Source organism: Ruditapes philippinarum, unplaced genomic scaffold, assembly GCF_026571515.1.
Source record: "Ruditapes philippinarum isolate M1 unplaced genomic scaffold, ASM2657151v2 ctg8337_1_1_1_1, whole genome shotgun sequence".
NCBI lineage: Eukaryota > Metazoa > Mollusca > Bivalvia > Venerida > Veneridae > Ruditapes > Ruditapes philippinarum.
This window is the reverse complement of record NW_026864303.1, coordinates 1-54,169: the sequence shown is the minus strand read 5'-3', so window position 1 is coordinate 54,169 and position 54,169 is coordinate 1. Positions and strand designations below refer to the sequence as shown.

Genomic DNA, 54,169 nt, shown 5'->3' with positions numbered 1-54,169 from the left:
CAAACCTTCCAAAATCTTGTGCTTATATCTAACTCTAGCTACTTGAGTTTTTTCAAAGAAGATTTTTTAATTTTTGTTATACACATATTTATAAGGAAAATAATGACCCCTGGCAGGGCCAATTTTTGACCCGGGCTTTTATTTGAACAAACTTGGTAGACACTCACTAGAAGATGTTTCATGCTTAGTATCTAAACTCTAGCTATTTTGTTTTTTTTCAAAGAAGATTTTTTAAGTTTTGCTATACACATAATAAGGAAAAATGACCCCGGGGCGGGGCCAATTTTGACCCAGGGCTCTTATTTGAACAAACTTGGTAGACATCCATTAGAAACATTTCATGCTAATATCTTCGCTCTAGCTCTTTCGGTGTTCTTTAAAAAGAAAATTTTCAAGTTTTTTACTATATGCATATAGGGGAAAATCAATGACCCCGGGGCGGGCCAATTTTGACTCCAGGGCTCTTATTTGAACAACTTCGTAGACATCTATTAGAAGATGTTTCATGCTTAATATCTTAGCTCTAGCTCTTTTCGGTTCTTTAAAAGAAGATTTTTTCAAGTTTTTACTATATGCATATAGGGAAAATCAATGACCCCTGGGGGCAGGGCCAATTTGACCCCAGGGCTTTTATTTGAACAAACTTGGTAGACACTCACTAGAAGATGTTTCATGCCGAATATCTAAGCTCTAGCTCTTTTAGAAGAAGATATTTAAAGTTTTTCTTTTTGGTTGACATGGCAACCAGAGTTCTGCATGGAATTAAAATTCTTTGAACAAATTTTCAAAGGTGACCACCAAAGGAACATTCCTGTGAAGTTTGGATGAAATCGGCTTAATGATTTATGAGGAGATGGTCATTTAAAGTAAAAGTTTACGGACGACGGACGAAAAGCGATCACAAAAGCTCACCTGTCACTTTGTGACAGGTGAGCTAAAAAACACCTTTTTATCAAAGGGCTATAACTCGGCCAAAAAAATCATTCAACCGGAAAACCCGTGCAATATGCGCAAGGACTTGAGCTATAGATCAATCCTGTAAAGTTTCATTGAAAATTGCATAAGTGGTATATAAGAAGTAGTTCGACAAACTTTAAAAATAACAAGAGGGCCAAATGATGGCCCTAGATCGCTCACCTGACCCATCAGAACAATTGCCTAGACAAGCATTCTGACCAAGTTTCATGACAGGCGAGTCAAAAATGTGACCACTACAGTGTTAACAAGGATTATCTATATTTGAGCAGTGTGACCTAGTTTTTTACCCAGGTGACCCATATTCAAACTTGACCTAGAAATCATCAAACAAACTTTCAGACCAATTTCCAGGATACTTGGATCAAAACAGTAGCAACTAGTGTTTACAAGATTTTTCTATTTTTAGCTCCGGTGACCTTGTTTCACATGCGATTTCGAACTCATACGAGCATTACCTAGACAAGCATCCTGACCAAGTTTGATGATAATTGAGTCGAAAATGTGACCACTAGAGTGTTAACAAGGTTTTTCCATATTTGGGCAGTGTGACCTAGTTTTTCATCCGAGATGACCCATGTTCGAACTTGATTTAGAAATCATCAAAACAAACTTTCAGACCAATTTACAGGATATTTGGATCAAAACAGTAGCCACTAGAGTGTTAATAAGATTTTTCTATTTTAGCTCCTGTGACCTAGTTTTTCATCCGAGATGACCCATGTTCGAACTAATCTGAGCAATTACCTAGACAAGTTTCCTGACCAAGTTTGATGACAATCTAGTCAAAATTGTGACCACTAGTGTTAACAAGATTTTTCTATTTTTAGCTCCTGTGACCTAGTTTTTCATCTGAGATGACCCATGTTCGAACTCATCTGAGCAAGTACCTAGACAAGCATCCTGATCAAGTTTGATGACACTTGTGTCAAAAATGTGACCGCTAGAGTGTTAACAAGATTTTTCTATTTTTAGCTCCGGTGACATAGTTTTTCATCTGAGATGACCCATGTTCGAACTCATCCGAGCTATCACCTAGACAAGCATCCTGACCAAGTTTGATGACACTTGTGTCAAAAATGTGACCGCTAGAGTGTTAACAAGATTTTTCTATTTTTAGCTCCGGTGACATAGTTTTTCATCTGAGATGACCCATGTTCGAACTCATCCGAGCTATCACCTAGACAAGTTTCCTGACCAAGTTTGATGATGATGGAGGCAAAAATGTGACCCCTAGAGTGTTAACAAGGTTTTTCTATTTTTAGCTCGGAGACCTAGTTTTTCATCTGAGATGTCTCATGTTCGAACTCATCTGAGCTATCACCTAGACAAGCATCCTGACAAAGTTTGATGATGATTGAGGCAAAAATGTGACTGCTAGAGTGTTAACAAGGCTTTTTTATTTTTAGCTCCTGTGACCTTTTTTTTTAATCCGAGATGACCCATGTTCGAACTCCTCCGAGCTATCACCCAGACAAGCATCCTGACCAAGGGTGATGATGATTGAGGCAAAAATGACCATTGTGACTATTTGTTAATTTAAAATCCATTGAACTATGAAGAAGTTCTAGACCGGACACAAAATATACCCTACAACAGACTATGTTAATTTTTGACCTCTAAGTGTGACCTTGACCTTGGAGGTAGGGATGCAGGTGTTGCGCATGACACATCGTCTTATTATCCCCCGCCGAAAAATTTCGGCGGAGGATATAGAAATAGTCTCCGTCCGTCCGACCTTCCGTCCGACATTTTTGTCCGGAGCATATCTCTAAAAGTATTTGAGGTATCAACTTGGAACTTCATAGGTGGATAGACCTCATTGAGGAGGAGTGCAGTGCACAAGAATGATAACTCTACCTTGCATGATTTTTGAGTTATTGCCCTTTGTTATTTTTCAAAATTGATTTTTGTCCAGAGCATAACTCCAAAAGCTTATGAGATATTAACATGAAACTTCATAGGTGCATAGATCTCACTCAGGAGGTGTGCAGTGCACAAGAATGATAACTCTACCTTTCATAATTTTTGAGTTATTGCCCTTTGTTATTTTTCATACCTAATTTTTCACCTGAGTGGAGCATAACTCAAAAAGTGTTTGAGATATCAACATGAAATGTCATAGGTGGATAGATCTTATTGAGGAGGAATGTTGTGTGCAAGAATGATAACTCTTCCCTATACAATTTTTGAGTTATTGCCCTTTGTTTTTTTTTATGTTATTTTGTCCAGAGCTTATCTCAAAAAGTATTTGAGGTATCAACTTGAAACTTCAAAGGTGGATGGATCTCATTGAGAAGGAGTGCAGTGCTTAAGAATCATAACTCTACCCTGCATTATTTTTGAGTTATTTCCCTTTGTTATTTTTCAAAATTAATTTTTGTCCAGAGCATAACTCAAAAAGCCTTTGAGATATCAAAATGAAACTTCATAGGTGCATAGATCTCACTCAGGAGGTGTGCACTGCACAAGCATGATAACTCTACCTTTAATAATTTTTGAGTTATTGCCCTTTGTTCTTTTTCATACTTAATTTTTCAATTCAATTTTTTTCTCAAAAAGTATTTGAGGTATCAACTTGAAACTTCATAGGTGGATAGATTTTACTGAGGAGGGATGCAGCATACAAGAATGATAACCTACCCTGCATTATTTTTCAGTAATTGCCCTTTGTTATTTTCAGCCATCAGTATTCACATAGGTTTCAAATCTGTAACCATTATAGCCATCAGTTTTCATTACCAAAAGACCTCTTAAAATGGAATTATTCCGCTCTACTACATATACATTCTTCCAATGAGCAAACACATTCGGCGGGGGATGGCCATGTTGACATGGCTCTTGTTATAATTACTATTTGTGCCAATTATTTTCAAAATCCTTTGATCTATGAACAAGAGCGATCAGTTATCACGTGTCGTCTCATGATGGCCAATTTCATGTTGGGACAAGTTTTGTGACAGACGGACAGTGCACAACTAGACTTGGTACTGATCATTCCTGTAAAGTTTGGATAAGATTGCACCAGTAGTTTATGAGGAGTAGTCCGGACAAGCTTTAGTGTATCTGGCAACACACAGAAACAAGAGGGCCATGATGGCCCAGAAGTCGCTCACCTGTATATAGGCCCCCGAAGCGGGGCCAGTTTAAACCCCAGGGCTTTTATTTGAACAAACTTGGTAGACACCCATTAGCTAAATATGCTAAACATCGAAGGTCTAGCTGGTCAAGTTTTTTCTTTACACATATAGTTAAAAACAATGACACACCTGGGGCAGGGCCAATTTTGACCCAAGGGCTTTTATTTGAACAATCTTTGTAGACACTTACTAGAAAATGTTTCATGCTTAATATCTAAACTCTAGCTATTTAGGTTTTTTCAAAGAAGATTTTTATGTTTTGCTATACACATATAAAGAAAATCAATGTCCCCCGGGGCGGGGCCAATTTTGACCCCAGGGCTTTTATTTGAACAAACTTTGTAGACACTTCACTAGAAGATGCTTCGTGCTTAATATCTAAACTCTAGCTACTTGAGTTTTTTCAAAGAAGATTTTTTAAGTTTTTGTTATACACATATTTATAAGGAAAATGAATGACCCCTGGCAGGGCCAATTTTGACCCCAGGGCTTTTATTTGAACAAACTTGGTAGACACTCACTAGAAGATGTTTCATGCTTAGTATCTAAACTCTAGCTATTTTGTTTTTTTCAAAGAAGATTTTTTAAGTTTTGCTATACACATATAAGGAAAATCAATGACCCCGGGGCGGGGCCAATTTTGACCCCAGGGCTCTTATTTGAACAAACTTGGTAGACATCCATTAGAACATGTTTCATGCTAAATATCTTCGCTCTAGCTCTTTCGGTTCTTTAAAAGAAGATTTTTCAAGTTTTTACTATATGCATATAGGGAAAATCAATGACCCCGGGGCGGGGCCAATTTTGACCCCAGGGCTCTTATTTGAACAAACTTCGTAGACATCTATTAGAAGATGTTTCATGCTTAATATCTTAGCTCTAGCTCTTTCGGTTCTTTAAAAGAAGATTTTTCAAGTTTTTACTATATGCATATAGGGAAAATCAATGACCCCCTGGGGCAGGGCCAATTTTGACCCCAGGGCTTTTATTTGAACAAACTTGGTAGACACTCACTAGAAGATGTTTCATGCCGAATATCTAAGCTCTAGCTCTTTTAGAAGAAGATATTTAAAGTTTTTTCTTTTGGTTGACATGGCAACCAGAGTTCTGCATGGAATTAAATTCTTTGAACAATTTTCAAAGGTGACCACCAAAGGAACATTCCTGTGAAGTTTGGATGAAATCGGCTTAATGATTTATGAGGAGATGTCATTTAAAGTAAAAGTTTACGGACGACGGACGAAAAGCGATCACAAAAGCTCACCCTGTCACTTTGTGACAGGTGAGCTAAAAAACACCTTTTTATCAAAGGGCCATAACTCGGCCAAAAATCATTCAACCGGAAAACCCGTGCAATATGCGCAAGGACTTGAGCTATAGATCAATCCTGTAAAGTTTCATTGAAATTGCATAAGTGGTATAAGAGAAGTAGTTCGACAAACTTTAAAAATAACAAGAGGGCCATGACGGCCCTAGATCGCTCACCTGACCCATCAGAACAATTGCCTAGACAAGCATTCTGACCAAGTTTCATGACAGGCGAGTCAAAAATGTGACCACTACAGTGTTAACAAGGATTATCTATATTTGAGCAGTGTGACCTAGTTTTTTACCCAGGTGACCCATATTCAAACTTGACCTAGAAATCATCAAAACAAACTTTCAGACCAATTTCCAGGATACTTGGATCAAAACAGTAGCAACTAGTGTTTACAAGATTTTTCTATTTTTAGCTCCGGTGACCTTGTTTCACATGCGATTTCGAACTCATACGAGCAATTACCTAGACAAGCATCCTGACCAAGTTTGATGATAATTGAGTCGAAAATGTGACCACTAGAGTGTTAACAAGGTTTTTCCATATTTGGGCAGTGTGACCTAGTTTTTCATCCGAGATGACCCATGTTCGAACTTGATTTAGAAATCATCAAAACAAACTTTCAGACCAATTTACAGGATATTTGGATCAAAACAGTAGCCACTAGAGTGTTAATAAGATTTTTCTATTTTTAGCTCCTGTGACCTAGTTTTTCATCCGAGATGACCCATGTTCGAACTAATCTGAGCAATTACCTAGACAAGTTTCCTGACCAAGTTTGATGACAATCTAGTCAAAATTGTGACCACTAGTGTTAACAAGATTTTTCTATTTTTAGCTCCTGTGACCTAGTTTTTCATCTGAGATGACCCATGTTCGAACTCATCTGAGCAAGTACCTAGACAAGCATCCTGATCAAGTTTGATGACACTTGTGTCAAAAATGTGACCGCTAGAGTGTTAACAAGATTTTTCTATTTTTAGCTCCGGTGACATAGTTTTTCATCTGAGATGACCCATGTTCGAACTCATCCGAGCTATCACCTAGACAAGCATCCTGACCAAGTTTGATGACACTTGTGTCAAAAATGTGACCGCTAGAGTGTTAACAAGATTTTTCTATTTTTAGCTCCGGTGACATAGTTTTTCATCTGAGATGACCCATGTTCGAACTCATCCGAGCTATCACCTAGACAAGCATCCTGACCAAGTTTGATGATGATTGAGGCAAAAACGCGACCGCTAGTGTTAACAACTAAATGTGGACGGACGACGGACAATCATCGATCTAAAAGCTCACCCTGAGCATGCTCAGGTGAGCTTAAAAGAGGGTCGGTCGTGGAAAGGATATAGGTCCACTAGGTAATGTCTCACATAATACACCAAAGCTCTAGAACATGCAAACAAAAGACAAAATACATCAGTTCATGTCATCAACACTTTTATTGATGTAAAAATATAACAAACAATTCAAGTGTCCATGGTAACATGTTGCGAAGACCCAAGTTCCAATATTTACTCGTCCGCCTCGTCATCTTCCTCGTCCTCATTGTTGATCTGGAAGTATCGGAGCTCGTAAGTGTCCTTAGCAGAGGCTACTACTCTCAACCAATCTCTCAAGTTATTCTTCTTCAAGTACTTCTTGGTAAGGTACTTAAGGTATCTGAATTAATCATCACATTCATTTTAATAGATTCCAATGGTTCTTTTTTTTTCTAAGTTAAAGTATGGGAGAGGCAGTTTTGAGTTGAATTCATATATTTAACTTTTGGTATAAAACACCTTATCAGTACACCATTTAAATATTTTTTTATTTGTTTATTATACTTAAACAACATCAATTCTAAACTGCAATTTTAGCTATGAACTGAAACAATTGATTTGATTGTTATGTACTGCAATATACCTAGTTTCCCATAATCCTTAATCCATTAATTAATTGTAATATGGAATACATACAATTGTCTATGACAGACTTTTATTTTAGGGGTTTACATCACACCAACACATATTGCGACTTTCCAGCTTTACCAGAGAAGACCTAAGATGCCCCTTAGTACATTATTTCAGGCACAAACAGGCACACGAGTAAAACCACCAACATTTCGTAAGCTAGCTGGATATCTTTTTCACAAGAAAGAATCTTAAGAGGGCTTGCAACGGCTGGCTCAAGCCTACAGCCGCAAAAGGCAAGGTGTTTCTATAATGGATAAATTTTGATACAAGTTTTACATGCTTCTTATATGAATAGTTCCTAACTTTACTTGAAATAAGCATAAGAACAACATTAAACATGGTTGGTGGAGATAAGGCTACATTTAGAGCTCACTAGAAGCGAAGTTGTTTTTTTTAAATTGTCACAGCATCAAGATAAACTTACCTCTTTGAGAATGGGATGTCGGCATTCAGGATAACCTTTGACTTCTGTCTCTCTAGGGTAACATTGTTTCCCATATTGTTGGTTTTGCCTTCTACCTTGATGCGTTCGTTCAAGAACTTTTCCTGTGGAACAACAACCAGACACGCAGGTTAGGGAAGAGAACCCTAACCCAGGCCAGGGGAATTAACCCTGGCCCAGACTAGGGAAGGTAACCCTAGTTGTTTTCAAACATTAGTACATTATACAAAATAATCACTAACAAATATTTACTGCTAAAACATTATCATTCATAATCATAAGAAAAGATAGGTAATAAAATTTAATCAAAATATTTGCATTTGTCTGAATCATAAAAAAAACATTACAGGGCTTTTTTTCACATGTTGGGGAAGCAGCCCAGCCCTTAATTTTGGGGGAAAATTACACAGTATATTTGCAAAAGGGGAATAAAAAACTTAAATTCAATTTTTGGGAAAAACTGCATGATTTTAAAGAAATTTTCTTTCGTGAAGCAGCCCCTGTTATAGAAGGAAAAAAGGCCCTGCATTAAGAATTTAAAATGTGCATTCTATTTCAAATAAAATTCAACTTCATGAGGAACTACTTACAAAGCTTGCGACATCCATAATACCATCTTCAACTGGATGAGTGCAGTCTAGTGTGTATTTGACTGATATCTTCTTTTTCTTGCCCTTACCACCTGAACGGGGTTTGGTTGCTGCTTTGGCTACTTTCTGAAATATTACCATAAAGTATATGAAAACATTACAACTTGTGTTTCAATACAAGGCATATGGTAACTATAATTTCTTCTTTATAGGGCCATCCTTAAAAAAATGTTTGTTTGCAGTAACCCGACCCAGAATTTTCAAGGTGGGTAGGTAGGTCGATTTTTTTTTTTTTTAATTGAACTGCACTCCCAAATAAACATGGAATTTCAAAATGCTGGACAATATAATTGCTTTGATAATCTGGTAACAATTAATAAATTGATAACTGAATTCTATTTTAATAAGACCTACATTTTATTTCTTCTATTAACCTTTAAAAGAACGAAAACAAAGCACAAGGCATAATTTTCTGATTTAAAAAAAAAAATTTTTTATCCAGACCATGAAAAAAAATTTTGAGTAGGGGCAAATTTTGTGAGTCGGTCGCGTTACTGCAAACAAACATTTTTTTAAGGATGGCCTAGTCAGTAACATAAAAACATGTACAATCTGCAACGCATTCCACATGTGATCAAAATAAAAGGTAAATAAAATATCAAGACTAGTATATATATATTTGATCAAGACATATAATCATAATAATCAGAACTGTTGATATCTTTTTATCATGATGAAGTTGGTCCACAGAAAAAAATTGGCAAATAAATCCGAACTCATTTATAAAATTACAAAGTAAACTTCAATTGTATCATAGTTTGGGGACCTTTCTGTTGAAAATGTGTCAAGAGTTAAATCGAATATATATACATGCACAGTGTGTTAACTGGAGTGCAGGTATTAGTTACCTGCACTCCAGAGCATGCCCATTGATTGGCTCATTTTTGCTGGGGTTTACTTATTGTGATGGCAGGGAAAGGGAAAGTGACAGAAATTTCATATTCAGATGCTCTTCATTGGTTACTTTTTTTCTGGGGTTTCATATTGTGACAACAGGGAACGTGTTTTTATGTTTGACTATGATACAAAAGAGAAAGAACATCAAAACACTCGGCAATCTGATTAATACTTGTACAAATCAGATAGCCTTGTGTTTCGATGCTCTTTCTATTACTTAAATTATTATCCTCAACTTGCTTCCAGTTAAAAGGTTTGTTGGGGTGGGTTTTTTTTATATTTTTAATAGCTACTACCAACCACCACCCCAAATGGCATATAGTTTCAGTAGGGAATTTATTTGATGTGCATGTTGAAATGGCAATCTCCTGGATTAGACCCCTATGTATATTTCAGAAGTAAAACTTGTATATAATACACTATAGAAAACGGAATGAACTGTATATACACATTTCCTCCTGGGTCTATTTCCTAGCCAGTCTGCGAAATTAGCAGTTGTTCTATTGCCCGAGACACCATTTTTTGGTCCCGACAACCAATTTTTAAAAGTTCACTTGCCCGATGGACAAGTAAAATTTTGCAGAAAATATTCATCAAAATGTCAACGAATAGTTATAAAATGCAAGATATCAAATACAATTAGTAGCTTACATTTATGACTGTTTCTCACTGAAGACAAGTTTTAAGATTTGATCAATAATTGCTTGGAGATGTTCTGATGAAAATATTTGGGCAATCAGTTTTTACTTCAGACGACCCAATGTTCTTGAATTGGTTACCCGTACAGTATGACAACAATTTTTAAACCCTAATTCACAGACTGCTAGGATATCGCCAATAATTTGTCTACTCAACCAAAGTTTGACAACAAATAACCAGGTCTAGTTTATCGCCAGACAAGTGCATGATGCACAAAGTGGTAAATAATAAACAAATTGGTATATTTAATCATACATCAATCGGTGTTCAAATATTTGGACCCTGGCCACAATCTCAAAATGCTGAAGACCTTACCTTATAAAGAGGGTGATCATTAAGAGTAGACCATAACTTTTAATATTTATTCAGTTTTTTTTTTCACACCAAAATTGAATATTTTACTTTAAGTACGCATCTGTATAATTGTTCAATTATAGACATATTAAAAATAATTAAGTAAAATCATTGAGTGATCTGCAACATTAGTCACAGACGCTTGGGGTTTGGAGCTCAAAACGCCTTTAAAATCCAAATAAAATGCATATTTGTCAATCCCAGGACATGTACTGATCATATATATCAAAAAATCTTAATATATGCCGTTTTGAAAAAAAATCATATTTCAACATCTATAATAATACACAAGATAAAAATGTTCGCCGGAAAAAATCCGCACCCCTACCGTCATAATCACCATGTATTTTAATCCATTTCCAATATTTTCACATAATCCTTTGGTCCATCGACACAGAAGATATAATTCTTCACGATGATGGTCAATTTTAAACTTCAACGGTAATATAAACAACGCAACAGCCGAAATAAACATCAATATTCTCGCCGTTTTTTTCAACGACAAAAACTTTCGATAAATTCAATGGACCAGACGGCTATGAACGAAGCTATCCGATTATGTGGCCCCAGCTTTGCCGTGTGCAAAATGCGCAGCGCTTTTAAGTTTGGGAACCACATTTTCGGATAGCTTCGTTCATAGCCGTCTGGTCCATTGAATTTATCGAAAGTTTTTGTCGTTGAAAAAAAACGACGAGAATATTGATGTTTATTTCGGCTGTTGCGTTGTTTATATTACCGTTGAAGTTTAAAATTGACCATCATCAGTGTTTCTGCCAGAGCGCGTTTTTGGCGCACTATTTTCAGCCATGACGCAATGAAATTTAGTTAGTGCGTATTTTGTGACGCAAGAATTTCACCGTCGCTGTTTTCAACACAAGTCAGATATACAGACTATAAACTGTCAATTCAGTATAAAAATGTACGGAATGTTTACCGTGGGCTCCACTATAATTTTAATGAGAAATTAAATTTACCAGGTCCGTGGTCCGGCATTTAGCCAATTTCAACTAGTTAATAAACGCTTGCATTTATACGTTACTGCATATATTGAAAGCGCCCAGACAAAATTATTTATTTTGTTGTCGTCATATTCTGCGAACGAATAACTGTCTGCTGGAAAATGCAGTCTGCGTATATGTTAGTGTTCATCTGTGCTGTTCTACAGAAATTAGAAACTTCAAAGGGAGCGATAGCGACAGGAGAATGTTTCTAATTTCTGTAAATCAGCTAAGGATGAACACTAACATATTTAGTGTCAAGCTTTATTTGGCCCTTGATTACATCACTAGGCGGTACTATGAAGCACTATGAAAAATAGAAGGCGACTATGAACGAATTTCAATATAGTATCAACTTTCTTTCTTCTATGAAAATTAACACACATAACTTTTAAGAAATACAGCGTTATTATTGGATGACAAATAATCCAAAATAGCAGAGATTGACCAATTTCTTCACGAAAAATATACAAAATATTGTAAATAAAACTTATTAAGTGTTACCTGTTTTTTTTTTTTTACTTTTTTGTTAAATTTATTGGCATGACCCTTATGAATTTGAAATGACCCCTAAAATATCATACAGGGGGTCATAAAAGACCCTCAGAAAATCAGAGCTGGCAGAAACACTGCCATCATCGTGAAGAATTATATCTTCTGTGTCTATGGACCAAAGGATTATGTGAAAATATTGGAAATGGATTAAAATACATGGTGATTATGACGGTAGGGGTGCGGATTTTTTCCGGCGAACATTTTTATTTTGTGTATTATTATAGATGTTGAAATATGATTTTTTTTCAAAACGGCATATATTAAGATTTTTTGATATATATGATCAGTACATGTCCTGGGATTGACAAATATGCATTTTATTTGGATTTTAAAGGCGTTTTGAGCTCCAAACCCCAAGCGTCTGTGACATTAGTGGCCAAGTTTAAAAAAAAAATATGACGTTTGCAAGAATTCCAAGTCCGTCAAGGTGCCAATTATACTACAAATAAAAATGTTGATGATATTCTAAAACTTAAATTAAGTTCAAAATCAAATGTATTTATATGAAATGACGATTTCAAGTGAGCCGTAATTTTTACCGCTGGTGCCATGACGGTGTCGTGATGAAAAGGAAGACGCACGTGGTTTATCTAGACTGGTTACACTCAATGGCTACAAAGATATAAAAACTACCTAAAAGGATAAGGACATTTTTGATTAATTGTACGCGAGCATGTTGTTTCCGTGTTACAATATGTTGGTCGGTGATTCGATCTTGAATGTCTAATCACTAACGTGCTCAGTAAACTGATGGTAATATCATTCCGTGTACATGTATATACATCACGGTGTCAGGTGGTTTTAAAAATGATATTTCTTGTTTTTTAAACTAAGAAGATAATTAAATTGACAAATAGTGCATATTTTGGGGTGAACATAATGTAAAAACACTTAACATCTTACAATTTTAACAGCCTTGGAATCATTTGTATATAGTTCAATACATTTTGTATTATATTATTATAACTCAACAAAAGTTTTCTTCTACCGTACCACTTATTATAAAAGCTTATAACAAGAATTAACAACATATTGCCATATCCCGCCTTATAGTATCTAAGTTTCAATTCAACTATAGTTGATTCGGAAAACTTAATAGGGTGAACATTTGGATTTGTAATCAATGTGCCGTTGGTTCGATCCTCAGACGAGATTTTACGTGACAATTAATCTCGCATATTGAGTGTAATGGTCATTTGTTCTCACACCTGAAATCGTGTGGGATTATATTATTCTACGTCGAACCTGCTTTCATGAATTTATACTTATAAAGGCAAATCTGTTTTTGGTTTTGTAACATCTATCACCTTATTCATTACCAGCAAATTGTGTAAATGTCTTTTAAACACTCAATTTCACCAAAATTACACAATCAATTTATTCACAGGTCTAAATGTGTACAGTAATCATACGTTTCACAATACTTATCAGTTGGTCAAAAATGTTCCGTTACAAAATAAATAAAATGACTCAAGAATACTCGTACAGGGTATTATAACAGGATTTTGTTCAAGACAAAAAAAATGAAACGCAGTGGTATGCATAAATATCATTATTTTTCTTCATACTCCCTCGATTAAAAATGTAAAAAGGACGATGGTGGGAATTCCATTTAAAAGGTAACTTTTTGTTGATTCTTGACCATTGTATTACTTCCCTAAAGAATCCAAATGATTCCAAGAATGTTTTAAAACAAGAAATAAAATTAATTTTAAAATTTTCTTAATTTTTCAGTTACGGGTCTTATGCATGCACCTTAATTGATATGTTTCGTGTCGATATATAGTAATGTTGTTTAATTTCAAAATGATACATTAAAACTTTTGTCTCAAAATTATCTAATAAAGCAATTTTCTTAAATAAATATTTTCTAAAATATTACAAACTTCTTATTGACTTTATATGTGTCACAGGGTAAATAAATAAACAACAACTCCTGGCAGGTTCGTCAATTTCATTGTAATATGTACGAAGAAAAAAAAAGCTAAAAACATAAAAACATGATTATATACAAGTTAATTAAAATATACTACATAAAATACAACAATACGACAATTGACCGATGCAAATAAGAATTATTTGAAGAAATGAATTAAATGAAAATAATCTTACCACAGAGTCCCAACAAAGAATGAAAATAGTTTAATTAAGAAAAGTTCGCGGGAATTTGGAAGAAAGGAAATGTTAAAAACCAATGTAAAACTTTCGCTAAAATTCCTTTCATACCACGTACAACACGACTGAACATAAAAAAATATTTCACAAATTTGCACGAGAAACGAACATAGTTGAATTGTCTCGGACGTTTCCGTGATTTCCGCTAATAATCGTACGTTACGGAACCATCCGCTACAATACATAAGCAGAGGATAACAGACGCCACGGAGAAAAACGACAATCGACGCATGCGCGAACATTATATATACTTTTCCCGCGTCTAAATTACAAACAGTGCACGGCAAAATGAACAATTAATGTAACAAATAAATTGACCCGTGACATATGGAAATGTTCACTAAATTTGGGGTGATTGATTGATAATTATTAGTCACCCACATAAGGGAAGTTTTGACTTTCTATTCTGAAATCTAGGACGTTTTTGACAATGGAAATTTTTGCACAAAAGTAGAATAGCCTCAACTCCGGATGCTTTTGAATTTTGTGTATGTGTAGACTCAATGTCCTTCAAGGTTATTAAGAACCATTTTATATTTAGTACCGCGAAACCAATTTCGCGTTTTAGGCAAGATTTCGATATTGTTGCACTGTCAGCGATTGATTTAAAAAGACCAAGATAATTCTGTAAAAGTCAATGGGACGTAACATGATTTAATATGTAGATTTATCGATAAGTGAGATGCTTACAATAAGGAAAAAGAAACACTTCAGTGAAAAATATGAAAAATAGAGTTTATCATATTATAATCACGGCTTGACTAAATTTAAAAGAAAACCAATAATACCGCCTGACCTTTTAAGAAATATCTGTTTCCGAAACCAGTCTATACGATACTTTTTGGTAGTTTATCACCTTGAGATCGATTTTGCGACGAATTGTGGGTAAAATACAAAACACCCACCGAATAAATTTGTGTTAAGTTATTCTGTTTTCTTGCTAAATGGTAATGATATATTTTCTGTTTATAGATATTATTTGATGTTTTTAATTTAGCACTTATAATGTTACATTTCATGTTCGATGTAAGTCTTTCCCCACTTGCAGAAGTTGCCGAATTACGAAATTTATCATGACACCGGTTGAAGGAGGGCGTTTTTCGACATCGTTTGATGTTCAATTTTAACGTGTAAAATAACCATTTGAAGTTCAATACACTTTATAAGAAAGTATAGGCTAGAATTTGATATGGTTATCATATTTATAATGATAAGATTTATGTTGTGATGATACAGATAGACTGGAAAGGCTAACAACACAGACCTGACAGATTAGTCATTTTGTAACCTTGTTGTCATTCTCAACGTGACTTCCTCTCATAGTCCTATAACATAAGACGTTTCCGTTAGTACTACTTACACTCCAACGTCTTGTCGACTTCTTCATAAGTTCCTTTAGCAAAATGCGCAGCGTTTTTGAAGCGCTATATCCTACCGTGACCCAAATTCGGCGTTCTCCTAAATTCGGCGATGTTTTGTTTTTCATCATTCACGCGAGATTTCAGAGGTGAAGGTCAATCATGTTTATGTCCCACGGTCTATTTTTACAACTCCAGTGATTTTCTGCGCTAAATATGGAGATACGGCTGGTAAACATTAAAAATTGTATATGACATGGAGAAAATTGTGTGTTTTACCTTATGCAATTTCAAGTTTATCTATACTTTCCTCTATTTGATTGATATTGTTGCTTAAAATAATCGCCGTTTTTTATCTAATATTAAACTAACTATTTTTACTGCCGATCTAGGTCAACATACTACATCACAATCCCGCCAAAATAAAAAAATTACTGCACCCAATCAGAATCGCCGAATTTAGGTGACGTTTTCAGATCGTAGTAAGATTTTACATCGGCTATATTTGTTTATATTTGGCAACCGCTGAACGATTACATTGTTAGAAATGAACTTGAAGTAACTTTTAAATATTTGTAGTAAAATTATATTAAGTATAATTATAGATTACTGTAGTTTATTGAAAATGCCATTGACATTTGTTCTTATATCGCCAAATTTTGGTTACACCGGGATATTAACCGTCGTAATTTACTACAAAAACAATATCTTGAGTCAAAAGATATGCAGACAGTAAACTTAAACATTTTTGCATCCACGTTGAGAAAAAAAATTAAATGACTCACCTTCGAATGTAAATAAATCCAATCCGATACAATTTATACCACTTTCACCGCTATATACATTCGGCCATATAACCTGTATACACGTGGGCGCGTATTTTTGCTAAAGGAACTTATGAAGAAGTCGATAAGACGTTTGCAATGCTTCATCCACTGACTATCAATAATTGCAATTCATCCATGTTTTTTTACAGCATGCTTCTGATTTATTCAATTTATGCCAAATATATTATTTAAACATACATTTTGACTGGTTTTAATGTTTTCTAGATGATGTGATGTTATAGGCCGACATTGAAAGAGAACCAGCTTGAGATAGCAGGATGATTGGTGGATTGTTTATCTACAACCACAAAGGGGAGGTGTTAATCTCCCGTGTGTACAGAGATGATATCGGGTAATTTTATATATTACTTGACTAGCTTAGCAAATATTTGAAGCATTTACATCATTTATAATTTATCATAGGAGACATTTCTTTTGAAAATGTCTTGGAGATAAATTGTATACCTATAAATGCACAGTGCCTTAACTGGAGTACAAGTAATAGAAAGAGCATCAAAACATGATTTGTACGAGGGGGGCTTAGTCTTAAGGTACTTTTTTGAAATGCCAAATTATTATGGTGAATAAAATTTTTACCTAAAATGATTCAGAAGTAGAGAATTTTGATATTCATTGTAAAATGCTGAGAAATAGAAATCATTTCAATTAAGGTACTTGAATGTTAATATGCATAAACTTAAGTTATGATTTTCCCGATTGATATTTTACAGGAGAAATGCAGTGGATGCATTCCGTGTGAATGTTATACATGCGCGGCAACAAGTTAGGTCACCAGTAACAAACATTGCTAGAACAAGTTTTTTCCATATAAAGAGGTATGTTATTATTGTACAGGTAAAGTTTAACCATATTTCTGCTGCAATTACCTATTGAGAGTGGACGAGATGAATTAATGTTTACTTTGCTTTATCTGAAAGAGATTAATGCATATCTGCAGGATGTTGTTACATTTTGACTATTACATGTAATCTGCGGCTTAAAATGTAAAGATGAAATATGATGTTTATGTTTTGAGATGGTCTGACTCACCAACTCAAGCATTTTCAGCATTTGCAAGTAAAATCTCAAAAACTTCTTCCACTGAAAAAAAATCTACATAAACAAAGTCTGTTTACATAGCGGCTTTGTAAACATAACCAGTGTTTCTGCCAGCTCTGATTTTCTGAGGGTCTTTTATGACCCCCTGTATGATATTTTAGGGGTCATTTCAAATTCATAAGGGTCATGCCAATAAATTTAACAAAAATGTAAAAAAAAAAACAGGTAACACTTTATAAGTTTTATTTACAATATTTTGTATATTTTTCGTGAAGAAATTGGTCAATCTCTGCTATTTTGGATTATTTGTCATCCAATAATAACGCTGTATTTCTTAAAATTATGTGTGTTAATTTTCATAAAAGAAAGAAAGTCGATACTATATTGAAATTCGTTCATAGTCGCCTTCTATTTTTCATAGTGCTTCATAGTACCGCCTAGTGACGTAATCAAGGGCCAAATAAAGCTTGACACTAAATATGTTAGTGTTCATCCTTAGCTGTTTTACAAAAATTAGAAACATTCTCCTGTCGCTATCGCTCCCTTCGAAGTTTCTAATTTCTGTAGAACAGCACAGATGAACACTAACATATACGCAGACTGCATTTTCCAGCAGACAGTTATTCGTTCGCAGAATATGACGACAACAAAATAAATAATTTTGTCTGGGCGCTTTCAATATATGCAGTAACGTATAAATGCAAGCGTTTATTAACTAGTTGAAATTGGCTAAATGCCGGACCACGGACCCGGTAAATTTCATTTCTCATTAAAATTATAGTGGAGCCCACGGTAAACATTCCGTACATTTTTATACTGAATTGACGGTTTATAGTCTGTATATCTGACTTGTGTTGAAATCAGCGACGGTGAAATTCTTGCGTCACAAAATACGCACTAACTAAATTTCATTGCGTCATGGCTGAAAATAGTGCGCCAAAAACGCAAAAACACGCTCTGGCAGAAACACTGCATAACATAACATGTTATGTTATGTTATGTTTGTAAACCACACCAATTCACTGCTTCTGGAAAATTGGGCTTTACGCCATTATCATACAATTATTATGTTAATGGCATTTAAAATTGCTGAGAAATTGCATATTTGAAACAGTTTCATCAAAAAAAGAAGCACCAATGTTCACAAAATTGCTTTTATTAGTGACAGGAATAGAGAAACACACTCTTATTCATATTTTTAACTTTTGCATTTTCAGAGTAACAGTGTATTTGACGTTAACTACATTGTAGTAAAATTGTAATTTTCAAATTTTGTCATATTCAGATATCTTACTCAATATATAGAGGATATTCAAGTTTTTTTCTATAAAAACAGGATTTATTTTCATTGAGTGGTATGAAAGTTATCATATTGCACTCGTAGCTACTGCCACTCATCTTGTCAATCTTGTACATGTATTTATATAAAAAAAACTTGAATTTTATGTTTATCATAAACATTTTTCTCATTACAATTTGAAGGCTTCCCCTTAAATTTTGTGTATTTTATGAATTTAGAAGAAAGTCTGGCGTCTTCCAGTAAAAATACGGAAAATATGTTTCACTTCAGTTAAAAATAAATTTTTACAGTAAAATTAGGGAAGATGAAAAAAACGCATTTTATTTCATCAATATTTTTCAATATTTTAAAAGATAAGCCTGGTTTTTCTTGATCACATAAGTCATTTAGATGTCTCATTGTAGCCCGTTTAGAAAATCATATTTTATTTTATTGTATTTTAGGTCTAACATCTGGTTGGCCGCTGTCACAAAGCAGAATGTCAATGCTGCGATGGTGTTTGAGTTTTTACACAAGATGACTGATGTAATGGCCGCCTACTTTGGCAAGGTTACGGAAGAAAACATCAAGAACAACTTTGTCCTTATTTATGAAATACTAGATGGTAATACATTCCTTATTGTAGTATATGTTAAAAAACTAGTTCCGTATTATTGTTGATGTTAACAGTTTGTCACCTTAATGCAGTAACAGGTTAACTCCTATTAAATTATAAAGTTAACCCGTTACTGCACTAAGGTGACAATTCAGCCTGCTGGTGGGAACTGAATTTATCAATGCCACCAGTGCAGACTTAGATCAGCTGGTCAGCTCTGTTAGCTATTCTGTCAATATTTTGAAATTTTTCCTAAAAAATGATTCATGGTTTTATCAAGATCAAAAGATGGGCAATTCCACCTGAAATATTAAAGTGGTAAGGGTTAATTTAAATTACACCAACCTTACAATGGTCATATGATGACTTTCTCCAGCTTTACTTGTGGAGGAATACTTAGCATTAGTAGTTTCATAAAGAGCCTGGGTCATTTCTTCTAGTAGAAGGTTATATCTGCTGGTAAGGAATGAAAAAAGAAATTACCCAAAAAGAAGCAAAGTTGCCCATGACATGTTCGGGAGTACTTACCCAGCCTATGGAATATTCCTGTCACTGTAAGATGCCCTTCCATGAATTATTTCAGACACAAGATGTTAGAATTTCTTAAACGAGCCGCGTCATGACAAAACCAACATAATGGGTTTGCGACCAGCATGGATCCAGACCAGCCTGCACATCCTTGCAGTCTGATCAGGATCCATGCTGTTCGCTTACAAACCCTGTAGCAAGTAGAGAAACTGATAGCGAACAGCATGAATCCTGATCAGACTGTGCGGATGCGCAGACTGGTCTGGATCCATGCTGGTCGCAAACGCATTACGTTGGTTTTGTCATGACGCAGCTCAAATTGACTGTTCTTACTTCTATAATTGGACCTGTCCATTTTCATTGGGGATGGATATCAAGATATTTGTTTGTTGATTTATGTAAGTTTGAATATAGAAATCAACTCCAGTTTCAATTTAAAAATGTAATTATTTTATTTGAAAAATATACAACGTTTCGACTCAAAAGTCTTCATCAGGTATACTTTGTTTACAGGAAATGACGTCAACGTCATATGACGTCAAGGACAACAACGTCAAAATGTAATACATAATTTGGCGTATTAATGCTATATGTAGGATCTTTATAAAAGATACAAAACACTGGTGGAGATGCAGTAAAAAGCAATGTAAAATAAGAAAACCAGCATAAACTACATATTGGCATGAAATTAGTTTTAAGTCATATTAAGCAAAAATTAGAAAATACAATTTTTTATATATTTATATTTATATATTTATATTTATTTGTTGATTTATGTCAGTTAAAAATATAGAGCTCTTAAATTTGGAAGGCGTCATGAGCTTTCATGCATTTGAAGAATTTTTTATTTCCTGTTAGTTCTGTGTTAAGAAGTGTTTTTATTCTTATTTTAGAAATTTTGGATTTTGGCTACCCACAAAATACAGATACAGGAATCTTAAAGACATTTATTACTCAACAAGGAGTGAAGACACAGGTAAAGTATCTGCAGTCTTTATTTATTTTTGTGCATTTTATTTAGAATTGAAGCATGTGTTCTCAGAAAATCAGAACTCTCTGTCTGTGATGTATATAGATTATATAAACATCACAATTATCCAATGAAAAATGATGTTATAAACATGCACAGTATCATAGATTTTTATATACATCTAGTATATTCAAAATTACTTTTATGTGGAAAAAAATACTAAAATTCAACGCATGAATTTCCGATATTACCAAAAAAAGAAGCCTAGTAGCCTATAACCTGTTGGCGGAGAATTTATCCAGCTAATGGGTCATAAAGAAATTCCTGTCAAATGCCTTTCAATGGTAATATAAAATATGCTTTAGAGATCAGTTTTACACAAAAGTGATCTAAAATGCAAAAATTAATGATTATGAATTTGTGTTTTTTCGGTGCAATTTTTGTTTTATTATCTTTTATATTTCATATTTGTATATCAGTCAAAAGAAGAAACCAGTCAGATTACGTCTCAAGTCACAGGTCAGATCGGTTGGCGCCGGGAGGGCATCAAATACCGTAGAAACGAGCTTTTCCTCGATGTCCTGGAGTCGGTCAATCTACTAATGTCACCGCAGGGTCAAGTTTTGTCTGCCCACGTCGCTGGACGTATCATAATGAAGAGTTACTTATCCGGCATGCCAGAATGTAAATTCGGCATAAATGACAAGGTGTTAATGGAAAGCAAGGGAGGCAAATCTGGGCAAGATGATGGGCGTGGGTATGTGAAGAGCACTTCCGGGTCAGTCCTTATCTTTCCTACCTCCTTTTCTACCAGTGAAAATGTCTTGATAGTTGTTTTTTAATTTGCAAATCTCTAGTTAGATTTTAACAAATAACTTTCAACATAGTTATATTTCCTTTATTGATTATTTTTATTTTATTCCATTTTGGTGGAACTGATAGTTATATATATTTTTTGTTTCAAGATTATTTCTGAAAACAAGTAAAGTTAGATAATGCTCTATGAACCATTATTTTAAATTATGATTTACCTCCCTTTGATAAGTAAGGTAATTTTAGACAAAAATAGTTTGGATAAGTATGTCAACTGTTTTCTTTAATTTTGATATACTATCAAGATATTTGGGTTGCTTTGTTACTTGGATTGTTTGATAAAGACAGTGCCATTATGAAAAATGTTTTGCTTAAATCATTATTATTGAATAAAATTGTTGGTAGCTAAATTTTAATAATTTGATATTTAAGTCCCTTAATCTTTAAATGGACTGTTCCAAATTAAAAGATGGGCAAATCCATTCCAGAAATGCAGCAGGTTAAGGGTAAAAGTGCAAGATGAGACATGTAATGTTTGCATAAAAATTACATAATACTAATATGAACAATCTGAATAAAGGGAGAGAACTCCTCATCTCTTAAAAGTATCTATTATTACAGATTCTGCAGAGTTGTCTTTTCAGCATTATTTTTGTTTTGGCTGACTAAAAAAAGACAATTTTGCTTTCTTTCTAACTAATTAATGTAATGGTAATGTCTTTTGTCAAACTCTCCAAGACATTATTAATCATTTACCTAGATATTCAGAAGCTTTATTAAATTATTATTATATGTACTACTAAAATAGTTCCTAGTTCTATTTCAAAATTGTAGCAGGTAAGAATAACTGTTCAGCTATATGTCAGTGGTTTGTTGCAAAGCTATTGTTATGATATATAAAAATGGAGAAGAAACAATAGTTCTGTGACAAACTATAGATTTGTAGCTCTTTTAGAATACTTTTATTTGTGTTCTATATCAATTATATATATCTATGAGGCCAAAAATAAAAAGTTCTGTTTACGATCTCCCTGCTTACTTTGTTTTCTAACTGTTGATCTCAGACATTTTTTTTTGCCTTTTTTCAAAATCATTTCTTAACAATATAAAATCATTTCTTTACAATATATATATATAAATGAAATCTTAGTTAAAAATCTTAAAAATGGAAAGTTTCCTAACTTTTTTAAGTTTAAATTATAGGATGCTGGCTTAATACAGGAAACAGAACTTTTGTTTTTATTTGGCCTTATCATTATTGACCTATGATTGACCTTTGTTCTAGCATTTTATTCATGTTCAACTTCCACTCATATCAACATGCATGTTAAACTTAAACAGTCTGTAAATAACAAAAATGAGCCGCGTCACGACAAAACCAACATAGTGCGTTTGCGACCAGCATGGATCCAGACCAGCCTGCGCAGTCTGATCAGGATCCATGCTGTTTGCTGTCAGTTTCTCCACTTGTAATAGAGTTGGTAAGCGAACAGCATGGATCCTGATCAGACTGCGCGGATGCGCAGGCTGGTCTTGATCCAAGCTGGTCACAAACCCTCTATGTTGGTTTTGTTGTGACGCATCTCAAAAGAATTTTTGTTTATTTGGCAGTGTACCACGTTTTTATAAAGTTATATATATTGATATTTATTGATACATATATTTGTTATTTGCTATCATTTTGAAACATGGGTTATATGCAATTCATTAGAATGTAGGATTTACATCATTTGGACTTAAACTGATGTAGGTTTGAAGTTTCACTATGAACTTCAAATTTCTTTTTTAATATGACAACAATATCCTAATTCCAGCTAGCATCCAAAAAGTGGATTCTTGTAATTGGGTACCTTCTTGTGCTAGATGTTTCCAAAGGCAAACAATTTTGAAAGAGATATAGAATATTACCTGTGAAATTTTACAGTCTGATGTTATTAATTGTCCTTGAAGCTTACACTATTTCCTCCTAATTTTCCTATCCAATATGTATAATCACTGTGATAATCTAAAATTATGTTCACGTCATGTGGCATGTTATGACAAGTTACCTCCCTTGTACTGGTAGATAGGTCTAGGTTAACTTGCATATCTGCAGGCTGAAAGGCTTTCTACTGTTTGCTTTAGAGCTACAATAACTTTAATATTGAAAAATTAATAATATCTTTAAAGTGTATAAAAGCTATTATGCATCTGCTGCAAAAAAAGTGTTGCTTTAAATTTTAAAAAAAGAATAATTCCAAAATGCTGGTATTAAATGTATATGGTAGTAAATTGCCTAAATAGTGAATGGAACATGCACAAAATCATTTCTAATCTGATAAAACCCTACTTTAAAACAACAGGATAATAGTTTGTTCCGGGACATTTTATTCTGTTTTCATAAAATATTCATTTGCATTTTATAACAGAGACATCTTATGTTACAACTTTTTTGAGATTGATCATTGGATTATTGAGGCAATATGATTTTATTGTTCATAGATTTTATGATTTCATAAGATATAGCTTTATATGTTTACTGCATAGCCTACTGGCAGCAATTAATTATAAAATAAAATACAAATGTATATGTATTACCTATTTGAGCAGTGCAGGCTTATTTATGCAGATTGATCGTGGTCTGCACTGTGTAGCTATTCAGTCAGTACATATTTTTGAAATTTTCCCTCAGTATTATAAATTTTTTGTCCAGATTGAAAGATGGACAAATTCATTTAAGTTATTTACAAGATAAAGGCTAAATAGTCCATTAATATATTCAAAACATGTGATGTCCAGGCAGTGTTTTTTTTTCTTTATATAACTGCTACCCTAAAACGGTACTGTTCCCAATAGAAAATGGACATTAAAATTCCCAATTTCCAATGTTTAAATTCCAGAAATGGCTGTTCAAAATTTCCACAAGGCCAAAAGATTTCTGTGAAATCATTTAAATCCAACATATTCATATAAATCATCACTCAATAGTTCTATCTGGACAGTGGAAGCTGTTAGCTATCTTTATTCATGATGTCTATTTTATTTGTGGCTGAAAAAATGCATAAAAAAAATTCCCAATTTAAGTCAAAATAACGCATTTTTTCCCAATCAGTCTGGTACCGGCACCATTCCCAAAGTAGAGAGAAAAAACACTGGTCCATTATGCAAAATTTAGTTTAAGGTTAAATCAAAAGTTAAGCATAACACTGTGTTAATTTAACTTAACACTAAGATAGTATACTAATGATGTTGATTTATGGATATGTCTCATAAAAGATAAAGAAAAACAAAACCATTTTCAGTTTAATTATTTAAACTGAATGTTTTTATACATATAGTTGTTATCATAATCATTAAGGGAATGTATGGAATCAGTAAACAAAACCAACATAATGGGTTTGCGACCAGCATGGATCCAGACCAGCCTGCGCATCCGAGCAGTCTGATCAGGATCCATGCTGTTTGCTTACAAACCCTATTACAAGTAGAGAAACTGATGGCGAACAGTACGGATCTTGATCAGACTGCGCGGATGGATCCATGCTGGTCGCAAACGCACTATTTGGTTTTGTCATGACGCGGCTCATATGTGGATTCATTAAACAACTCTTATTTTTCTTAGCTTTTGCTTGGCTGCTTTCAAGCTTGCATCACTAAAAGTTCTTTTATGATTCCATGAAAATATAAAATATTTTATGAATTGGAGTAATATTCACATAATCTTTTGAGGCATGCAGTTTTAAAATTCTTTCTGTTAGCATGTTTAAGAGTTGGGAAAATGTCACATTTATAATTTGTTTATTGTATCTAAAAGTTAACCATTTGCTAAAGATGGCTTTAACATCTTTTGACCTATATCAAAGTTTTTCAAGCTAGGCAAAGTTTTTATGAATGTTATGTCTTTAATCTGTACTTGAAAATGTGGTGCTTCATTTTAGGTTACTTTTGAATATATTTTTTACCAAATGTTGTGTGGTTTTAAATAGATGGTCTATGAGAATCTCATATAAATTATCCTGGAGTATTTTTAGCTCACCTGTCACAAAGTGACAGGGTGAGCTTTTGTGATCGCTTTTCGTCCAGCGTGCGTCCATCGTCCGTCCGTCGTCCGTAAACTTTTACTTTAAATGACATCTCCTCATAAACCACTAGGCCAATTTCATCCAAACTTCACAGGAATGTTCCTTTGGTGGTCACCTTTAAAAATTGTTCAAAGAATTTAATTCCATGCAGAACTCTGGTTGCCATGGCAACCAAAAGAAAAAACTTTAAATATCTTCTTTTAAAAAACCCTAAGAGCTTAGAGCTTAGATATTGGCATGAAACATCTTCTGTGAGTGTCTACCAAGTTTGTTTCAATAAAAGCCCTGGGGTCAAATTGGCCCGCCCCAGGGGGTCATTGATTTTTCCCTATATGCAATAGTAAAAACTTAAAAATTTCTTTTAAAGAACCCAAAGAGCTAGAGCTAAGATATTTAGCATGAAACATGTTCTAATGAGTTGTCTACCAAGTTTTGTTCCAATAAAAGCCCTGGGTCAAAATTGGCCCCGCCCCAGGGGGTCATTGATTTTCCCTATATGCATATAGGAAAAAACTTAAAAAATCTTCTTTTAAAGAACTCAAGAGCTAGAGCTAAGATATTTAGCATCAAACATTTTCTAATAGGTGTCTACCAAGTTTGTTCAAAATAAAAGCCCCTGGGGTTCAAAATTGGCCCCGCCCTGGGGGTCATTGATTTTCCTTTTATGTGTATAGCAAAAAGACTTAAAAAATCTTCTTTGAAAAAACCCAAATAGTTAGAGTTTAGATATTAACATGGAAACATCTTCTAGTGAGTGTCTACAAAGTTTGTTCAAGATAAAAGACCTGGGGTCAAAATTGGCCCCGCCCCGGGGGGTCATTGATTTTCCTTATATGTGTATAGCAAAATAAAAAACTTAAAATCTTCTTTGAAAAAAACCCAAATAGCTAGAGCTTAGATATTAAGCATGAAACATTTTCTAGTAAGTGTCTACAAAGTTTGTTCAAATAAAAAGCCCTGGGGTCAAAACTGGCCCCGCCCAAGGGGTGTCATTGTTTTTAAACTATATAATATGTGTATAGTAAAAATTAAAAAAATCTTCTTTTAAAAAGCTCAATATGTGCTAGAGCTTAAAAGATAATTAGCCATGAAACATCTTCTATGAGGTGTCTACCAAGTTTATTTCAAAATAAAAGCCCCCATGGGGTCAAAAATTGCCCAGCCCAGGGGGTCATTGATTTTCCCTATATGCTATAGTTTAAAACTTAAAAAATCTTTCTTTTAAAGAACTCAAGAGAGCTAGAGCTAAGAAATTTAGCATCAAACATATTCTAATTTTGAGGTGTCTACCAAGTTTGTTCAAATAAAAGCCCTGGGGTCCCAAAAATTGGGCCCCGCCCCGGGGGTCATTGATTTTCCTTATATGTGTATAGCAAAAACTTAAAATCTTCTTTGAAAAAACCCAAAATAGCTAGAGTTTTAGATATTAAGCATGAAACATCTTCTAGTAAGCTGTCTACAAAGTTTTTCAAATAAAAGCCCTGGGGTCAAAAACTGGCCCCCCCCAGGAGTGTCATTGTTTTTTAACTATATGTGTATAGTAAAAACTTAAAAAAATCTTCTTTTTAAAAGCCCAATGAGCTAGAGCTTAGATGTTTAGCATGAAACATCTCCTTATGGGTGCGGGGGGGGGGGGGGGGGGGGGGGGGGGGGGGGGGGGGGGGGGGGGGGGGGGGGGTGCTATATACAGGTGAGCAACCTCAGGGCCATTATGGCCCTCTTGTTTAGAATGCTTTTGGATCTGTTTGGTCACAAAGAGTAAGAAAATTTTCACAAGAAACTTGAAAAAAAGTTATTTAAACATGTATGCTTCAGTAATAGATTGAAGTCAGTTAAAGGCATACTTAACCATTTGCTTCTAAGTGATATTAACAAAACTATATGGAGTTATTTAACATATTCCAATTTCATTGTCATTTATTTTCATTTTAGTCATTTCCCAAAATTAGTTTTTAGCTCGACTATTCCGATAAGAATTAAGTAGAGCTATTGCAGTCAACCCGAGCGTCGGCGTAACCACTTATGTTAAAGTTTTTTGTAATTTAGTTCAAATATTTTTCAAAGTCCGTGATTGACATATGGCTTTTGAAAACTTTGCACACTTTGTTCACCATCATGAGCCCAAACCTGTAGACAGGAGGAGGTAACTCTATCAAGCATTTTGACAGAATTATGCCCCTTTTTGGACTTAGAATTTACGTTAAAGTTTTGTAATAGTTCAAATATTTCAAAAGTCATTGACATATGGCTTTGAAACTTTGCACACTTGTTTCACCATCATGACCCCAACCTGTAGACAGGAGGAGGTAACTCTAATCAAGCATTTTGACAGAATTATGCCCCTTTTTCGAACTTAGAATTTAACGTTAAAAGTTTTTGTAAATAGTTCAAATATTTTCAAAGTTCATTGACATATGGCTTTGAAAACTTTGCACACTTGTTCACCATCATGACCCCAACCTGTAGACAGGAGGGGTAACTCTATCAAGCATTTTGAACAGAATTATGCCCCTTTTTCAAACTTAGAATTTACGTTAAAGTTTTTGTAATAGTTCAAATATTTTCAAAGTCCATTGACATATGGCTTTGAAACTTTTCACACTTGTTCACCATCATGACCCCAACCTGTAAACAGGAGGAGGTAACTGTATCAAGCATTTTTTTTACTATCAAGCACTAAGAATAGTCGAGCGTTGCTGTCCTACCGACAGCTCTTGTTTCAACATATTTTCAGCTTAAACTAGAAATTTCATCATATTTTCTGATTACATTAGAACTTTCATCATATTTTCAGCTTAAGTTTGAATTTCCATCATATTTTAGCTAAACTTTGAGCATTTATCATATTTTCAGCTAAAATTTTAAGTTTCATTATTTTCGGTGTTGTCTTTGTTTTTGTACCAGTACTTAATTATTATTATATTGTTTTGTTACTTGATCATTATAGTCTGTTTCTACATACAGGACATCATCATCTGGAAAAACATCTATTGCTATTGATGACTGTCAGTTCCACCAGTGTGTCAAATTGAGCAAGTTTGAAACAGAGCATAGCATCAGTTTTATTCCACCAGATGGCGAATTTGAATTAATGAGGTAAGTGTGAGAAATCTGAAACAGATTATATTATCAGGTTTATATATGATGCTCAACAGAACTTAAGATTAAGGAAGTTATCCGGCTAGCTTATAGAACGTTGGTGGTTCTACTCAGGTGCCCGTTTGTGCCTGAAATAATGCACTGAAGGGCACCTCAGGTCTTTCGCCACCAGTTAAACTAGAAAGTCACCATATGGCTCAAACTGTGTTTGTGCAATGTAAAACCCAACCAAAAAGAAAAAAAAAACCACTGAAAGAAATAGGTTGAAACTTCACATACTTATTTGATAACATAATAGGAGGTCAGTTTTTAAGACCCACAATACGTAACATGGGTTAAGATATAAATATGGTCCTTTATTAACTTTAAGAATTCAACATTATCAATTCTTCTTGTTTACTGAGAGAATAGTCTTTCAGACTGCCCTGACAGCAGATGTTATTCTAAATGTTAATCTTCAATATAAATATAAAAGTAGAATTCTTCGTACTGAGATACTTGTCTTGAGAATTGATATATATTATGCAAGCTGTGATTTATTTATCAGGTATAGGACAACCAAGGACATTAGTCTGCCATTTAGAATTATTCCCCTTGTACGAGAGGTGGGCAGACAGAAGATGGAGGTCAAGGTTGTAGTAAAGTCAAACTTCAAACCATCTCTTCTTGCACAGAAAGTAGAGGTAAGATAAATGATCAAGGGTATGCAGGGCTCTAGGCAAGAATTGTATATGAGTAAATTACATGTACGCATGAAAATCACAAATTACGTATACAGATAAAATTTCAAGCGTGGAAAAACGCACAAGAAATTATGATTACACAATGAAAATCATTTCTTCCGCATATCCAAAACTTTAACTTATTGATGATTGCAAATGTGTGAATAAGTTTTGTTGCGTTTCCCTTATGTTCGCTCTTTCAAAAGATCAAAGTGAAATCAATTTTGCCAGAAATATTCTATCCAAAACAGCAGAGACTTGTAAATATAGCTCTGTGCAAAGGGTGACTTACTATCCGTCCATTTCAGGGGCTGTAAGCAGTAGGCACTGAAATCAGTAGTCAGCACCACTTGAGCTTACAAAGAATATTTTTGACTATCATCATTTAGATAGTTTCAACATTTTGTCATTACATCATAAATTTCTTGGTTGGAGAAACACCCCCTGTATTTCTGTTAAAATATTGTATCATTTAATAAAAAATGAGTGGGACTAAAAAAAGGATTGGAGCACCACACTAAATACCGTATTCCGGTACAAGGCGCTTGAATCATAAAATGCTAAAATCTTGCCTTTTTACCCAACGGAATGAACTGAAATAGGTCTTATTCATCTTTTCACACCGATTTATGTATGATAATGAATGAAAAATGTAAAAATCGGCGAAAAAAACGATATTTGTCTTCTTTGTGATCATGATTTCTGCAAGCGTCTAGAGGTACTGCTCCAATCCTGTATTGAGTTAAATCTATAAAAAATAGTATAAATTTATACATATAATGTTGATTTCAGGTCCGAATCCCAACTCCATTGAACACAAGTGGTGTACAGGTGATATGTATGAAAGGCAAAGCTAAATACAAGGCTAGTGAAAATGCCATCGTCTGGAAGTAAGTATTTTGCTGATATATTATCAAATATATGAGCTCTGGGGAGAATTTCTAATTTCTGCCATTTTTATACAGCTAGGCTAGTTATCTCTCATCCATGCACTCTGGCAAGGCTCTATATTGTTAAAAAGCTCAATTTTTTGTATTTTGATCTTGAAATTCTTAACATGTTTGAAATTCAAAGATGGGCATATCCATTACAAATACTACAAAAATTACAAAAAGTAAGCTTATCAATGGTGTCTCAGTTTATGATTATGAGATGTACAATACACTTATGAGTAAAAACTCCTGTCAACCTCCACCCCACCCCCACCCCAACCCCATGAGTAAGTAGTTTCAAGCTTGGATCAAAAAAAAAATCAACCACCAGGAAAAAAAATAATTCAGATGAATGTATTCATTTCTGAGGGTAAATGTGCTTAAACTTGTACTTTAAAATGAATGTTAAGTACATAATACTTTAATTATATAATTACCTGTTTTATTTTCCTGAAATAATTTCTTCATCTTACTAGTTGAAATAAAGCCACCAGTGAAAAGATGATGAAATATTGTTTATATTTGTTAACAACTAGTAAAGGCAAGAAATTATTATGCCAGCACTAGTTTTTTTTTTAATTTCAAAGTCAGCATTTCTTGGAAGCTCTCAATCTGCACTAATTGGTAGCTGTTAAGTCCATGGTTGTCATTTCGTGGGTGGGTGTGAATTCCAGGTAATTCCCATCCTTGAAAATTAATCAAATTTTGCAATACAATATATGTGGGGGAAAAACTTGGAAATACTGTTTTTCCTTTAGCATTCTGTAACTTTGAATTCAATCCCACATCCAAGCCTATGTCTGGGTTTTGTTTGTATTAAAAGTTTTTGAAATCACTAAATTTTTACTGAGTATGTTGATATTTTTATCATTGAATTTTACTTTCTACAGTGTTGAAGCAGTACCTCTAGACTTGTGCAGAAATCCTAGTCACAAATTAGAAAAAATATCACTTTTTCCCCCGATTCTTACATTTTTCATTCATTATCATATTTAAATTGGTTTTGAAGAGATGAATTAAATGTTTTAATGTGCATTTCGGAGAGAGAAAAGGTGAGATTTTGGCATATACTCATTCAAGCACCTTGTCCAGTATAAACAGGAATGGGGTATTTAATTTAGCGTTTGGTCTCACTCTTTTTCATTAGTCTAACAGGGTCTTTATACTTCATTTCAACATGAAATGTACTGAAATGGTATGTTTGTTGTTTGTTGTTTTCAGGATCAAGAGAATGGGTGGGATGAAGGAATGCCAGCTTAGTGCAGAGATCGAGTTACTTAATACCAATGATAAAAGAAAATGGACCAGGCCACCTATATCTATGAACTTTGAGGTAAAATAATAATCACCAAAGTTCAGCACCAGTTGATAGATTAATGGCATATCATTCTATTTTTGGTCAATTTCAGTCTTTTTAGTCTTCACTAAAAAAAGCTTTAGATTGTTCTGAACTGCAATAACAGACAATTTTATAATACTGCAGGTTTGTAACATTGCTTTTCATTGGATAATCGTGAGGTTTAAACATGTTGTTTTATAATTATACATGACTACTGTCAATTTATAAAGAAATCTCACTTTTTTCTCTAAATAAGGAAGTTTGCAGTATTATTAATTTGTTATAGATAATACTAACAGGTTAAATTTGTTATAAATATTCCTGACAGGTTATATGGCCGTATATAAATGGTTATTTGCAATATGACTGTTTATATAGGACCATATAACCTGTCAAAAATCTTTATAACTAATACTTCAGTAATCATTTTTCTTTGAAATATATCCTGAGGAAGGTCTTAAAAGACCGAAACCGGTAGATCCTAGAATAAACCAGTTATAAACCATCCTGATGTTTGATGTGTATTCTCTCCTTCTCTTGATTAACTTGTTAATAATATAATAGTTAATTGTGATATTTTGTGAATATTTGTTATATAATATAAAAGTTAATTGTGAATATTTGTTATTCTTAGATGCTTTCATTTCTGGTACACCAACCACTTGCTTTAAATTTAGCATGCAACCACTTTTTGTAGGGGTTTTAAATGTTTCCTGGCTTTTTTTTCTAAGTAGATAATTGTTTTGCATCAAAGTTCTCGATTATTTAAAGAGGGCAGTTTAAAAACTCCCATTCCCATAATTGTGTTTTAAGTTGAGGATTTAAAACACCATTGTTGTGGAATTTCATTTTTAGGTTGGATTTTTTTTAGGAAACAAAAAGCAAATGAAACATTGTTTTAAGTGAATGTCAGTAATAAGAAACGTCATCTGTTTTACTGAAAGTACATGTTCAAAATTCAGTTTAGGAATGTGCATTTCCGATACTCACATTATCATTGTATCTTTGCTTATAACTAGAAAAAACTAATCAGTGTCTTTTCCATGTAATTCAATCAAATTATAAGGGTTTTAAATGACTGAGAGTATTACTTAAAGATCTTTAATTTTGAAGCATTCCCTTTAATGTCAATGTAATAAAATGAAATCTGGAAGGAGACAATTGGTGATGGGGTGGTGGGGTTGGGGCAAGTTTTTTAAAGTAATCGATCCATCACGCTCATGTTACAAAGGGACCTTGGTCAACCTTCTTTTTTCTTTCACTATAGTTTCATATTTTTTTGCATATATTGGTGATAAACATATATATAAAATTAAAACTTGGAAAGATGTGCACATTTTTTTTGGTGTTTTTTTTTTTTTTTTGTGTGTGTGTGACACTGTGAACATACAATTATGTTTATCATAGCATTCTGAAAATGAAATATCTTGACAAGGATGTGTTCAAATCACAGGACTTGTTTCAGTTTTAACCACTTAATCACAGATATATTAAATACTTACAAATGTTTCTTTTTTCATCTCAGGTTCCATTCGCACCTTCGGGCTTCAAAGTTCGCTATTTGAAAGTATTTGAACCCAAACTGAACTATAGTGATCATGATGTGATAAAGTGGGTCAGATATATAGGACGTAGTGGTCTCTACGAGACAAGATGTTAGCCGTGATGTTAGCCGAAAACCGACAGAACAAGCAGCCTCTGTAAATGAACTTTCTGCTTAAGTTAACAAGAAGATGGTTTACATCAGTGAAAAAAATTCAGATCAACTTATAAAATATTGAAAATATTTAACACAGAGTATATTATTCAAATGTTTTAATTACTGTCTTGTACAGTTATTGCATAGTTGATTGCATGGACCTTAAACAGTTATTGCATGGATAATTACAGTTATTGCATTGTAGAGGCGGGACTAAAGGTGAAAATGTTGCAATATTTACAGACTATATTGTATTTATCATTGTGTTAGAGTAATTCTCTTTTTGGGGACTTAGATATTCATACATGTACCTATTTAAGCAATTGTTGTAACTTTTATTATGTGAGTGGCCATTGGAACAGATTTTAGACTTGCAAAAAAAAATGTGTGAGTGCATGACAAAGACCACTGAGTAACACAATTATTTGATTAATAAAGGCTTGAGTTTTGTTTTTATTATAGGAAAATATTTGTCAAAAGAAGAGGGGATAAGTTTTATTGGATATTTCTTCCTTGGTTCTTTTATTATCATGTTAGATATGAGAAAATGAACTTCTTGATGTTTAAGATATTTTACAATCTAAAAACAAATTTCAAGCTAAGTGAAAATAAAAAGTAATAAGAACGCGAATATACTTTACACAGAACTTCTTTGAAAACTGCTCCTGGTTAAAGTCCAAATATTAATGCTTTGATAGTAACCTTGTTTTGTAAATTTTTATTGAAGCTCTTAAATTTTTAGCCATTTTGTAAATAAAATTTTTCATAAGAGGTGGGTTAGGCCACACAAAACCAGACTGCAGGTTACCTCCCTTTGAAGAGATGACCTTATTAACCCTTTTTGTTTGCTAATGCATCTGAATTTACTAGTGTAACCAGTGCAGACTGATATCTTCATTGTGAGCTATTCTTCGTATTTTCCCTAAAATGTTAAATAGTTTTGTCCAGGTCGACATTCATTTTCAGAGATATAACATGGTAAAGTTTATACTATTTTATCAGTTATCTAATACTTCAATGGAAAATCTAATTTTGTTCAAGATGATAATTAAGTACTTTGTACTTGATCTGTTAAGATACATGTAGTTTTCCTCACAGATCAAAGTTTCTTTATTTCCTTTTGTATAGAAGAAACATGTTGTGATAGTTGAACACTAGATGTATTGTATATGTGAAGTGTTCTATATGTGTACTAGAAACTGAAGGTGGTGTAGTTCATACTATATTTTGTACATTCCATCATTGACAGCCACTTGAAAAAAAGAAACTTTATCTTTTCCTGTATTTTTTTTTACTGAACCTAGTAAATACAGTCTGAATTGTTAAATAAGGCCAGCAGTATGATACGAAATAAAATATAGGTCAAAAGTTGTTTGGGTTTTGACGGAAGTTATGAAACGTATTTTATTTAAATTGTTACATATGCAAGTCTTAAGTAGCAGTAGAATATCAGTCTTAAAATTAAGCTCTGTCATTGGTTGATGTTAGAATGTTTTCAACCAATCAGAATGCATGGTTAATTTTAAATTTATTCTCAGTCAAACGATAAAATAGAGAAAATAGTTTATTGAAAAAAAATGTTTACTGTTGTCCTTTAGCCAACCTTTTTTCTTATTGAAAATAAATTTAGTCAATATGTTAAGCCAGTTTGTCCAGATATTTGAAGAAACTACAATTTAAGGATAATCCTATAGAAAAAAAACAGGGGGGATGGTACATTTAAAAGAAATACCTGAAAACTGAGAATAATACACATCAAATAGACAATGATTAATAATTATACTCATTCCGTTTCATTTGTCATGTATGTAATTGTGCATGTATATACACATATATGTAATAAAATAGAACGGAAATCTAGAAATTGTTGTCTACAATTGAACCAGGAAGACCCATATAGATAAAGCTGTACACTGTAACAGGAATAGCCTTTTATATCTGGTTCCCCAAGTGTGGAGTATCTAACCATCTGTAAAGGAAACGATTGGAATCCCCGGATTTGATTATTTTATCACATTACCAACGTTTACTTCGATGGCGGAGAAATTTGAAGAACTTTCTCAATATCTATTTTTTTTCTTTTGAAACTTTCTAGTTGCGTTAACTCTTAGTCTTTCATGCGTTTCTGTCTGGTCATAACGAATTAGCACATGGTCTATAAAAATACGTTTCCTGTCACATGGTTTTTCTGGCGGTATTGATCAGAACCATGTGAGAATGAATTGAGTATTATTTCATATAGGCTGGCATCAGGCCTCGACACTAACTTTTTTAGCAGTTGGTAAGCCGGACCACTAGATTTGAAAGTTAGGTGGTCCTTTCAGAAGTTAGGTGGTCAACTATTATCATATTATTTTATTGTTTTTTAGCTCGACTATTCGATAAGAATAAGTAGAGCTATTGCAGTCACCCGAGCGTCGGCGTCGGCTTAACCACTTATTAGCTCGACTTTTCTATGAAAAGGGGAGCTATCCTACTCGCCCCGGCGTCGGCGTTGGCGTCACACCTTGGTTAAGTTTTTCGTACCACCCCACTTTATTTCAGAAGTATTACAAGTATGGCTTTGAAACTTACCATACTTGTTCACCATCATAACCTCCATCTACAGACAAGAGTACATAACTCTGTCAAGGTTTTTGACAGAATTATGGCCCTTTTTTGACTTAGAAAGTGTATTGAGCTTGGTTAAGTTTTTTTGTACCACCTCACTTTATTTCAAAACCATTGGAGGTATTGCTTTGAAACTGACCATACTTGTTTACCATCACGACCTTCATCAACAGACAAGAGGACATAACTCTGTCAAGGTTTTTGACAGAATTATGCCCCTTTTTGACTTAGAAAAATACATTGAATATGGGTAAAATCCACTTATTGCCTTAACCCTTTGAGATATTGCTTTGAAACTTTTAATGCTATTTCACATCATTACCCCCATCTGTACGCAAGAGAAGGTAACTCTGTCAAGGATTTGTTTTTTAAAAATTAAGGCCTTTTATCGACTTAGAATCTTGGTTAAGTTTTTAGTACCAGTCCACTTTTTGACTGAACTGTTTGAGATATTAATTTGAAAGTTGGAATACTTGTTTACAATCATGATTCCCAAACATGTCCAGGAGAAGGTAATTCTGTCAAAGATTTTATTTGAATTATGGCCCTTAACTGTCAATGTTTTGACTTAAACATTTCAAACTTTGCTGCAGTGTTCAAGGGTATCACACAATTCAGTAAAATAATTCTTCACTAAATATCTTAATGCTCATGGCCATTGTTCACTTTAAAAATACAGAGATTCTTGTATTGCCTTTTACTGCAAAAACTTTTTTTATTGGCAAGCAATAAAAAAGTCGAGCGCGCTGTCTTACGGACAGCTCTTGTGTTAAAGTTTTTGTAATAGTTCAAATATTTTCAAAGTCCATAGACATATGGCTTTGAAACTTTGCTAACTTGTTCACCATCATGACCCCAACCTATAGACAGGAGGAGGTAACTCTATCAAGCATTTTGACAGAATTATGCCCCTTTTTCGACTTAGAATTTACGTTAAAGTTTTTGTAATAGTTCAAATATTTTCAAAGTCCATTGACATATGGCTTTGAAACTTTGCACACTTGTTCAACATCATGACCCCAACCTGTAAACAGGAGGAGGTAACTCTATCAAGCATTTTGACAGAATTATGCCCCTTTTTTGACTTAGAATTTACGTTAAAGTTTTTGTAATAGTTCAAATATTTTCAAAGTCCATTGACATATGGCTTTGAAACTTTGCACACTTGTTCAACATCATGACCCCAACCTGTAAACAGGAGGAGGTAACTCTATCAAGCATTTTGACAGAATTATGCCCCTTTTTTGACTTAGAATTTACGTTAAAGTTTTTGTAATAGTTCAAATATTTTCAAAGTCCATTGACATATGGCTTTGAAACTTTGCACACTTGTTCACCATCATGACCCCAACCTGTAAACAGGAGGAGGTAACTCTATCAAGCATTTTGACAGAATTATGCCCCTTTTTCGACTTAGAATTTACGTTAAAGTTTTTGTAATAGTTCAAATATTTTCAAAGTCCATTGACATATGGCTTTGAAACTTTGCACACTTGTTCACCATCATGACCCCAACCTGTAAACAGGAGGAGGTAACTCTATCAAGCATTTTGACAGAATTATGCCCCTTTTTCGACTTAGAATTTACGTTAAAGTTTTTGTAATAGTTCAAATATTTTCAAAGTCCATTGACATATGGCTTTGAAACTTTGCACACTTGTTCACCATCATGACCCCAACCTGTAAACAGGAGGAGGTAACTCTATCAAGCATTTTTTTTACTATCAAGCACTAAGAATAGTCGAGCGTTGCTGTCCTACCGACAGCTCTTGTTTTATTTTTTACCCTTTTTACAGCCGCTGTAACGAAATGGGGGAAGCGTGTGGGTATAAAGCAAACTTGTAACAGCTTAATAATATTCCTGGATTGAATTTATTTAACGACAAAGAATGTAAGATTGTTTTTTATGACATAAAAAAAGCCAGAACATGTATGTATACTGAAGGTTGTAGTTACTCGGTCAAACACTCTAAATCAAAAAAGTGTCAGACTTGTTATATGAATTCATATTTAAGTACGTGTTAAAGGAATTCCGCTGAGGTACTGAAACATTTTGTTGAATTTCTAACATGGTTCAGCTGGAACACACAGATATGCAAAAGATAATTAGTAGATACACTCCATATACTTAGTAAATTTGATCTCATATTTCTAAGCTAATCTTAGCTTGATTTGAGTGAAAAGCGTTGCAACTTTTGATCTGAATTTTTGCACACAAGTAATTGGTCTAGACCTTCATTAAATGGTACATTAATGTCGTTTATTACATGCTTTTCGGTTGCTTATATAAACATATCAGTGAAATAAAAACTGATAATTTCACTTTTTTAAACAGTGAAATTATCAATTTGATAATTTCATTGTTTTGAATATTTGAGCCCGTTACGTTGTTTTAGTGAAATACAAGCGTTCACAGTACTGGGAACCAACTTAATGACGTGACGTCGTAAATGACGCCCTTTTCATGTAGTACTAAGTTAAAATGTCTTTTAAAACGTTTTTTTGCATATTATAAAAAGAAAATTTGTTTGGTTTAATGTAAGATCGAAATATATTTCACCTCGTGAACACCAAAAGTTCATATTTCACTCGTGGCTGCGCCACTCGTGAAATATACCTTTTGATGCTCACTCGGTGAAAAATATTCCGATCTTACACTGAACTTAACAAATATCCTCTATATAATTCTTTCCAGTCCCGGCATGTCAAAAAACAAACTTGGTGAAGTCCCTTTAATGTGACTATGGGTTGTTGTTATTTTCTTGGTTTAAAGGACAGGCTTTTCACTTAGAGGCGCCAGTTTTCTTACCGATCTTCTGAAAAGTCATGTAAATGTGATGTACATGTTCTTATAGACAGTAAGTATATGACCCATAATTCTTTACCGGAGTATGACGGAAAAGGCCGGAAAATTGCGATTAGACATGATCACATTTAATATGACGAATTCTCACAAGCGTAATTGTAATAACATGGCCTAGTTCTTATTTACATGTCCTGGAAATTTTTATCATAAATTGGGATGCTGTTTAAGCACTCTTTCCTCCACACTTGTAAATTTAATATCAATTATTTCAATCTCGTTTTTAAATTGGTAAACACTTTATGAGAGTCCTGTGACAGACTCTCATCCTTTATAATTAAGTGAACGGAGATGTAAAACACCCACAAAAATCTATATTTATATGTGAATCTTTATTACAATGCATCTATCTGTGTATCTCAAGTACAGCTGTGCTAAAAACACCTTTAACAGTGTGTCCCACTTTAAGTATTTAGAGGGAAGCAACTCTTTATGCTCCTATCCCACACATGATGGTTTTTAATTTCCAAAAATCAAAATAAACAGCAGTATTTCACAGATAATCATTATCAATAGATAATAATCGTAGATGCGGCATAGTTCACTGTAACGATGCAATATATTATTATACAAAATTAATGTTTGATTGCCTATAGGCCTGACATACGAAAAAAATAGGCGTAATGGATGAAAAACGTATTTTCGTTATTGTGTTTTTTGACAAATTCGTTTATATGTAGAAAGGATAATCTGTGCAAAAAACAAAAACAAAAAAACAATCACTACCTGGCAAGCAAAAGTAATTCAATTAATTTTAATGTACCATTCTACCATACTTTTTTGAAGAAAGGGTAATGTTTAGACTTGTAAGATATACATATATTCCATACTTACTTAATTATCATATCAAACTTTATCGAACCTGTGTTTGTTTTTTTTTGTTTTTTTTTGTTTTTTTTGTTTTTTTTTACATTACTCCATATAGTTTGATAATTATGATGATTTGATTGAAAAATTTTCACAAATAATAATTTAATTTTATCATCTTTAAAGCGCAATGCGAAAAAAAAAATATTGTTCATTTCAATAAAACTGCCGTTCTGTAATTTTTACACATACTCAGCGGTCACATTTCTGTTGTTCCTCACTTGCGGAGACTTCGAGATTACATATCTACCTATTATTTGAAATCATTGATATGAAAGCTGTATTTCCTTTTAAGAGTAATTAATTCCCATTCGATACATTTTGAACATTTGATACCAAGATTTTTCTTAATTTGGTGAAAAAATACCGGAGCTCATATGGAGTTTACATTTGGACGAATGCTGAAAAATGAGCGGCGAGTTTCATACCTTTACTAATATAATTATACATGTATCTTCTTTTTTAATGAAAGAAATGTTATGACAATCATATGTATAGAAACTTATTGATTTAATTGCATATTACAAAAAAAACACTGCAATTTAGATTGCTTGGAAAAGTTGGGAGATCAGATGAGGATGTTACCAGTCAGCCAGCCGACCAGGCGAACACCCATATGGGTTCGACGTAAAAGCCAAAAACAACAACAACAAAATCATGGATCATAATTCAGAAGGACTGAAAGATGACTGAGTACATTTCATTAACATTTGAAGTTTAAAATTTAGACTTTGAAATTCCAAATCTTCTGGACTCTGAATGACAAAAATGTACGTATACACTGATTGATCTTTTTCAAAAATATGCATTGTTTGCTTTCAAATTATTCAACAGACTACCATCAAGAGTTCATAATGAACCTGTTCATGACTTAATATTTTAAAAATTCCGTATTTGATAAAGGCAATTTCAAAGTTTAAAGTAGGAATTAGGTTACATATCCAGATGTCCTCGTCACGGAAGTTCCCATTCCAATCATCATCTTCCGCATATACTTCCGGTGCGCTACACGAAAAGCAGGGAAGTGTACATGTACATCCGGTCAATGATTTGGTCAGCAAAATTTGAACCAGGCGTGTCTGTACGTTTTGTACAAAATTTATTCAATCAGAAAAAAATCTGTCAACTTCGGCGGAGCTGTCGAACCACCGTGGTCAAAACACCACGAATGACTATTTGTCCAGTCCATGCCAATAAGCTCATAATACACTCGGGAATAAACGGCATGTTCCGTAACTTTCGTTATTCCAAAGTTTTAACAACCGCGTCAATAATAAATTCAAGGCGTTGTGAGGTCGACCTTTTCGCTACTATACGCAAAATTACAAGTAGATTGTCGGACGAAACTTTTCAAAAAAGCAGTTGTTTAGTATGATATATTTGTCATAAACGGTTATTGGCTATTATAACATTTAATTATATAAACGGTTATTGGCTATAATTAATTTGTCATAAACGGTTGTTTGCTGTCATTAATTTGATATTTATAAACAATTGTTTACTGTATGACTATGGCGTTAATAGCGACTTCGGTTATATAAACTTAGAATCGTTTATATATGCCCATATAACCTGTCGAACTTATAGACTTCCCGATCGTCTATACAAAATTGACTTTACAATCATATATTACTTTAGTCCATAATATATTTTATTAACCTAATTAGATTTTGAAAAGGACAATAATTCATTGTACAGAAAGTATATTCCAACGTATAAAAGACACATGTATTAAATAATTATGTTTATTAACACATACATATATATGCAAAATAATAATCAACAAGAGCACAATGTTTGATCTGAATTTTTAGTTTGCTGTTGCTGCTGGTTTTCTTAAAGGGTCTTCACTGAGGTTTTTTGACATGACGTGACTGCAAATGTTTTTCCGAGTTCTATGTGCCATTTGATGTATGTGTAGAGCAATAACTTGTATGCAAAGTTTCAGATTTTTCCATCTTTCAGTTTTTCCAGAATATTTTTTTTTGTGCTAAATGACTCAAAATTAAAAAACGTTGCAACGCTTTTCACTCTAATTGAGTGAGAAATCACAAAAAGTCGATATTCAATTTAATTCATAGTATATTTCTTTATTACTTTTGCTGATTTTTTTATTTCAACTGCTTCACCTGATCTATGTAAGAATTTCAAATCTAAGGCTTTTTGACCTCAATGGAGTTCCTTTAACAGTAGCCGCATTCAAGGCTCAAACATAACAAATATGAATTTGATATAAATATTATATATGTCATATACAGTAATCAACTTGAAACATAACAATAATTTACAAAATTGGCGGCACGTTTTGTCACTCCAAGAACAAAATCACAAAATAAATCATGGAGATGTTCAATTTGTCACATTCATTCATTTGTTCGTCGTTCGTTTGTCCATTCATTCTTTTTATTCATTCATTCACCGAAGCACAGTCTTCCGATAAAATATTTAAACACTCCTATTGGCGTTTTAGTCGGATTTTTGCGGCTTTATCCCTTATTTGCGGCTGCTTTGATTTGAATTTAACATTCATTGCAGTTGTGAAACTTCGAAATAGCTCTTCACTTTTCTGTATCATGTATCGCCGCTTTTCATTAATATTTCGTTAATATCTACCGCACGTTATATATAGTGTATACAGCCTTTGCAGAGCGACCCACTGTAGAGCAATAGTCTCTGTATAATTAGAGTATTAATTTTCCAAAACTATGACTTCACAATTCATTTAACATCATTCTCTAGAACAAAATCTCCCAGCAACAACCGAAATATTTGTCTCGTTAAAGTTTGCTGTGTACAGGTTACACTGTATTTATTTTGTTTCGATTATGCGAGTTTTCGGTACATGTTAATTTTCTATCATCTGCGCCATAGGCTAAGTTATTTATATATTCTATTTACATAAAGCTGAATAGCAGGGAACCAGAAAGATGACTTAATGTCCCTTTTCATACTTAGGCACCTATTTCACCGGGAGTGAGTGGAAAACAATACTTAAGTAATATAACTCTTTATGTGCATAAACAGATAAAAGCATTTAATAGAACAGACGCGTTTCTGCTTTATTATAATATATACTTAAGTACACGTATATAAGTACACGAAATATGTCTTTCCGTTCAAGTTTTAAAGCTGAACAGCGCTTGTCCGCTTGTCTGGATTAAAGTGATACGTTTTCATTTCCAAAGTGTTCGTATTAGCCGAATTCGATATAGACAGTCGTGTTTGAAAAGACTGTGTTGGAATGGAATGAGCATCTGAAGGGGTGCGCGCGAGACTGGTTGTGTCACTATATCTCCGAGACACCTGTCCCTGAACCCCAAATTTCCGAAGCAGAGCAAACAGCAAAAGTTCTACAGGAGCGAATGTGCGCTGTAGCCCTCTCCGGAATTTTCTGTTCATTATCAAATAAATCCAGAAATTTGCATGGAAGCTTAGAACTAGAAGAATTTCATACGCACAAATTATAGCACGGCTTGTCTTTAATTCTAATAAATTCTGTTTTGAATGCGTAAGGCTGACTTGGACCAAAAGAAATATTCCGTAGGGTATTTCCGGGATAAGGAACACTATGACAACAGCAATTACTATGCATGAAATTCTTTTGCTTTCCTGGTTGCGCCTTTGAAGGTTTGCTTTATTTGAAATCATTTGCGAATCCCTCATTTTCTTCGTAGCGTCATGCATCATCATCACCATAGCAACAGTGAAGATTATTAGCAATAAACAAGGAAGAAAATGCATCAAAATAATTGTCAGCCAAAAGTAGGCGCATGATTCTTTACATGGATCTTCAACTTTCCAAGCACAGTAGTTCCCATCTTCTGCTTCAATTGCCTTTTTATCAAAAGCATGATAGATGTGTACAAATGGCGAAAGAAACACCACAGCAAGGATAATGAACAACGTGTTCCGAATTGTGAATATCCTTTGCGCGCGAAATGGAAACGAGACTGAAAATTAACCTCTGGAATCCAAGAACTACTGTCAGCCATATTGACATCGTATGGAACCCGCGGTTTATGAAATATCTGATAAGAAGAAACGCCTCACACCAGTGTTTAGATAATGCCAAATCCCCTTCCTCGTAGTGCTGGTACGCATGGATTGTCACCGGAAGTGTAACTAAACCAGTGAGCGAGTCCGAGATAGCGACAGCTATAAGAATTGTATTTGTCGCATTGCGCATGTTCCTCCGCCGAAGGACAACCATCACCAGAATGTTAGCGAGCGTTGTCACAATTATCAGAACTACCCAGATATACAGAAAGACAGGTCGCTCAAAATCGAACCCCTTGTAATAGTATATATGCTTCATCCCGTCGTAGCCATATTCGTAATAGTAATATTCGCCGCCATAGTAATAATCGTCATCGGCGGACACGGGTGTAGTACCGGTAAGTCCATCAGTAAAGTTATCAATATTGCCGGCACCCTGGTCCTCGTCATAATAATTGGAATATAAATCGTCATATACGTGACTTCCGGTTGCCGTGCCTGTATTTTCGACAGTTTCGTTCATTTTTTCCGTTTGCCTTTAAAGAATGATAAAGTTAAGATTTAGATTTTTTTAAAGAAAATATGCCGTAAAGTCAACAGTTGTAATTACAACATTTTGCATTTCTCATAACTGGAAGAACTGGGGATATTTCTATATTATTATATACATTATTTTGGCTGCATGTGCACTTTGTATATGAATATGCAGTAATATACAGGAATATGACATGTCATGTATGACGTACGTCCCAGTGCCATTAACCCTTCGTAAAAAACTTCGCCGCTGAATGTAGTTCAAAATGCCTTTGCAGAGTAAAAAATACACTAAATTTCTGCTGTCCTTGAACTTTCATCTCAATATCATTCCCTATGATACACGCATACAAATTTGAATTTAATTGATATACTTTGGAGCAGAAAAGCACGAAACATAAAACCCTCTTTAGCAAGATGCGATTGACTTTCATCCACGCGCCTCTTAGCGCTGAAGGTCCGAATCCCAAGAGGAACCTTTGGACCTTTCATGTGGGGAAATATTCAGCTAGCTTATGTATGTAAGACCGCTGATTCTACCGAGATCAATTTTGTGAAAGTAAAAATAAAATTATATATAAAAAACTGAATATAGCAAGAAGTATAGAATTAAGTATATATGTTTACCAATCAGGTATTTGTTTTCATTAACGGTTTTTTTATTCACGTAAATTTGTGAATTTCAATATCATTTCTTTTCTTTGGTATATACGAAAAACAAAGAGGTCTTTTGTTAAAAAAAGATGATGATGGATATCCCGGGAAAATAAAATCCAAAACGTACACTTTGCATTTCAGAAGTTGTATAAGACATAATACAATCTTGATTAAGATGCTTATATAAAAAAGATGCTAATATAAAAAGACGGCATTTATTTCTGACATTGTTATATTTAAAGAAATGAGCCGTGTCGTGACAAAACCAACATAATGGGTTTGCGACCAGCATGGATCAAGACCAGTCTGCGCATCCGCGCAGTCTGATCAGGATCCATGCTGTTCGCTTACTAACTCTATTACAAGTGGAGAAACTGACAGCGAACAGCATGGATCCTGATCATACTGCGCGGATGCGCAGGCTGGTCTGGATCCATGCTGGTAGCAAACCCATACTGTTGGTTTTGTCATGACACGGCTCAAATATATATTGATGTTTTTAAAAACTTTACGGCATCATCAGAAAACAGTTTTGTAATTTATGCGCATTCGATTAAGGAATTGTTATTTTATAAGTGAATGTTGCTTACACAATATGTTACCTTAGAAAAAAATTCTAAAAAAGAAATAAAAATCATACCTTTAAACTATTTCATGAAGTAACTGTATAATTTCCCCCTTCAAAATTTCGGAACAAAACTTTGTTCATTACATTGTATTTAATTACATAAGCGGCGAATGATCCCGCCGAAAAACTTGGAATGTAGTGTTCCACTCCGAACAATGTATCTGCATTTAATATGATAACAGCTCTAGGAAACAGGGTTTCAATTAAGGAAAGGCCTACTTGACACAAGATGGATCTTGAACAGTACGTGTCAATAGCCATATATATACCAGTTGTAGTGTATAAATAAATTGCAATAATGACTTGTTGATAACAGATTTCGGCTGCGATAAAAAGGATACTTGTGCCCTTAAGTTTTAATAATATTACGCCGCAGTTTCGTATTGTTTCAATTTTGCGCGAAAAGTTGCTCTGTGTGTCGAAAGTCGCGGGAAAGGGACGACAAAGGGAAGAAAAGACGTAATAAAGTTGCCCTTACGGAAGTAATAAACTATTGTTTCCTATTTAGAATCTTTATCATTTGAAGATATTTGTCGAGTGTTCATTTTGTTTTCGCCTGCATTATCCCCGAATTAATCTAAATAATAAAGCTCATTTAAAATATACATGTTTTTTATCAGCTTATTAGCTTGTAGCCTCAACTTATTTTAGCCAATGACAATCGTTTCATCTAGAATGAAAGTTAATTAAATATCACACTGGCCATAGATTTTGCAGAAGCGGTTGGTCAAGCTCTGTGGCAGTGGTGCATTCGCAACAGAAGCAGCGGGAAAATATGACTTCTAGTTGACACCCCACTCCCCGTTCCCGTTGATTCGAATCCCGTTAGAGACTTGTATCTAGATAGTTATTTTTGATTATATATTACGATGTTACAATGAAAGAAACTGAAGTTGCTCCGAATAAAACTTGTTTTCATGTGCTGCCATGTCTTTAATTGCAATTAAATAAAGTTGTGGTGGAATAAAGCCAGTAGATTTGTACATCTATCAAACTTTGTAAAACAAAGGAGAGCAATGGCTTATTAGTTAACGTGTCTGTTCGTTAAAATCCAGGTTGCGGGTTCGAGCACTTAATGTGTCTAATCATACGGAGTAATTCTTTTTTTCTTCACTCTTTTATTGATGTTTAAGATGAGTATAAAATAGTTCATAGATGGCCAACATGAAATCCACCCAACTCAACATCTATCTATCCCGAAAATGTTTAATACGGGATATCGAGGAGGAGTTTGTTGAATTTTTGCGAGTTATTTAAAAACATTTACTTTTGTTCTCCTGCAAAGATTTTCCGGATATGTATAAAACTTGCTCTTGTTTTCAGGAGGAAGAAAAGAAATCTTGCTCACTTGAAAATCTGGCTCTTTGTCTTACTATGGTTCTTATCCTACAGGGCAAAACGTATATAAGGGAACCAGTAGTATTGCTGTTCAATGCAATATATTATGTATAATTGAACATAATGAAAGCTAATTGAAGTTATTGAGTTATTTTTCTTTTGTCTTTGGATCGAAATCATTCAAGGGAGACAACAGTGTCAATTATTTTATCAGGTACAGACACGAAAGTAGCGTCCCTTGCTGAATTTGATGTTCTGCATTTTTTTCGGTTAGCTGCTTTTATTGTTGCATAATTATGTAGTGAAAAAAATACATTAGAAATAATAAGGAAAAAATGAAAGAGAAATTATATCCTCATCCTCAATTCAAAAGTGCCAAGGACGACTCTCACCAATGGAAGTATTTTGAATATTTGAGACCCTAATCATTAAACTTGTTTTAAACTGAAAAACAAAAAGTTGAGACTAAATAATTAAATAAGATGCACAATTTGTGTTAAAATGTTAAAAGGTTTTTTTTTACAACCAATATAAAGGAGATAACGCGTTAAAACACTTTCGACTATTAAGAGTTTCGTTTAGAAAGAACTGTTAAAATCTGATTTTCGATCTCAGTTTCTTGTTATACAAGGTTATACAAAAGCATGTCTCAGGATAAGTATATCACAAATGATAGTCTCCGACTTGAAACTTCACATCCATTTTTTTCTTCAAAATTTGAGCACAAATATAGAGGTAATACATCTTTAATATAATGAATTTTCATATATTGCTATGCTTTTAAGTAAGACAGTGCTAAAGTAAAGCTCTTTTTAGATTTGCAGTTACAAAACCATTGGGATACGCGCATCCTCCATGGGAGTGAAGATGTTTGACCGTGAGTTTTTAAAGCGCATGCGCCGGATTTACGTAAATAGTAAATGGTAAATGGTTTTGTCATGACGCGGCTCAAATGTTGCACGTCCGATTGACACATTAGACAGAACGTGAGGATTCGCGAGTCCTAGCTTGGTCCGAATTCTGAATCTCTTGGAATAGACATTGAGGAAAACATTTTAACATCATGCTTTACTGAAATACCGTTGAGGAAAAACGGGACTTACCTCAACAAACATATCAATATTAAAATGTACAAATGAAAGGTTACATTTTTTTAACGGCCAAGCTATATATTAATCTATGATTTACTGTTAGTCAATGAAAAAGTTCAAATATCTTCTCCTATACAAAAATTACATTAAAACATTTTAACGAGTGCCACAGTGGCTTAAAGGAACTCCACTGGTTTCTGAAAAATAAATAAATTAATTTGAAAATTAAAAAAAAAAACGAACATTATGTATTTTACTCGGAGAATGACGCTGCGAATCAATGTCTTACCTTAGAACATGAATGCTTATATTCGCACTTATTTCACAGATATATAGATCTATACTGAACTGGCTTAATTGGGACCACATGACGGACAAAAATCGAATATTTTTTGCCATATATATGCCAAACATGATAGATACGTGAAACGTTCACACAGGATAAAGTTCGTTTCGTGATCATCATTTTCTTCCGTTTCCCGGAAAATACAGAATACAATGTGGTGGTAGTTTTCACTCCGGATCACTGCAGGAAGCCACACTGAATTTACCATTCCGCATCTTTTCTGGACAGGCTGTCAAACAGTTTACCAGTACTAGTTGCCATCACTTTCGCAAAGAACTGACAACTTCTGTACAGTCATATATTGGACGCTACAGAGTTCAATGTTAGAATAAAATATAATAGATTGGATGGTCATATGGTGCCATCTAAAATGTAGTACATGTATAGAAGACATGTAGGCGATTTGACTTAATTTGTAAGCTTTCATATACCTTAAAATGTGTTTTATACATATATGAATATATTACATGAATAACATAAATGTTGATAGGCTTTGGTGGACATTAAAACTTGGTCTACAATCGAGCATACGCATTAACTGACCTTTGATTTTTATTTTAACATATTTTATTGCCAAAAAGGGGGGGGGACACATACTATGCAAACATATACAATGGCTTAGAAGAAAAAAACATGTACATTTGTCGATAAAGAAATCATTGAGAAAATGAAATGAGCCGCGTCATGACAAAACCAACACAATGGGTTTGCGACCAGCATGGATCCAGACCAGCCTGCGCATCCGGATCTATACTGCTCGCTATCAGTTTCTCGTCTTGTAAAATGGTTTCGCCAAGCGATAAGTCGAAAATTAACAAGTTAAATTGGCGGGGCGCGCAGCCAAAACACGCTACTTAGCGAGGGCGCGGAGCGAGATTTAAGAAATAAAACGGCGGAGCCGCGGGACGAAGAAACGCTAATTAGCGGGATTGTGGGGCGAAGTTTAATAACGTTATTAGCGTGTTTTTGTCTCGCGACCCGCCAGGCGAAAAGTCGATAATTAACATGTTAAAATGGCGAAGTCGAGCAGGGAAAACACGCTTGGATTCGATATATTTACATTATGATGAACAATATATACACAAGTACCTCGCACAAAAAATGAAATTGCCGATTTCTTTACTCGTCTAATTGATGAAGATGATTGGTCATGTCCGATGATTTCTTTCATGCAGTATGGGGCCCTTTACTACTGACCGTTTTGCTTTTGTCGATAACAGAAAAACAATTCGTTTCAATTCTAAGTTTTGGAATCCAGAAAGCGAGGCTATTGACGCGTTGTCTCAAAATTGGCTAGGAGAAAATAATTTGTTAGTTCCTCCCGTGTGTTTAGCATGCAAATGTATTTAGCTTTTAATTGACTGTCATGCTTCAGGTACTTTTATTGTGACGAAATGGCCTTTGGCTGCTTTCTGGCCTATTGTTTTTGCAGACGAAATTTGCACATGGAGAGATTATGTTTCAGACGCTTTAGAATTTAATAATGCAGAAATCATTATACCCGGCAATAATATAAAATCTTTGTTTGGATCTGACCGATTCAACGGGTCGGTTTTAGCCATTGAATTCGATGCACGATCAAAATAAAATTGAATTTGTTTTTATGAATAGTTTGCCCCGCCTTTCTCGGGGTTTTTATTTCTATTTTTAGTAACTTGAATGTTTTTAATACAGACTCCCATGCGTTTTTCTCGTTTTCGTAGATGACACGCAAAAGTATTTGTGTTAACGAGCATGCTTATTGTAATTCACTTGAATTTATTGACCTGTTGAAAAGATAGAGAAAATCGTGATTGTTTACACGAAACATACATGTGATATACAAAAATGAAATGGGATGAATATTGTAATGGAAAGTTGTGGAGATGAAGAATGATAATTAAATGGTTTTGTCAAGAAAAGAAAAGAAAGAAAAAAAGAGAGAATGAAAGAAAGAAGAAAATAAAAATGAATTTATAACTGAAAGTTGTAGAAATGTCTAAAACAAATAATAATAAAATAATAATAAATAGGTCAATGGACTCAAGTATACCAGTATGCTTTATTTGTTTATTATTTAAATTTTTTTCAGATATTTTCAAATTTGGCATATTGAAAGATCTTCATCATTTCTCTGAAGAAAATCCAAATTTAAATGATCTAGCAGATAAATTAACCGAGATAGTGCTTCAAAGTAAATCTGACAATACCAGGAAACAATATTCGTCTTACTTCAGAAAATGGATTGCATGGTGCAACCAGATGAAAATAGCTAAAATATATCCCGCTTATGGGCGCATGATATTAAGGACTCAAAAAATCTATGTGTGTCAAAAACGGTTATGCTGCAAAAAAGTTGTGCGGTTCACCAGTAGATAAGAAAAAAACTTTGATATCTGAAAAATGTTTCCTTTCTTTCCGCCTGACGTTGTAGATTTGTACAGATTAAGGACATTAACTTTTGTTGTAATAGGTTTTGCCGGATTTCTTCGCATTTCAGAATTAAGAAATTTGAAATGTTCTGACGTAACATTCAAAGAAGATCATCTAAGATCAGACAAACAAAGGACAGAATGTCCTCATCGCGAAAACAGGAAAAGTAACCAGTCCTTATAATACTCTAAGCCTTTATTTAAAAAACGGGAACATTAAAACAAGCAATGATTTATTTTTATTGCGACAATTTCTTTACACAAGAACAAAAATACACATATGTTTAGAAATAACTTTGGTTTAGAATTATTCCGGGAAATACTGTCAGAATTAGGTTTGAATCCTGATTTATATGGCACACACAGTTTAAGACGCGGTGGTGCTACCGCCAGCGTTATACATGGCATTTCAGACAGATTATTTAAAAAGCACGGAAGGTGGCAAAGTGATAAAGCAAAAGACGGTTATGTTGCCGAAAACTATTCAGAAAAGATATCAGTTTCTCAAAACTTAGGAATTTAAAAATCTTTTGAAAATTACTATATTATCTTTCACATTAAAGAATTGAATTGCCTTGGTCGTTTTATATTATTCTTCAATTATGAAATACCTAACTTTAATCTTGTTAAAGGATTTTATCAAGACTTATCAATTTTTACATTTTTAAATATCAGTGATTATTCTTTTTGATTCCCCCTTCTTTATTTTTCGACGGCTTAACGGCATGCCCTCTAACCTTGGTTTATGTTATGTTTTTCTTTAAAGCTGCATGCTTGAATGCAGGTGTATGTTGGAGGATAATAAATCATTTATGTTCGTTTGAGAGCATCGAATAAGAGCATAAATGTATTTATATACGGTGCATACACCGTGTCTTTCCATATATGGTAATTCCTCGTGTTTTAAATGGTAATAGTTTTGGCGGTAATTATGCACGATTTTACATGTAAGTTGATAAAATATAGGCATTCGAGACATTACGTTCACGCCGTCCATTTGTGAAATTTCTTTAGATATAATTTTTATATATTACGAAATATCATGAATAAATTTATGGATTTAACATCGCCTTGAACAGATTTCTGATATATTGTTTTATATATTTCAGATTCTGCGTCTTCGTTTTAACATGGGTGTAGACAAAATTAAAAAATGAAGGGAAGGGAAGATGTCAATGTCATGTTTTGATTCAATCTGATCTTAATGCATTTAATATAATTAATGTTTATTTATTAGACTCAAAATTAGGGATATGTCAGATAGGCGATTGAAGCAGCCGCTGATCTAGAGCTTTGGAGCTTCCTACCCTCTCCCAAGACGGAGTAACACCCCAGTTACACAGAGTCATCGGTGATTGATCGGTAGTTTTTTTAGCCAAATTATGGAGTGAACCGATGACAACGTATTTAACACCGATATCACCTATCGGTCACCTGTTTTCCACCTATCAACTGCTATTGGGGAAAGATAAGTTTCATCGGTGAAAAATTACCGATTGGGATTTTTAAACACGTTTAAAATTTAAAATATTTTAAAAATAACCGACGGCAACCTATATCACGAGATATGCAAGCTCTTAATCACCGATATCGCCGATCGGACAAAGATAACCAAATATGAATCACCGGCCATATCTGACGGAAAGTGTTTAACCACTGATGACTAGCTATCAAACATCGACTAATCAGCGTTACGCCCGATTTAGCTCCGATTTACAAACGATAAAAACCAAAAGTATTTCAGCCCATTCCCGTTTGAGTTTGCTTTCTGTCACCGATGGCCGTTTACACAGAAAACCAGAAATAAAATCACGCATGACAACCGATCATAACAGCGAGTAAATTTAAAATTAAATGACCGATTGGGGACCGACCGTCTGTGTAACTGGGCCCTAAGGTTGGGTAGCCCGCTCGCAGCATTTCTGACTTTGGCTTTTTCCAATTTTATTTTTTTAATTAATTCTACCTGCGATTGATTAAAGATAGTATTTCTTAGAAATCGAATTTCATAAGGTTTGTTTGGTTGGATCGGAGAGCAGAGCACGAAAATTTTAGAAGTACACTTGTAGGTTTTCTTCAAGTATTGATCAATGGAGTTGTTTCTTTTGTTTCCTGTAAATCTTTTGACAAAGAAACGGGACGGCATAACGGCATGCCCTCTATCCTTGTTTTATGTTAATATGTTTTTCTTTAAAGGTGCTTGAATGCATGTGTATATTGGAGGATAATAAAACATTAAATATTTTATGCACGTTTGAGAGCATCAAATAAGAGCATAAATAGATTTAGTGTGACACACTAGTACTGTCTGTTCAAATCAGCGATCAAATCTTAGTCATCACTATTGGTTATGCTGTGCACTTCTTGATTCTTATCCTTGACATAGATAAGCCCATCAAATGTCCAACAACTGTCGATCTTATTGCTCTTTGCCAACAACCGAGCATTGTACATTGCAAAGTTCCGTTGTTTAGTCAAATCTTCATTGAAGAAAATATGTTTCATATCACTGGATTTCACACCTGACCGTGCTTTAAGGAGTCGTTGGCGTGCCCTGTACGAAATAAATTTATCAATAATGGGCCTCGGTGGGCCAGAGCCAGTACGTTTCCCGTTCCTGTGCGACCGATCAATTTCATTTATATTCATATTTACATGTAGCTGTTTGCAAATGTCGAGCACTATTTGGTCAGTGTTTTCATCAGAAGATTCGCACAATGTTTGATCTGAATTTTTAATTTGCTGCTGCTGCTTTTCTTAAAGGGACTCCACTGAAGTTTTTTGACATGACGGGACTGGAAATGTTTTTTCCGACTTTTGTGTACCATTTGATGTATGTCTGGACAAATGACTTGTGTGCAAAGTGTCAGATATCGATATTCAATTTAATTCAGAGTACATTTCTTTATTATCTTTCGCTGATTTTTTTATTTCAAGTGCTTCATTGATCTATATAAGAATTTCAAATTTTATGTTCTAAGGCTTTTTGACCTCAGTGGAGTTCCTTTAACAGTCGTCGTATTAAAGTTTCAAACATAACAAATATCAATTTGATATAAATATTATATGCCATTTACAGAAATCAACTTGAAACATACCAATAATTTACAAAATTGCCGGCACCCCAAGAACAAAATCACAAAATATAAATCATGGAGATGTTCAATTTGTCACATTCATTCATTTGTTCTTCTTTCGTTTGTCCATTCATTCTTTTTATGCATTCATTCACTGTAGGACAGTCTTCCAAACACCCCTGTTGGCGTTTTTCGGATTTTTGCGGCTTTATCCCTTATTTAATTGCGACTTCTTTAAATTTGAACATTCATTACAGATGTGAAACTTCGAAATAGCTCTTCACTCTTCTG

At 34.0% G+C, this 54,169-nt stretch overlaps 3 protein-coding genes across 4 annotated transcripts; 1 reads left to right on the top strand and 2 right to left on the bottom strand.

The window, feature by feature from the left end:
* Positions 1–6,856: 6,856 nt before the first annotated feature.
* On the bottom strand, positions 6,857–12,657 carry LOC132725134 (large ribosomal subunit protein eL22-like). Its single transcript, XM_060710216.1, has 4 exons — positions 12,523–12,657; positions 8,421–8,546; positions 7,813–7,934; positions 6,857–7,095 (listed from the first exon to the last, which is right to left on the bottom strand). The coding sequence occupies exons 1-4, from the start codon at positions 12,532–12,534 to the stop codon at positions 6,948–6,950; spliced, it is 408 nt and encodes a 135-aa protein (XP_060566199.1). The 5' UTR covers positions 12,535–12,657; the 3' UTR covers positions 6,857–6,947.
* Positions 12,658–14,980: 2,323 nt separating this feature from the next.
* On the top strand, positions 14,981–33,424 carry LOC132725133 (AP-2 complex subunit mu). Of its 2 annotated transcripts, none has more exons than XM_060710214.1 (11): positions 14,981–15,105; positions 16,569–16,695; positions 17,075–17,179; positions 19,146–19,306; positions 20,719–20,801; positions 21,275–21,573; positions 28,634–28,765; positions 29,316–29,451; positions 30,283–30,380; positions 31,644–31,755; positions 33,287–33,424. In XM_060710214.1, exons 2-11 carry the CDS (start codon positions 16,622–16,624, stop codon positions 33,419–33,421), a joined length of 1,335 nt encoding a protein of 444 aa, XP_060566197.1. In that variant the 5' UTR covers positions 14,981–15,105; positions 16,569–16,621; the 3' UTR covers positions 33,422–33,424. The 2 variants fall into 2 exon arrangements, with proteins under 2 accessions (XP_060566197.1, XP_060566198.1); XM_060710215.1 differs by having other exon boundaries at positions 15,071–15,105; positions 21,275–21,552.
* Positions 33,425–43,340: 9,916 nt separating this feature from the next.
* On the bottom strand, positions 43,341–45,794 carry LOC132725132 (uncharacterized). Its single transcript, XM_060710213.1, has 2 exons — positions 45,628–45,794; positions 43,341–44,332 (listed from the first exon to the last, which is right to left on the bottom strand). Exon 2 carries the CDS (start codon positions 44,317–44,319, stop codon positions 43,642–43,644), a length of 678 nt encoding a protein of 225 aa, XP_060566196.1. The 5' UTR covers positions 44,320–44,332; positions 45,628–45,794; the 3' UTR covers positions 43,341–43,641.
* Between the last annotated feature and the right edge of the window lie 8,375 nt (positions 45,795–54,169).

What these genes read in the sequence shown, in the direction of transcription:
- LOC132725132 (XM_060710213.1), bottom strand. Translation starts at nt 44,319, where the DNA reads ATGAACGAAACTGTCGAAAATACAGGCACGGCAACCGGAAGTCACGTA.
- LOC132725133 (XM_060710214.1), top strand. Translation starts at nt 16,622, where the DNA reads ATGATTGGTGGATTGTTTATCTACAACCACAAAGGGGAGGTGTTAATC. An exon ending in GTGTACAGAGATGATATCGG is followed by an intron (nt 16,696 to 17,074) that starts GTAATTTTATAT and finishes GATATTTTACAG; the next exon opens with GAGAAATGCAGTGGATGCAT. An exon ending in CTATATCTATGAACTTTGAG is followed by an intron (nt 31,756 to 33,286) that starts GTAAAATAATAA and finishes TTTTCATCTCAG; the next exon opens with GTTCCATTCGCACCTTCGGG.
- LOC132725134 (XM_060710216.1), bottom strand. An exon ending in TTATGGATGTCGCAAGCTTT is followed by an intron (nt 7,935 to 8,420) that starts GTAAGTAGTTCC and finishes GTTGTTCCACAG; the next exon opens with GAAAAGTTCTTGAACGAACG. An exon ending in GACATCCCATTCTCAAAGAG is followed by an intron (nt 7,096 to 7,812) that starts GTAAGTTTATCT and finishes TGATTAATTCAG; the next exon opens with ATACCTTAAGTACCTTACCA.